At 43.4% G+C, this 72,089-nt stretch overlaps 1 protein-coding gene and 1 long non-coding RNA gene across 2 annotated transcripts; one reads left to right on the top strand and one right to left on the bottom strand.

The window, feature by feature from the left end:
• Positions 1-3,363: 3,363 nt before the first annotated feature.
• On the bottom strand, positions 3,364-23,254 carry LOC122459746. The gene is made up of 3 exons (XR_006280622.1): positions 23,243-23,254; positions 11,376-11,378; positions 3,364-4,107 (listed from the first exon to the last, which is right to left on the bottom strand). It is a non-coding gene; the product is annotated as an uncharacterized LOC122459746 (long non-coding RNA).
• Positions 10,249-41,760, top strand: SUCLG1 (succinate-CoA ligase GDP/ADP-forming subunit alpha). Its single transcript, XM_038400373.2, has 9 exons — positions 10,249-10,503; positions 21,543-21,646; positions 24,773-24,889; positions 25,547-25,759; positions 25,877-25,934; positions 31,474-31,557; positions 33,513-33,664; positions 34,251-34,439; positions 40,749-41,760. Exons 1-9 carry the CDS (start codon positions 10,287-10,289, stop codon positions 40,773-40,775), a joined length of 1,161 nt encoding a protein of 386 aa, XP_038256301.1. The 5' UTR covers positions 10,249-10,286; the 3' UTR covers positions 40,776-41,760.
• The last annotated feature ends 30,329 nt before the right edge of the window (positions 41,761-72,089 follow it).

A 72,089-nucleotide genomic window follows, 5' to 3' on the forward strand; every position in this document is an offset into this window, starting at 1 on the left:
ACAAGCAAGACTTTCTGAAAGTTATTTCTTTATAAAGGGCATTAGCTCTCCTTTACCAAACCGGTACTCTGGAGTTTATCCTGTTTGATGCACGCACACATCTGCAGGTTTTTACATTTAACCTGGCATTTGTCTTAATGGCCTGGGATTTATTGGAGGGAGTGTTAATGGGTTGCTCATACTGTTGGCTCTTCAAGCTACCGCCTTGATGAAAGGTGGCAGCATGGTGCTCTGAAATGGTCCTTGCCTCTGAAATGCCTGCTTCCTTTGTTGTTGCACCAGATCCTTAGGTTGGCTAGTTCAAGTCTTATCTGTTCACCCAGGCCTTGAACTAGCAGCAGTTTAAGATGGATGTTTATGGTGAGGAAGGGTCAGTATTTCAATTAGACCATCCATATGGATGACTCGATCTTTGTTTGTTCTTAACGTGTGAGGCACCCAGATACAAGGGTGATGAGTACTAGAGGGATAACAAAATCAATATTTATTTAATCTTCTCATATAAAACTGTGATTCAGGGTCAGATCCTAAGCTGGTGTAACTGGGTGAAGCTCCAGTGAATTCAAGGAAGCATTTTGAGATCTAGTAAAGAAAAATGCTCTATAAGATCTAAGTTATTATTTTATTATTAATTACTTTTGGGTTTATACCGGCTAAGTATCTGGGCCTCAGTCTCAGGCAATCCCTAAAAAGGTTTCAGAGTAGCAGCCGTGTTAGTCTGTATTCGCAAAAAGAAAAGGAGTACCGGTGGCACCTTAGAGACTAACAAATTTATTAGAGCATAAGCTTTCGTGAGCTACAGCTCACTTCATCGGATGCATTTTGAAGTGAGCTGTAGCTCACGAAAGCTTATGCTCTAATAAATTTGTTAGTCTCTAAGGTGCCACCGGTACTCCTTTTCTTTTTCCTAAAAAGGTTGGAATTGTTCTCTGTAAAATCTGCTAAAATTAGACCCTAACGCTGGCTTATGCATTCATCAAAGGACTCCTAATGCTACAGTAGGAGGACTGCAGGTCTGGAATGCACAGAACAATGTGTTATAGATGGAATAAAAGTCTCTTTGCCATGCCCAATGCTAGGAGACAAACTCATTTGGCGTTCCAAATAGGAGGCACATAGCCTTTCCATGGGTTGAAATCTCAGGTATCTACAAAGGCTGTTTTTCCTTTGCTGCTCTGCAAACTGTATTGCATAGATGGCCACTGACATGAGCAAAATCTGCTGATTTTTTTTTAAATATCCCTTTTAATATGTGGACCATGCCTCCTGTCCTCATCCCAACATCTCATGGATCTTGCTGTTAGGCATTTGAGTGCCAAAAGAGGCAAATAGGCACCTGTTAGGATTTTCAAAAGGCCTATGCAGGTGTAACCATGTAAGTCCCACTAATTATACTGGGAGTTAGGCCCTTAGCCTGAAAATCCTACTAGGCATGTTTCTGCATCTGAAGGTGCCTAAATACCTTTGAAAATCTGGCACATGGTGACTTGCCCAACATCGCACAGGAAGTCTCTGACAGAATTAGGGGTGAAATCCAGATTTCATAAATCCCAGTCTAGCACCCTGACCACAAGCTCATTACTCCTTTATATGATGGGTTCCCAACTTAGTGGTCACCACTTCTAGGGGGTGTGTGAACAGGTCCTTTGAGATCATGATCACCCTCCCTTTCTTCTTCGTTATGTAGAAGTGGGGCGCCAACATTTTTTTTGTCTGTTGACACATGAGGTCAGAGCATGGAAAATGTTGAAAACTGCTGCTCTGTATCCTTTGTACAGCACTCAGTGTGCATGATGCATAACAGACAGGTGCTGTATGAAGAAAAGGTCCCTGGCCTGCAGATTTTACAATCTAGAGATAAGAATTTACAGTTCAGGTAAACCTTGTATTTCAAAAAGGCACGCGTGATGAAAAAAAGGACCTGCTGTAATAAATGAGACCTGGCTACTAGGCCTACTCCAATTGTGAGCTCATCTGTCAGAAAGTGGGTGAAAGTTCACAAAAGTTACAATCACCGATAACAATGAATGTGGATAGAAAATGGTGCAAAATGGAGACAGGGATTAGTCCATAACAAAAGGTTTACTGATACCATGCAAAGACTGTGCTAAGATCACGACAGGTAAATAAGAAGAGACTCGAACAGGAAATTCCTGGACCAAAATTGATGTGTCATAAATTAGGCCTAATTGCCAGACAAAATAATGAGGGGATGGGCTATTCTGCCCATTCACCATTGCTTTTTTGGGGTCCTTAAAAAGAGGGACTTTGAGGATTAAAATGGCATGTATGGAACTAGCTGTGTAGGATTCCCTGGGAACGGCTGACAGGCCTCTGCTTTGCACTACAGACTGTCCTGTGTTGGTGAGCCTTGATCATTGGGATATCCTGATCAGCAAACAGGTGAGGATGCTTGCCCATCATTGCTAGACCAGCAAGGACCCCAGGCTGACACATGTGACACATACTGCTTTGTCGTCTTTTCCCTTGTGTGTTCCTTCTGCCCGCCATTGTTTGCCTCCTGTCCTCTCTCTCTCTCTCTTGCTTGGCCTGGTCTTTTCACCTAGTTCTGAGACCAATTGCACACAGCACCAGCACTATGAGATCAGACGGCACTGCCCACCCTTAAGAGGACCAGTAAAGGAGAGGGCCTGACCAGACTAGCTAGATTGCATCCTAGAATGGGAAAGTGAGCCAGGGTCCAAAGCAACAGCTGTTGCGGCCAACCTGGCAGCTCAGAACAGCCGTCCATGACTGACTAGCCACTTTGTCTCCCAAGAACCTCCACAAAAGTTGTATTTCCCCCACTGTGAGTAACATATCTCTTCTCCTTCTTGTGTCTGTCTGGTCTGTCTTGTCAAAAGCAGGAAAAGTAACCACCATTCACAGCAGTCAATGCAAAATTCAGCCGCAGAACTAACCTTTTCTCCCCTACTTAATTGTTTGACCAAACAAGAGACTTTGATATCCTCTCTCTGAAAATGAGACTGTAAGTTTCAATTGAGTTGGTTTTGCATGATTATTAAATTTGAGTTTCAAAATGCCTTATGTTTTGTTTCCCTTTTCTCTTGTACATCCTAATCAATACATTTCCAAATTTTGGCATGAATTTTCTAATTCGAACACCTGAATCATGCTTAACTGTTTTGTGTTGTACAGTGGTAGGGTCATGTTAACACCTTTGATTATAGGGGCCCACTTATTCCATCAAAATTAACACATCAGGCCCTGTGGGCATGTATATCGTTAAATGAAGTCTGTGTCTCTCATGAACTTTGAGATCCACTGCTGCCTTAGAGCATGAGTAGCCAGAGAGAACTGAATCTTCATGAAGCCCACATTAGGAACAGTTTTCTCTGTCTTAGTACTACGTATGTTTGAACTGACTCTGATCTCAGTTACACTGAGGTATATCAAGAGTAAATCTGTGACCTTACAATGGATTTACACTGGCGCCAGTGACAGCAGAATCTGGTATATTTTCTGTATCCTATTTGTCTACGCATTTACACCATGACTCTGTAATATAATATAAATAAAGGTTTCAGCTACTATGTCATGTCATTGTGATTCTGATTGGTTTGGTAATTGGAATTTGATCTGCTCAACTGGTATTCTAATTTTTCATTTGTAAATGCTGTTCTAAGTGATAACTGGTATTTGCTTTGGTAACTGGTTTGATAATGGATAATTTCCTATATTAAATTGGTATAATATATGAAATATAAAAATAAAACAATAAAATAACAACATAAAATAAAAATAATATAAATAAAATGAAAATATCACTATAAAATTTTTAAAAAACCCATAAAAATAAGGTAATATAAAATACATTTTAAAAAAACAGGAAGCTGGTGAGCTGGCCAGCTGGCAAGTCATCTGGTCACCCTGTCCACCTGGTATGCCACCCGGGGAGCTGACCCCGCCCACCAGGAGTAGCTCTACCTATTTTGCTGCCCCAAGCAGTCGCTGCCAAATTGCCGCCATGGCAGGAAGAGCGGCGGGGCTGCCACTGAATTGCTGCTGCGGGACACAGACTGCCACCTCATTCTCATTGCCGCCCCAAGCACCTGCTCGGAAAGCTGGTGCCTGAAGCCGGCCCTGCTGCTCATGCAGGCAACCAAGGGAGCTGGGAACCCGGCCATCCTGGTTTTGTGCCAGTTTACTGGCAGGCAGGCAGTGAGAAGGAAGGGTGGCAGGAAACCAGGTAGGCTGGCCAGATTGCTTGGTTTCCATCAAGAGTTTCAACAGAATTGTTTCGTTCCTACGGAATATTTCAATTCTGTCAAATCTGCATTTTCAGACACAAAACTGTTTCATGGGAAACATTTTCAGCCAGCTCTACTTGTCAGCATAGTATATGGGTGCCCCACAATCTAGAGGTGTTACTCAACTATGTGATCACTTCTTCATGGTGAATGTAACAAGCTTTGAAAATAATAATGATAAAAGGTTTAGAAAACCTGACCTAGGAAGAAAGGCTACAAAAAACTGGGCAAGATTAGTCTTGAGAAAAGAAGACTAAGGGCGGACCTGATAACAGTCTTCAAAAAAATTAAGAGCTGTTATAAAGAGGATGGTGGTAGGACAAGAATTAATCAGCTTACTCTGCAGTAAGGGAGATTTAGGTTAGATATTAGGAAAAACTTTCTAACTATATGGGTAGTTAAACTCTGGAATAGGCTTCTAAGGGAGATTGTGGAATCACTGGCATTGAAGGGTTTTAAGAAGAGATTAGATAAAAACCTGCCAGTGATGATTTAGGTTTACTTGGTCCTGCTTCAGGGCAGGGGGCTGGACTACATGACCTCTCAAGGTCTCTTCTAACACTACATTTCTGTGATTCTACCTTTAACTAATGAACGTGGAGGCCTGAAGCCCTTTGGACACCCTAACCAAAATAAACAAAAATGTAATTTACAATAAGTAAGAATTAAGCCCATTTAGATTTCAAAACTGGAACCAAAGCACCTGAGTCTCTTCTCATTTATGTTGCTGTCAATTCGAGTGACTAAACTGAAGTCAATGGGCCCTGTTCATAGGGAGCAGAATCAGACCCAAAGTCCAAAAAGCTCAACACAAAATGCAAAACCACACAATGCATAAAGGCAGCAGAAACAAGTAAGCAGCAATCAAAAAGCTGTAGGTGCTTTAAAATGTGAATCTATTCGGAAAGAACGCTGTGTGAAAATGACCTGGTGGGATTGATTCCATGTTTATTGTCTCCCAGAACCAATTTGCTCAGTGTACAAATAGAAATATTTTTTGTAAACCACCAGCTATTCAAACTTAAACTTGAGCCGAAAATTACTTGAAGTGTTTGTCCAGACTCACTCTACAGAGCCAAAAAAGGAAGTAGAGTCAAAAGGTACCATTTTTACGTGTTCACTTTTCTAGCCATAACAACACTTTAACTGCTATTGTAAGAAGAATCTGAAAATAAAGAATGGGTTTTGCATTGCTTCAAGGAGCTATTCTGGAAAACCAGAAGCCAAAATCAGGAAAGGGTGCAAAGGAGACCGACATATCATTCATCACTTTCTCCTGGGCTAGAGAAAGGACTGTTGAGGACTGTTTCAGCACTGGTGACATCAAGTGCATGTTCACGAAATAAATAAAAAGGAAACTGAGACTTCAAAACAAAACGATGTGTCATGCTGTCTTCTTTATTTTGGTCATAATAATACTGTCTTCCTCTATCACATCTTCCATCGGAAGATCTCACAGCACTTTACAAACATAATTTTAGCTTCACAACCCCTTTTATTATCCATATTTTATACATAGATCTATTATTTAGGAATCTACATATGGATTTAGGTGCCTAGTTTTAAACTGCAGCTTTTGAAATAAATTACTAGCCCCAAGGAGAGACAGAAGTTAGTGGCAGAATCAGGAGCGGAACTCAAAAGCTGCTGACTCCCAGTCCTGCTGTCATTTGAAGCAGTCACACTGTTCCTCATGGATTTTGTACCATCCTATGTTATTTTTATTACTTGTGTCACAGTAGCACCTGGCTGCCTGGCACCTGGCTGCCTGACCAAGACTAGAAATAAGGTGTACATTTTTAATAGTGAGAGTAATTGATGATTGGAACAATTTACCAAGGGCCATGGTGGATTCTCCATCACTGGCAATTTTAAAACCAGGTTTGGATGTTTTTCTAAAAGCTCTTCTCTAGGAATTATTTTGGGGAGGTTCTATGGCCTGTGTTATACAGGAGGTCAGACAAATGGTCACAAGGGTTCCCTCTGGCCTTGAAATCTATGACAGATCATGTAGTCTTCTGCTGTATTTTGTGAGGGTGCATTTGCTTTGTTGTGTACCTAGAAGTGTCCTGATCCCATACCAGTTCATGAGGGTGTTGGTAATTGCTATATTATTTCTACACAGACAGAAAAAGTTATTTCCTGGAAGTTTACCAAAGCAGTAAATTGAAGTGGGGTGAGTCATAGTGTTCTCTGGTGAGAGCTAGTCTATTGTTGTAAAAACATGGAATTTTTTCCACCTCCACACATATATGCCTAATTATATATTTTCTAGCTGGGGATGGCCAGGCTTCTGTGTCTTAATCTTTTCTGATGTAATGATGATTAAAAACCTCCATGTATATGAGGAGCCTGAAATGAACTTTCGCATCCAGAACCAACGTTCAGGTTTTGAATGGCTAAAGGCCATTTTCAGCTTCTGGGGTTGGGAGTCGAAACTAAACCCTGACTGTGTCTTTCCCCAGAAATACTCCAAAACAGAACATGTCTTATTTTTTCCATACTTTTTTCCATTTTTCTTCATGTATGGATGTCCTTTCAATTATGAAGCCCTGCAAGGTATTCACAGCTGGCATTCTTTTGGAGACCAAATATCTTAATCTAGGATAAAAGGATATATAATCTACAAGTGGACTCGTTCTCTAGATCTGGATACTACCAAAGTTAGAATTCAGGGACTGGATTCTTATCCAACCCCTAACAATTGTGTAGATTTGAATTTGGCTCTAATACATGAACCAAAATGAGGGAAATCTCTTGAGAACAGCTGTTTGTTTATTCTCCCTTTTTGTTTTCTTTATTCTCCTAATTTCATTCTTTCCTCTTCTCCACTTCATTTTCTGTCTTCATTTTCTCCTTTTGAATGGTTTCCTCATGACTGGGCAGTTTGTATAGAAATGCCTAACAGGAAAGATCAACTACATATGCTGATAATAATACAATGGCTACTCAACTAAAACTGCATAATCATTCCATGAGTCTCAGTGAAAGCCACGTATTGAGAAAAATTAGGTTATCAAATGGACCCTGGCATAAAGCTCATGGCAGGCAATGTACTTCTAAAGCTAATGTGAAATGGTGGGGCATGTAATCCCAGGGCAAAATATAACTTCATCAAAAATTGAGCACCAGAAGGCTTAATTTAGCATTTAAGACTTCATTCTGATCTTAGTAACACTGGCATTGAGTGAATGGATTAATTTGAGATGTGCTGGTGTAAAACCAGTATGTTTATTTTGACCTTAAAAAGGGTGCTTACACATACACTTTCTCAATTTGTACTAAGGGAGCAGTTGTCAGACTCCTGTGACTGATCATTGTTCTTGCCAATTTGTAAATTATTCTGTCAAACTGGTAAACTTGGAAAATCAGTTGTGGGTGGGAGTAAATTCCTCCAAGTTGTAGTTGAACTGTAATTTTTCAACACAAGAATGTAGTCATCACTGGTGTAAACTTCATCTATATAGTCTGTGGATGGGATTTTCAAAGCTGCCTATGTAATATAGGCATACAAATACCACTGAAAACTGATAGGATTTGTGCTGCTAAATCATTTAGATACCTTTGAAAATCTCATCCTCACTACCTAGAAAGATTCTGAATCAGATCCTCATCTGGTATTCATCGGTACAGATCCATTGAGTTCAGTTGAACTAAAGTATAATTCCAGTTATCATAATCCCCTTTATCCGAAAATCCTATTTATATGAATCCAGTGTGTCTCCTCCCCCCCAGTCTGATGTTAATCACCCACTATTAACTTCCCTACTAGTGTCTTACTGCCTGTTAGCCTTAATCAGCAGCTTTGTATTTGTATAGCAGTTTTGACCCATTTACCTTAAATTACTGAGACCTAATACCATTTTAGCTGATTTTTCACTCTTCAATAAAGTACAAAGCATTAAGCAAACATCAGCACTACTCTCTTTGTTCCCTGTATTTCTATATCAGTGACATTGCAAATTGCTGAAAATAGCACTTCTGTATATCTGAAAGCCCAGTTATCCAAAAGTTTTGAATGTCTCTCACGCCATTTGGACAAATGGGCATGCACTGTATTTACTCCAGCTGAGAATCTGGCAGGTATGTCAACAAATGATGGATGACTCAACATTCAAAGGTTTAGAGGTTTTGAGGAGAATCTAGAAGTTTAGAATCTCATCCAGACCTTACCCAAACTGCTTCAGTGTGCAAAAACTGGGCTGCAAATCTCACAAGAACAGCCTTTCTTGTGGTTATTTAAGCATTTCCTCTTTCAGTACTGGCCACAAGAAGTGCAGAGGTGCATGAAACTTGGGAGAAAAACCTCAACCTTTAGCATTCCTCCCCAGAAATTCAGTTTGAATTTTGGTTGAATTTTGATTACTTAATTTATCCAAACATGTTTGCTCACCCCTAAAGTCAGTTAAATCAGTAAACCTCACGGTATACGAGGACTATGATTAGCAATTATTTTTCAATTCATTTCAAAATCATTTAATCTCCCATGTTGACAATGATTATGCAACTTGTGTGTTGTGACTGTTGCTGATTATGCTGATCATAATAAACACATTGTTGCCTCCATCTGTTGTATCCAACTGTTGTCTCTTGTTTTATATTTCCTTTGTTCTTTGGGGCAGAGATTGTTTTTTGTTGTTGTATATTTGTATAGTGCCTAGCACACTGGACCCTGATTCCTGACTGGGGCCATTATGCACTACTACAATGCAAATAAATAGATACATAACCTTTGCTAGGTAAATGTTTTATGTGAAGACCACTTTTCACTTTGCTTTCTGCTGATCTGTTGTCAGTAATCAGTATGCCTTTTAATAGGGAACACTAGGTTTTATCGTTGGGCCAGTATTTTTTAAATTATTTTTATTAAATTCAAACAGGGAAATTAGGAGCTCTGTGGGTAGGGTGACCAGACAGCAAATGTAAAAAATCGGGACAGAAGTGGAGGGTAATAGGAGCCTACATAAGAGAAAGACCCCAAAATTGGGACAGGTTTCAGAGTAGCAGCCGTGTTAGTCTGTATTCGCAAAAAGAAAAGGAGTACTTGTGGCACCTAAGAGACTAACAAATTTATTAGAGCATAAGCTTTCGTGAGCTACAGCTCACTTCATCCGATGAAGTGAGCTGTAGCTCACGAAAGCTTATGCTCTAATAAATTTGTTAGTCTCTAAAATTGGGACAGTCCCTATAAAATTGGGACATCTGGTCACCCTATCTGTGGGCCAATTTTCATTTTCTTTCCTCTGTTTAGGAAAGTTATTATTGGTTTTTATTTTCATTAGCTATTAGTTATTATTGGTTTTTATTTTCATAAACTTATGGATGGCAAAGTCTGGCACAATACCAGGAAACTCTTCGTTAGAGATCAGTCCTAACTAAGGACTCAAGCCAGCAAGATGCTGGGCACTTTGGTGTCCAGATGGGATCTAGGGTTGCCAACTCTGATTGAGGCTATTCTGGGAGATCCCCCCCCTCCCCAACATGATGCAATGTCCTTTTTTTAAACATAGCCTATTCAAATCTCCTGGATCGCTTTCGGTAGTCACCGGGAACGGATGCCAATTCTCAGAGGCTCCGGGCCAATTCCTGGGGGGTTGGCAACCCTAATCTGATCCACCCAAGCACTTGAACTTGACTTGAATGGGTCCACTCGGATGATTACACTTTGGCAAGCGTTCAAGAGTTTTGCTGGCTCAGGGCCAGGCGGTGCCACACGTTGTAGGGCTGAGTCCGAAATGGAGCCCAGAGGGGTTGGGCTGAACTGATGGTGCAAGGAGCCTCACCCCTGATTTGGTCTGAGGCTGGGATGAAAATCCCGCCTCTGCCCCCTTCTCCTTTGGCCCTTCGCCCTCGCCTCTTCCCCTGCCCCGCCCACTCAGCCTGCTCTTCCCTCCGCCCCGCCCGCTACCACTGAACTACAATCCCCACAACCCCCTGCGTGGCGGGGTCCTGCCCTCAGCTCGCGAGGACCCCTCCCCGCCAGCGGCGGAGCCGCCGCGCAGGGCCGGATGTGGGATGGGTGGCCGGGCCAGCGCCGGGCCCCATATCCCCGTGGCAGGGCGGGGCGGCCCAGGCAAAGCCGGGTGCAGGGGCGGTTTTGGCCTCCGGCGTTCTCGCTGGTCGGCTGCCTGCCTGCCTGCGCGCGCGCCCGCCGGGCTCCCCGTGTCATTGGGGAAGGAGACGATGTCTCACTGCAGCGGCGCCTCCCGCCTCCTGGGCCGCCTCCTGCTCTGTGAGTACCGGGCCGGGCCCCGCGCGGGCGCTAGGTCTGGCTGGGAGCCGGGGCTGGGGGGAGGCCTCAAGGGCCCCCCCTCCCCCAGCTGGGCAGGACCCTGGGCCGGGGCCTTACACCGGTCTGGCCTGGGGCTGGGAGACACCCCAATGTCCCTGCCCCTCCCAGGGCCTGGCTCGCTGTCTCCGGGCCCCGCGGGGCTGGGCCGGGCCCCGGCTTGGTGCCTCGGGCTTCTCCTGGGTCTGCCCCGGGCCGGGGGTCCCCCGTGTGTAGCTGCCGCCGGGGGTAAGAGGAGGGCGCGAGTCCTTCGGCCGCAAACGTGACGTCCCCGGTTCGAAGCCATCCCTGGCTCCGGCCCCTGGCGGGTTTCAGCCGTGCAGCGCCGAGCGCTTAGCCGGGGAAGCTGGGATCATTCCCTCCCTTCGAGGGATGGATGGATGGGGCGGGGCAGAGCAGGGAAGCGACTTTCCGTAGGCTGGTGGCAGAGCCAGGAAAAGAGCCCGGTTCTCCTGCCTCCCAGTCCATGCTCTGGTCGCTAACTTGCTTATCAATATCCTCTTCGAGCGGCTCGGGGTGTGTGTGTGTGTGTGTGTGTGTGTGTGTGAGAGATCTCTCTTATTGGCACAACTTCTGCTGGTGAAAGAGGCACGCTCTTGAGCCCCACACAACCCTCTTTCCGGCCCGGAAGGGTATTCAAAGTCATGTCTCCGTGCTCTGTCAGGCAGTCTCACAGGAGTGTTCAGCCCTCAGTGGGCACTTCCCATGGTACCGGCGAGGTGGTCTTTTAGCAAAACTTCGGAGCTGTTCAAAAAAAAGTTGCGTGCGATGGTTCTGCAAACTTTTCCTTCTCGCGCTTAACCCCTGTTGCTGACAGTCTGTATTTTTTTTAAAAAAAGAGAGAGAGAGAGAAATCTGTGAGAGTTATAAAGTTGGGTAAACGTGTCCTGGAGAAAACATCCTTTGTAGGACATCGTTGTATAGTACTGTAAATGGTGAGCAAAGTGAGAACATGCAGGTCCAACTGTTGACGGTGCTGGGTCGAGCAGTGCTAGCCAGCAAAATCAGAGGTGGTCATCTGTTGTTCTTTCTTAAAATACCTTTTAATTTTCCTTTTCTCTGTTTGCTGAAAGTCCTGTATGTCATAAGGCCAGCACTGAACAAACAGGGGAGTTTCTAGAGAGGATAAGAACAAATGGTATTTCTTTAATGTCCAAATTCATGGTCCATTTTGATCAATTTCACGGTCATAAGATTTTAAAAATCATAACTATCATGATTTCAGCTATTTAAATCTGAAATATCATGGTGTTGTAATTGTAGGGGTCCTGACCCAAAAAGGAGTTGTGAGGGAGTCACAAGGTTATTGAAGGTTTCAGAGTAGCAGCCGTGTTAGTCTGTATCCACAAAAAGAAAAGGAGGATTTGTGGCACCTTAGAGACTAACCCCTTTGTTTGAGCATAAGCTTTCGTGAGCTACAGCTCACTTCATCGGATGCATGTGGTGGAGGTTGCAGTACTGCTACCCTTATTTCTGCGCTGCCGCTGACGATGACGCTGCCTTTAGAGCTAGGCAGCCAGAGAGCAGTGACTGCTACTGGCCGGGATCCCAGCTTTGAAGGCAGATGTGCCTCCAGCAGCAGCGCAGAAGTAAGGATGGCATGGTATGGTATGGTATTGCCACCCTTATTTCTGCACTGCTGCTGGTGGGGCACTGCCTTCTGAGCTGGGCGCATGGCCAGCTGCTGCTGCTCTCCGGCTGTCCAGCTCTGAAGGCAGCGCAGAAGTAAGGATGGCAATACTGGACCCCCCTAAAATAACCTTGCAGCACGTCTCTCACTCCATACCCTGCAACTCCTTTTTGGATCTAGACCCCCAATTTGAGAAACGCTGATCTCCTCTTTGAAATCTGTATAGTATAGAGTAAAAGCACACAAAAGACCAGATTTCACGATCCGTGATGTGTTTTTCATAGCCACAAATCTGGTATGGTAGGGCCCTAATAATAACTAAAAAAATTATAAACTTTATTTAAACTTGAAAATCTCAATTCTGCCTGTAAACTTTATGTGGTTATAATAGTTACGAGTAACACCTAAGATAACTATAACTGAAAGAGATTCGCAAAAACATTCTCTTTGCCTTTAATTTGTTTACTTTGCAGTTGGCAGCACTGTGTGTAGCAAGTTTCGCTGTATCCCTGTGTAATAAGTTAAACACAGATCCTGTAGTGAGCACTGAATGGACAGATTGAAGTCAATGGAGGTCTGCCCAGGGATCTGCTCTTTTGGAATCCATTGAAGAATTGGTCCCTTAGTTGTCGGGCTTCTATTCTAGAACTGATAGCATATGGACGACTAGGCCCCCTGAATTCTTTGGAACTCCATGCAGGTGCAGCTACTCTGTTAGGAACAACACTTTTAAAAATAATATTTTAAAAAACAAACTGCCAGTTGACAAATTCAAACACCTAAAGTTCCAAATGGGAGGGCTTGGTAAAACTTTTTATCCAGGAGTCCAAGCCTCTGTATCTGCACCCGAACAGCATATGTTATTTTGGTAGTCATCCAACACCATACTCCATCATACAACTCCACTTAACACTGATTCTGTATCAACATCACGTGTCATACAATTTCACATTAACCTGGTCCCTTTTCCACAGGGATTTTGAGGCTGAACATATTTTTCTGTATAAAAACAGTTAATCTGCTCTGCACAGGGATACAAGAATGATTTTGATTGTAAGTTGCTGATTTTGATTGTAAGACAGGTACAAACTTATATTTGTTTGTGCTTGATGATCTTCCAACATGCCCTTGATTATATTAATTATAAAGAATCAGCATTTAAATCCTGGTGTTGTGAAATAATTTCTGTAAAATGCTAATGAATGGCAAACTAACTCAAAGGTTAGAAATTGTGCACCACTTATATATGGAATGTTGAGGCATTAGAGACTGCTCATGTATGTATGTAGATAAGCACACACTGTATTGTAAGTGAAGATCTTGAAATGAGTCAGGATTCTAGTGGGAAGGGACATCATGTGAGAACTTTTTTTTTTAAAGCCCATCGCCTTTTTTAAAAAAAAAAAAAAAAAAGCTAGACATCCCTGGAATAGGTAGGAGATTGATATAATTTATAGAAAAATATGAGAAACTTGTAAGGTTGCTGTTTCAGCTACAAAGTTACTTTGAATAACATAGTTATAACATTATGTTATGTAATATTATATAAATATATTCAGGCTTTCGGATTTATAGGACAACTATAACAGTGGCCATTTTTGGGTTTCCTTTCTCTTGGCATGAAGGGGAATGATTACGCAAGATGGCTATCTGATATAGGGCTGACCAGCTCAGCCTATCCTAGCTAAAGCACCTACTATTGAGGTGCTTCACTGCCGTATCTCAGGGTGGCCATGGTGGTGGTTGTTGCCCCCCCACCCCATCCCACATCCATTCACGATCTGCAAACATGGTCTGCGGACATCCACTGATATACTAAAATTGGACTTCAAAAAAGCAGACTTTAAGAAACTCCAAGAACTGGTAGGTCAGATCCAATGGGAAGAAAATCTAAGGAAAAAAAGTAGTTCTGAAGAGCTAGCAGTTTCTCAAGGAGATGATATTAAAGGCAAAACTGCAAACTATCCTGATGGAAAGGATAGATAAGGATAATACGAGGACAGAATGGCTCCATCAGGCGTTCTTTAATGACTGGAAAATCAAAAAGGAATCCTACAAAAAGTGGGAACATGGATGAACGGATGAGGAGTAGAAAAGAATAGCACAAGCATGTAGGGACAAAAATCAGAAAGGCTAAGACACAAAATGAGTTATACTTAGCAAGAAACCTAAAGAATCTCTTCTTATTGCCTTAAAATACATTAGGAGTAAGAGAAGATTAAATAATATTTAGGTAAGAGAGATGTAGTCAAGTTGGCAGGGCCTGATTAAAGTCATCCTAGGGTACTTAAGGGACTAGCTGAAGCAATCTCAACACTATTATCAGTTACCTTTGAGAACTCATGGAGGACAAGTGAAGGTCCCTTAGGATTGAAGGAGGACAGCTATAGTACCTATCTTTAAAGGAAGAACAAAGCGGACCTGGGGAATTATAGACCGGTCAGCCTGACTTGGATACCTGGAAAGATACTGGAAGAAATTATTAAATCCGCTTGTAAGTACATAGAGGATAATAGGATTGTAAAGCATATCCAGCACAGATCTGAACAAATAATGCCAAGCCAACTTAATTTTCTTTTTTTGACAGGGTTACTGGCATACTCAAGGGCGGCAAGCTCTAGAAGTAATATATCTTGATATCAGTAAGGCTTTTGGCACAGCCCCACATAAGTCTCATAAGCAAACTAGAGAAATGTGGTCTAGATGAAATTACTATAAGGGGGTGCACAACTAGTTGAAAGTCTGTACTTAGTAGTTATCAATGGTTTCTGTCAAACTGGGCATATCTAGTGGGGTCCCGCAGGGGTCAGTTCTGGGTCCACTACTGGTTAATAATTTTATGAATGACTTGGATAATGGAGTAGAGAGAGTGCTCATAAAACTTGCAGATGATACCAAACCTGCAAGGGGTTGCAAATGCTTTGGAAGACAAAATTAGAATTCAATATTAGGTTGGCAAATTAGAGAATTAGTCTGAAATCAACAAGATGAAATTCAACGTAGGTAAGTGCAAACTGCTTCATTTAGGAAGGCAGAATCAAATGCACAACTGCAAAATGGGGAATAACTGGCTAGGCAATAGTACAGCTGAAAAAGATCTTGATTATAGTGAATCACAAATTGAGAGTGAGTCAACAATGTGATGCAGTTGCAAAAAAGGCTAATATTCAGGGGTGTATTCACAGGAGTGTTGTATGTAAGATGTGGGAGGTAATCATCCCGCTCTACTCAGCACTAGTGAGTCCTCAGCTGGAATACTGTGTCCAGTTCTGGGCACGACGCGTAAGAGATATGTGGATAAATTGCAGAGAGTCCAGAGGTGAGCAAAAAAAAAAAAAAAATAAAAGGTTTAGAAAACCTGACCTATAAGGAAAGCTTAAAAAAAAAAAGCTAGCCATGTTAAATCTTGAGAAAACTGAGGGATATCTGATTACATGTGATGACTGTTGAGACCCGTTATACGAAGGACTGTGATCATTGTTTTCTGTGTGCAATGAAGGTAGGACAAGAAGTAGTGGGCTTAATCTGGAACAAGGGAGATTGAGTTTAGATATTAGTGAAAAGCTTCAAACTATAAGGATAGTTAAGCACTGGACAGAACAGGTTGGACAAATATCTGTTGGGACGGTCTGCTTTTACCTGGTCTTGCCTCAGCCAGAGTGGTTGGACTAGATGACCTCTCGAGGTCCTTTCCAGCTCTACATTTCTATGGTTCTGTGACATGAGGAAGATTGGTGTCAGCCTGGAAGATGCACTTGACAAGAGTGCTTGGAGATGAGGAACAAGAGCTGCTGATCCTGATTGACAAAACAAGGCAAAGGTGAAGAGGAAAGTGGAGTACTGCATGTATTTGGAACACCAACTTGCTATTCAATAAACTATTTAAAAAATCTTCCCAGCCCTCTTGCTTTTATTATACTTTCTTTCCCTTCATATCATCACTCCATTTTATTTTTTTTCTTCACATAAGAGGGTATGGTGTATCTTTTCCAAAGTTGTCTTCTGCATGTTTCCTCTCATCTTAGAGTGGATTGATTTAAATCACCAAGTGGAAAACCTCAATTTTGAAGCCTCAATTTTAATCTACTTTTCCATTTGTACTTCAGATCTTTTCTAAAGAAAGATGCATTGCCTTTGGTTGATATAACCATTAAATCATGTTGATTTGCACCTACATAGAGCCTCTCTACACTAGATCTAGTGCATCTTTTTGCTACTCAGGAGGATACGCTATAATTATATACGTTTATTTAAGCAATTGTATTGCTCAGTATTTTCAGATTCTAATTGTACACTCTTAGTATGTTAGAAAATGGTGAATGATGTATTGCTTGGTTTCAGAGTAGCAGCCGTGTTAGTCTGTATTCGCAAAAAGAAAAGGAGTACTTGTGGCACCTTAGAGACTAACAAATTTATTAGAGCATAAGCTTTCGTGTATTGCTTATTCACTAAATTGATGTTTTGCTCATGATCTGTCAAGTTGTATTAATACGGTAATTGGAATTTAAACAGAAAACGGCATAAAATTTTTTATTAAACAAAACAAGCCCTTAATACAGAACATGACCTGTTGTGCCGTACTTATAAAGTTAGAGGTTTTTTCCCTGATTCTTTATAAAGAGAAGCAGCTGTTGAGTTAGTTTTTGATAGACACTCATGGATTCAGGGCTTTTTTTTTATTGAATGTTTTAAGAGATTAGAATAAATTTAGGCTTTAACATATTCTGTATTAAATTCAGATTTCATTTTTAAAAGGTTTAGTTTTAAAAGGAGAAAATTATAATTTTAAATAACAAAATCTGATGGGGGAGATGGTTTCCAGAAAACTTAGGTTGTTATCCACCCTGTCCTATCTCCCTCACGTGATAAAGAGCTTGGAGATCTTATTGGTCATGAAATAGGCCAAGGACTAAACCTAGCTAAAGGGATATACAAAAGATTGGGTTTGAGTGGCTATCCAGTAGCAATCCCTCTGTTCCTAGCTGATGGGGGTAACTCTGTTTAGGGGCTACATTTTCCAACCAGTAGGTGTCTGATATTGGAAGCCTCTCTCCATTACCTTATGTAGATTTTGGAGAGGAGAAGGAACAATCTTTTCTCTTCCTATTTGTGCCCTCCCCCAAAACCTCCTGACTATTTCAAAGGGATGTAGGAGGAAGAGTTATCCTCCTCTACCTTTTTGCCTACCTCCTGGCTATTGGAATAACAGTGTGGATTTGCTATTCTACCGTTAATTCAGCTGCTGCAAGGGAATGTCTTTGCTGCTGTGCCCCGCCACACTTCTGTATTTGATTCCTCTTAATGAATACACCCTGATCCTGAATCTGCAGTTGCTCAAAGCTTTTCCAAGCAGCAGAGAATAAAATTCTCCTGATTCTTGTGGACACCTATGAAATGAACAAGGTTCTAAATAACAGCAAGGAAAGCTGACAAGACTCACTGTGTTGCAGCTTTTTAAAGTAGTAGAGTAGCAGTGTCAGTTGGAGCTGTCTGTACTGAAAATATCTCTTGTCTTCACTGGACATAGCCACTTAGGTTGCTGCACTGTATTAAAACTAGGCTAAGCTGTACTAGTGCAAAAGGCATACGTTTAACAGCACAAACAAATTGTCTGATGTCTAGCTAACAGGCTTCAGACCTTTTCTAGTAGAGTGAAAAATAGCTATTCTGCCATTACTCACAAAAAGCTCTGTGTACTTAACTTACATTAGAATACTTTAACTCCCAATAAACTGGTCAGCTGAACTGGTGTTAGAACTGTGGAGAGGCCGTGTGGATACAGACCTTACTTAGAAATCAAGACACGTGTTCTGTTCCTGGCCCTGACTCTTCACAACTGTGAATTAGGGATGTCACTTTACTTGTCCATTTCTGTTTCCCTCTTATCCTAACTCTGTCCTGGTTATTTAGATTGCAAACTCTTTGCAGCAAGGATAGTTGCATTCTATGTGCTTATCACAATGGGGTTTTGATCTTGATTGGGGCTGTGACCCAAGAACCTCTGGAAGTCAACTGGCAGAGGATACAGAGATCCCCTGGGTTCACCAAAGGAATGTCATGTGAGGTCTCTAATGAAAGCCTATGGCACAATGATTATGGTCAGTATACCAGTTATGTACAGAAAATGTGAGGAGTTAAATGTGTATATATACTAAAAATTATGTTATCTAGCTCTTTAGTTAAAAGCAGATCACACAAAGGTAACATTTCTGGAGACGCCCTTCTCCAGGATAGGTGGCGGGAGACCATGTGGTCCACCATGAAGATGGTATGCTAGTAGACTTATATGACATGCTAAGTCAAATGCTAATGAAGAACTTGTAGAACCTTGAGAAGGAAATTAACAGAAAGAAGTAAACAACTAGGAAGGCGGAGGAGAATGGTAGTTTCAGGTGAACATCAAAGGTCTGTTCAGGTATATTTGGGGGTGCAGAGACACATCTTGGTGTCCCTCACTGAGGAAGTAAATTGACAGTGGGTTGGCTTCATGAAAAGGGATTTCAGCCAGGCTTGGCTGAAAAGCTGGAAAGCCCTTGGAGTAAGCTATTTTGTAGGAGATAGGGGAATGCCTTGTTAGTTAAGTTTAGTCTCTAGAAAACGTGATAATTTTGTTTTATATGCAACCGTCTGCTTCCAGTATTCTCACTCCCTATCACTTGAATCTCTGCTCTTTGATAAACTTATTCTTGTTTTCACTGTGTAAAAATATATGCTGTGTGTGAAGTGGTGATCCTGAGTTGAATCTTACAAGCTGATGTGCCCTGTTCCTTAGGGACTAGAGCATCTAAAAGTTCTGTGAGCGTTAGGCATAACTGGGGCTGGGCACTCCAGAGGGACGCTCAGAGGACACGGTGGTTGGTGTGTGCCTATCGGAGTCAGGCCTGGAAGGCTCAGCAGCTCTGCTTATGTTGCCAGAGGCTGGTGGTTTCAGGGAGCTGATCCATGGCAGGCATATACAAGACTTCCTCATGCTAAGGGCAGGTGGTGGTGATTAGGTGCCTCAAAACTCTGGATACCCTGGGAAAGTGGGTTACAGGAGCTTCTAGCACTACTGAAATCCTAACAGTAAGTAATAAGTTAGGATTAGGATTCATGGTATTTCCCAGTATAGAGAAGATCTTAAACAATAAATATGGGGCCGCCTTATGCCATTTTTACAGTCACTTTTTGGACATGGTTAGGATAAGCAGACCTTTGCCATTTACTCTTCAGATACAGTGCGGGGGCCATTTAGGGATCTGGGGCAAAAATCTTTGTAGACTGAAGTCAGGAAGTGAAGAACATTTCATTGAACCTGCTGTAAGGATTAATAGGATGTGGGACAATGCCTACATTAGACCAGTGTTTTCCCAAATGCGGCCACGTGCCACATGCAGTTACCAATCACTTTTCTTGCGACCAGGACAGCATCCTGAGTGGTCCCAAAGTTGCAGCTCCTTCCTTCCCTGTTGCTACTGTATACCGCTGCCTTGGTGTTTGCTAATGCTGCCAGCAGAGGTTGGTGCCCTGCACTGCCTCTGGAGACATGTAGGCACGCGGGGGGAACCTTGGACTCCAGATGGCCAGTGAGTTCCTGACCCACCTTACTGGGGGTTGTGGGACTTTGGGGTCTCTCCCTCACCCCCACAGTGCTTGCTGTGCGGGGTCTTGCCCAGGCTGAGTAAGCCTGCTGTGAAAAGGGATATTTTTATGTTTTGTTAATATAACTTTTTACAGCAAACTTATTAGTGCAGACTTCACGCAGACTTGCTAGCTGGGTTGGAGGCTGTGAAATGTGATATTAACAAACATACAAAATTCACTTTTCACAGCCTCCCAGCCAGCTATCAAGTCTGCTGTGAAAAGTGATATTAACAAACATACAAAATTCACTTTTCACAGCCTCCCAGCCAGCTATCAAGTCCCCTTTCCTTTTAGTATGCAGTCTCTGTACTAATTAGTTTTCTTTAGCTATATATCTTTTGGGTGTTGAAAGCAGTGAGAAGAGGCACATGCAAGCATTCTCTTGCTGAATTAGATGGAAAGTGGTGACAGTGGTGGTGATGGAGGGCCTTTCTTTTCCCCACAAGTCCAAGCATGATTTTAAGTTTGTGGTTCCTAAGCCCCAGCAGCTAGGAAATTATTGGAAAAAGCCTCTCTAACTGAATCTTTAGCCTTGAATGATCCTTCTAGATGTTTCATATTGGCTAAGGTGTAATATATGTATATACTCGAGGCTGTGTGGTACCTTAGCTATTGGGACCGAGGAGCTAGCTCTATTCCCTGTTCTGAAATGCCTCACTCTGTGGTCGTGGTTAAGTCTTAGGCCATGTTTTTAGAAGTGGCCTCTGTTGTGGGGTGTATTTTTTTGAAACAGGGCCTGACTCTTCACATGCTGAGTACCCACACTTAGGGTTGCCAACAACTGTCTAATTGCACAAACCCAAATGCCCTGCCCTGCCCCTTCCCTGAGGCCTTATCCCTGCCCTGCCCCTTCTCCAAAACCCGCTTACTCCAGGCCCCCACCCTCACCCACTTTCACTGGACTGGGGCAAGGGGTTGGAGTGTGGAAGGGTGCGGGCTCTGGTCTGGAGTGTGGGGCAAGGGGTTCAGAGTGTGGGAGACGGCTCCAGGCTGAGCCTGGGACAGGGAATTGGGGTGCAGGAGGGAGTGTGGGGTGCAGGCTCTGGGAGGGAGATTAGGTGTGTGGGGGGGTTTGGGGTATGGGAGGGGATGACGGGTGCTGGCACCAGATGGACGGTGCTTACCTCGGGTGGCTCCCGGAAGCGACTGACGTGTCCGGGTCTAAGGTTCAGGAGTGACCAGGTGGCTCTGTGTGTTACCCCTTCCTGCAGGCTCCGCCCCCACAACTCCCATTGGCCGCGGTTCCTGGCCAATGGAAATTGCAGAGTTGGCACTCGGGGTGGGGGGAGCACGCACAGATCCCCTGCGCCCAGGAGCCAGAGGGATGTGCTGGTTGCTTCTGGGAGCTGCCGCCTGGACTTTTAGCAGCCTATTAAAATCTCCGGGATTGATTTCAGTAGCCACTGGGAGATTGATTCTGGGAGACTCCCAGCCAGTCTGGGGGAATTGGCAACCCTACCCACACTCCAGACAAAATCAATGGGAGCTATAGGTGTTCAGCACCCCTGGGAATCCAGCTGAGGTATCTAAAGTAGGGCACCCAAAATTAAAGCTTTCTGAAAATCTGAGTCTCAGACTCTGTCCTTCCCTTATGTAACTGTAGAATGGAGTCGCGTTTGATTCATGGGGTGTTGAAAGGCTTAGTTCAGTAACATTTGTAAGGTCATATAGAAGGGTAAAGTAAGATTCTAGAAACACAAGAGATTAACCTTTTTATTATTTTTTTTAGTGCAGCAGAATGGAGTACGTCACTGTTCCTATTCAGCCACACGGAAAAATCTTAATATCAATAAAAATACAAAGGTTATTTGCCAGGGTTTTACTGGGAAACAGGTACGTATCTTTGGTATAGATGAAATGCTTAGTATAACCTTCTTTAAATGGAAAAAATTGAGTAGCCAAGAGATTTAACAGGTGTTCCATATTTTTGGTTTCATTTGTTGTGCATATATGTGTCCTTCTAGCAAATGCAGAATTTTTAAAAGCTGAGTTATCATATCACTATTTGCATTATTTAGCCTTGTCACCGCATCCAATATAAGGTATTTCTTCAAAAAGTTCTGTGAGGAAAATGTGTGTTTTCCGCTTTGAATTTTTTATGCTGAATTATCTTCTGGATAAAGGGAAATGTTTTTCATTGATGAAGCAATTTGCTTCAAGCATTGTGTGTTGCTATGCTGCAAAACCATATCCTGTATATAATTCTGTTACTGTTTGATGCCACTGACTTTCATCCTTATTTTGTTTAGAACCAATCCTCCATGGTATGTGTTAATTGAAGCTTTGTGACCTCTGAATAAGAAGTTGCCTCTTGTAGTCACTTTATTCTTTGTATTTTCAATTTCTGACAGCAACCTGGAATCCCACTGTTTCCAATCCAATTTTTGTCATCTTAATTCATTTAATCCTTCTTTCACATTTCCTCATTCAAATGTGTAACAATGAGAGAGAGACTGCATTAGATAGCAGAAGTGCATTGAGATGAATTAGCAGCAGCTGCCAATATTTTTTTTTGCACTTGATTATCATGTTTGTGAACTGTTAAAGCTGATTTGAAATATAAAATGTGGGCCTTTGCTATGTTGTCTGAAAATGTATTGGCAGGAGAGAACTAACTGAACTATTATCTTGTGATTTGGAGCCTAACTGCTTTGATAGAAAAGAAAAAAGGCATGCTGTATTCTGAAGGTCATTTAAAACTTCAATGTGCACTGTAAAATAGCTATTCATTATGTCCACGTGTCACATTATATTACTTCTGTGGGAATTCTGCGCCACTGCCCGTTTGCAGAATTCATGTCCCCCTGCAGATTTCTTTGCTTCCCTGTCATTTTCTGAGGGGAAGCAAAGCGAAGCTATGGTGGGGGGGGGTGGTGGAGTGGGGGCAGGGGGATGCCTATGGGTGTAATTTTGTGGGGGACATTGCCCTCCCAAGCAGGCAAGGTGTGTAGGGGCACACTGGGTCATGTGCCACTGCCCCTCATTTCTGCGAGTGCAGAGCTGCCCAGCTGAAGGAGGGTGCCACTTGGATGCTGCCTCCTGGGTACTAGTGCCGGTCATGTTCCTCTTCTGTGTGCTGGGAACCATCCTGTTTTTTGAGCAACAGTGAGTGCCAATGGGGGAAATAGGAGAGGGGGACAGGATGGGGCAGGAGGAGGGAGATGTGAGAGTTAGGGAAGGGGGATGGGGCAGGAGATAGTGAAGGGGGAATCATGAGGAGGGGCAGGAGCCCAGCATGCAGTGTCCCCTTGGTGGCAGCAGCTGGGGCTCCCCCATTTAAGCAAGCCCATCAAATCCCCCCCTCGACAAGCCTCACCCCCCTGCACCTGGACCAGTTTGACAAGTCCCCCACACCCAGACCCCTATCCTATGGAGCCCCAACTAGCTGCACCTGGACCCCCACCCCAGCAAGCTTCACTCCCCCAGCACCCAGCCCTGTCAAGCCCCATCTCTCCCTCTTCTACCCCCCTTCTTGGTGACCCTCAACCACCTTCCTCTGGACCCCCTCGCATCTGGAAACACCGCCTTTCCCCCTCAATAAGCCCCTGTGCATCCAGGTCCCCCACTGAGCCACTTGCACCCAGATTGCCCCACAGAGAACCCTCTTACCACACACTTGGATCCCCTCTACACTTGGAGCCTGCTGGGCTAAACCTGCCCGCTCACACCTGATGTGCCTGGTGCAGAGGGGCAGGGACCTGGGGTGTTTTTGGGGCAGGCCTAGCCCTTGTGCTGGGTCAGGGTTAGGTGCAGTCTTGTGGCCAAGACCATGTTCAGGGAAGTGTGTGTTGGGGGTGAGGAGGGCTGCAGGATGATTTTGCACCTCTGTGCAGCCAATGGCCGGGGTTCCCCACTGCCATGCTGTAGCCTCCACATTTATTTATTAACAAATAAAATTCTGCAAATTTTATTTTTTTGGTGCAGAATTTCCTCAGCAGTAATTATATATTGTGTATCTATAGTGCAAATGACCTCTAATTATAGCCTTCATTTCCATGTGAATACCCAGAATTGTTTTTTCTGTTCATAACGTAATTAATTTTGTTTGAATTCTCAAAGGAAAGGTTTGTATGCATCATGCTTGTGCATCAGTTTTTTTGTCTTCATACATTTTCAATAGAAATTTATGCCCTGAGTTTTGGGCCCTTAATCTCACACGCTTTTTGTGTTAATTAAATTGATCCCACTTTTTATTTTTGTGTGTATGTTATAGTTCATTTTGTAATTCCTTTGCTTGATAATGAATTCCTTTATTTTAACAATACTAAACTCCATGGGGTACAGAATGCTGTGGGCAGACTAATACCTTTCTCCAGAGAGTGAGATCTTATCTCCCTCATTCTCCACTGTTTTTTCACATACAACAGTTTCCCTCTTGACTTTCAGATCTCTCCAAGAATTTACTCCACTTTTCCCCTGTCACCCTCCTTTCCAGGCACATGCTCCTCTGCCCTCATTATTCATTTGTGCTGCCTCATTTATCTAGAAACTTTGCACCTCTTTGTTTCCCTTCAAGATTGAGATCACTCCCTCTCTTCTAAATCTCATTCCAAAACTTTTCTCTTCTCCTCAGTTTACTACGGTAAAGTTGCTTTGGTTCTACATAGATTATATAAACACAGGAACATGTTAAGAGCGCCAACAGTTTTAATAGCGAATAGTTGGGTTTCTTTTTTTAAACAATAATTTGATTTAGAATATTACACTTCTTTAGAATGTTCGATAAATGTGCTGCAATTTTGCATACATTGAAATGAGCCTTTTAGATGGCATACATAAAACTTGTAGTTTATATTTTACTCTGACTTTGACATATGCTTCTAATTTACTTTCTCTTGTTGGCATATATTTTATCTTAATTACAGTTCCATAACATGCCTTCTATTTTTTTTTTTTTTGAAGGTGTATAAAAGTGTTCTTGCTTGCTTGCATCTGAAGTTTCCTGTGCATCTCTTATAGGGCACCTTTCATAGCCAACAGGCATTGGAATATGGCACCAAACTAGTAGGTGGAATTTCCCCAGGAAAGGGGGGCAAAACTCATCTGGGCCTGCCAGTCTTTAATTCCGTGAAAGAGGTAATTGTATAGTAATGGATTGACTACTAGACAGTAAAGATGGGGGTGGGAAGGTTGTCAAAGTTGAACACGCTAGAACATGTCTAGCATCCAGAGTTGAAGAGGGACAGAATTTGAGAGTGGAGTCATGGTTACATTTCTGGTTTTAAAATATGTGAGAAATAAAACCAAGATGGTCTGCTGTCAGTGTCTATATAATAGTGGGCACAACCAATGAATCGAGCTGGAGTTCCATTTTAAAAGTCACTTTTTGATTTGTACATATAAATAAAATAAGGGCCTAGATGTCATTTGGTGTCAACTTACCTTTATTTTATGTGGCGAGTGTCAGATATCCTTCATGACTTAAGCTCTTGATAAATAGATCATAAAAACTGAATGAATAAATGGACTGAAGAGCACGCTTTGCTGTATGTGGTGTAAACTCCCTGGAAGATTAACCTATTTTAGGAATCAGTTCTGCAGTTATTCCATTTATATCTCCTGTTAATCTGAATGAAATTGCTATGCACAGAACTGCCGTGACCATAGACTTTTAAACTTCTGATTTATTTTTTGTCATAAATATTGAAATAGATACATTTAAAGAGTTAGTTGCCCAGTGTACTCTTAAGGTTTACCGAATGTTTAATATGCTTTTTGTTAATTTATGTTTAGGCTAAAGAACTAACAGGTGCCACTGCCTCTGTTATATATGTGCCTCCTCCATTTGCTGCTGCTGCAATTAACGAAGCTGTTGATGCAGAAATCCCCTTAATTGTGTGCATTACGGAAGGTATTCCACAGCAGGATATGGTTCGAGTTAAACACAGACTGATCCGTCAGGATAAGGCTCGACTAGTGGGCCCAAATTGCCCTGGAGTCATCAATGTAAGTGTTTGAAACAAACTTTTGTTCTAATGTTTTAGAGACTAATCCATCTTTAGTGAATTTTCAAAAATATTTTCATTGTTTTTTTTAACGTATTTGTTACTTCTACTCTTTTAGCCTGGAGAATGCAAAATTGGTATCATGCCGGGCCACATTCACAAGAAAGGAAGAATTGGTAAGCCTTGCATATTCATGCTGAAGCTGAAATACGTTGCTTTATCAGGTCATGTCATGACATATAACTAAGCAATAAATATACTGTGTAACAAGTTATTAGTTAATTTAGCAATGTCAGTAGAGCCAGATTGACAATTCTGGAGACTGAAGCACCTTATTTTGCCACAGACATTGCTTGAGCAGAAGTAATGCAAGCAAGAGGTTAGAAAGGATTCTTGAGGCAATGTGAGCCACATTGTTTTCTTAAAAGGAACTATGCCTATAAAAAGCATTAAAATCCTCAGGTAAAGAACCAAATTCCGAAACACTTATCTTCTCAACACTCTGAGGGTTTTAAGAGGGAAGGGAACTTATAAGAGGGAGGAAAATAGGCTTCTCACTGAATGTTGATTTGTTTGCACCAATATACCACGTTGATGAGTATGTGATAAATATCTGAATAGGGCACATCAGTGGTTCTCAAACTTTTGTACTGGTGACCCCTTTTTTTCCCCCCACTGTGAGTTGAGGGGTACATTTGACAGAATGTCGGCTCCTAAGAAAGCAAAGTTGGACAGAAGGGATTTGTAAAGTTACTTGAAGATCAAATTGGCTGCCTGATAATAAAATGTCACTGCATCATCCATCAAGAAAACGTGTATGCTAACATTTCTAATTCAGAGGTTAATAATGTGATGAATAGAGTGGTGCGAATTCTGAATTTCCTTGTTGCTCGAGCTGCTTTGACTCGGACAGTTTCAAGCACTGCTAGACGAGATGGACAGTGCTTATAATGACATTCCACTTCACAGCAACATTCAGTGGCTAAGTTGTGGCAAGGTTTTGGTGCGCTTTGTAAACTGTTTTGATGCAATCCAGGCCTTTTTGTCGGAAAAGGGACAAAACTACCCCAAACTGGATGATGACAAATGGCTTTGTAAACTCATGTTTCTAACTGACATCACCGCTCACCTAAACAAACTCAACCTCTATCTCCAGGGTGCAGGGCAAATGGTTGTGATCTTTATGAAGCCTGGAAGGCATTTGTTGTAAAACTAGCAGTTTTTTCTCGGGGTATTCGAACTTTGACTTTCCGCTACTTCCAACACACAAAGCTATTGACGCGTGGCACTGTCAGTGTCAATGAGATTGGAATGTACATGCAAGAACTGGAATCAGAATTTTCTGACAGATTTCAAGATTTCCAGTGTTTTGGCCCAATGCTTTCTTTTCTAATTAAACCTGAAAGGTTCAACAAAAGCAACTTGGATTTGTCTGTATTTCAGTGGATGGGTGTTGAATATTTTGAAATGCAGCTCATTCAATTAAAAAGCTCAGAATTGTGGCCATCAAAGTTTGTAGATCTGCAGAGTTCACTTGAAGCTACCAAGAGAGATCATGGGGCCTCTATTCTGACCTGCTGGACGTCCCTGCCAGTGAAATTTAACTCTTGAAGAAAATGGTGTTTGCAATGCTTTCAGCATTTGGATCCACATACCTGTGTGAACAGGTATTTTCACACATTACATCTGTCCTCTGGCCCTCTCAGAGCTGGTTAACAACTGATCACTCTCAAAAGCCCGTGTGCAGCTTAAAGTATCCAAATACATCCAGACACTGGAAAACTCAGCAAGGAAAATCAAGGGAAAGGATCACACTAAACTGATAAGATCTGCATTTTAATTTAATTTTTTAAATGAAGTGTCTTAAACATTTTAAAAACCTTATTTACTTTACATACAATACTTTAGTTATATAATATAGACTTTATAGAGAGAGAGAGCTTCCAAAAATGTTAAAATGTATTACTGGCACACACAACCTGAAATTAGAGTGAATAAATGAAGACTTGGCACACCACTTCTGAAAGGTTGCCGACCCCTGATCTAGACCATTCCTGACAGGTGTTTGTCTAAGCTGCTCTTAAAAAAATCTCCAATGATGGAGATTCCACAACCTCCCTAGGCAACTTATTCCGGTACTTAACCACCCTGACAGTTTTTTGAAGTTTTTCCTAATGTCCAACCTAAACTGTCCTTGCTGCAATTTAAGCCCATTGCTTCTTGACCTGTCCTCAGAGGTTCAGAGAGAATTTTTTCTTCAAGTGCTTGCTCATGTCCATTCCATATTAGGTGTTTGTGCTCCCCACATGCACCGGCGTCAGAAGTTTTTCCCTCAGTGGTGTCCGTAGTGGACTGGCTCTGGCCCCTTCTGGAGTGGAGGCCACCGGCTCCCCCCATCCTCAGTTCCTTATTGCCACCAGTGATGGTGCTGGAGCATCTGCTGCTTTGGCTAGCCTTTTTGCTTTGTTCAGTGTTACGAATTTTTTCTTGTAAAATAGTTGTACATAGTTAAGTTATCCCTTAGTGTGTTTGACTTGGTTAGTCGTGAATGGGACTTGGGCTAGGGACGGGTCATGCTTTGAGCCCTGCATTCGCTGCAAAAAACCTATGCCCATCAGATCCACATAACAGATGTTTAAGGTGTGTGGGTGAGTCGCATATAAGCAACAAGTGCTGTATCTGCAAGTCTTTCAAGCCTCGGACCAAGAAGGAGTGAAACATCCATGTAAAAACGCTCCTTACAGAGTCTGCTCCAACGCCGGCATCGGAGCAGTCGAGGTCTGACTCTGCCCCGAGCACCGCAGCGGTGGTGCGGAGCACCCCAGGGGTGCCATCAACGGACCGTCACCAATCCCCTTCCCCAGCACTGGCCAAGCAACAAAAGAAGACCAGGAGAGGAAGATCTACGTCTCGCAAGGGGAAGCAGAGGGGAGGAGGGCAGCTTGGCACCTCCAACTGGGAGTCGGGCCCCAGCTCAGGTCAAGCGGTCCAGCCCACCCCAACCCAACCCATGTCTGCCGTGCTTGACAGTGACAAAGACCTTCGTCAGTTAGCGGTCCTGTCAGTGCCTGAGACCCTGCAGGCAGTGCAGGATATCGTGGTGCTACCGGTGCTGCCCAAACCAACTACAGCGGTACCCCAGTCTAAGGGTAAACCCACTTTGGGTCCTTTTTATAGGTCCCCGTCTCAGCGGCACCACTCCCTATCGTGGAGGACGTCCTGACAGCACTCGCCAGCATGGAGCCACCAGGTCGCGAAGGCAGAGAGGCAGGCTCAACGAAGCCTTGACCGTTCTCCAGCCTCAGGGCACAGCCCGCAGGGCTTGAGATGCACCTCGCTGGTGAGCTGGTAAAGGCCTGTAGAGGGAACGCCCTTCCTGGTATCAACAGCACTGAGACCAGACCAGCACTTCACCCATGGCTTGGCACCGGTCGCAGGCCCAAGACAGTTGATCCTAGGTGCGGAGTCAGCCATCAGCTTGCCGGTATGCGTCACTGTGACATGGATCCCCTAGGTTGGGTGGAAGGTCTTCCCAGCGGTGGACCTGCTCCAGCTCCCAGTGCTGCTCCAGATCCCAGTACTGGTCGAACTGTGTAAGGCATAGATCACTGAAATGCCATTGCCGATCCACCAAACGTCGCCAGTCTCAGAGGACCCGCAGAAGGGACTAATCCTGAGCGGAGAGCTCCCCATCGATGTGCAGCGATAGGCACCACACCGAACGTGGTCGCCAGTCCACTCACTCATGGTCGCCTGAGAGCAACCACTCAGCCTCAGTCGCCAGCATGGGCAGGATTCATTGCTGGTGGGCCAAAACCCATCACTGGTGGCTCCCTCGATGTTGGCGGTACCGCTAACTATTCCATGGCCCCAGGGCCAGTGGCTGGCTGCCTGGTACCTGTGGAACCCATGGGGCTTTACCCAGCCTTCACAAGGGCTCAGGTCGGTGGCGGGGGCCTCGGACAAACCATTGGCTTCAGTATCCCGCCCTCTCCCCAAGACAGCCGTTCCTGAAGAGAGAACTCCTCAGGCTCATGTGGATCCCGGGGATCAGCCAATTGGACCACCAATGGATGCATCAGACCCCATGGCACCAGATTCTTCCTCCTTGTCTTCGCCTGATGAGGCGATTGTGGTCCCCCCTCACCCAGTTCCTCAGGATGATACTAAGGCTCATCAGGAAGTGCTGAAAAGAGTTGCCTCTAACCTCACGCTCCAGGCGGAGAAGATAGAGGAACCATCAGACTCTCCCTATTCGATATCCTCTGCTCAATGGCACCGACCAGGGTGGCTCTCCAGATTGTCCATCTTTCCTGAAATGTTGTGCCCAGAACTGGACAGAACTCCAGTTGAGGGTTATTGAGACCCAGGGACCCTGTAGCCGGCAGCCACGTGCTGCTGCTCCTCCAACTCCCGCCTCCTATTTCCCTGGGCCACTTCCTCGTATCCCTAGCATCTTCTCGGCCCTTTGTATCAGGGGCCTCCTCGGAGTGGAGCTCCTCATTGCTCCCCTGACCCTGCCCAGCGCTGCGCTATCTAAGGTGGTACTCTAAGGTAGCCAGTCCTTCCCCAGTACTCCGGGGAGAGACTGACCCTGCTCTGTTGAGCAGCCCTTCTTATATGGCCCTCCCTGTCTCTGATTGGCTGCTCCATCAAACTTTCCCCTGATTGGCTCTTTACAAGCTCTACTCCCATTGGCTGGGTTTTGTGCAGCCTCCCTGAGGGTTGCTTTAACCCTCCATCTACCTGTGTGGGGCAGACACGTTTTGACAACCCAGTTTTAGGTCATGACCAAAGGGTAGTGTGGGAAGCCCTGGGAGGTTAGGTCTTGAAGCTGTGGGTTCGCATTCTGCCTCCATGGAGGAGGCTGCAGCCCACCCCATGCTCACCTCAAAGCAGTTGCTCCTGAGGCTTCAGTCCTGCGAGACTAGCTGGGCTTAGTTTGGCTTCCCACAGTGGTCGCAGTAGTGCTCAGGTTTGGCCCAGCTGCCCTTCTAGCATAATGACTGCATGGAACCAGACATACAAAATTTGAGTGACTGGCACTGCAACCTCATGCACCAAGGCACAATACCACTCCACAAATTTGGTCCAGCTGTCCCCCCATCAAGGGGCCTGGGCCAAACTTGAATGACCCTACTGCCCAAATGGTTGCAATCCCCGGAGCAGGGAGCCAAGCTCAGCCAGTCCTGCTGGACAGGAGTTGCAGGAGCTGCCACTGTGGTGCACACAGTGTACTTATTTAGTTACCCATAATATAGAATATACAGAAAATTTAAAAAATATTTAATAAGCCAGATTTTTTTGTATTAAAACTTATTTATTGGGTCGTGACAGGCCATCAAAATGTACAAGATGGGTCCTGAGCCTAAAAAAGGTTTGAGAACTACTGTCGGTTTGCTTTTGTAATTGGCTCCATGTGTAAAGCTCTACAGTGAGGAGTGCTGTTTTGGCCAATGCTACTGGCTTGTTGGACAACTTTAGATAACTCACAACTGAGTGTCAGGAAAGCCGATCAGAAAGCAAGAGGGGAGGGCAAATCTAATCTTAACTACTATATAATATGAATCTTCATGTGTATGCAAGGATATCTAGGAAGTACTGAATATTCCCTGTAATCTTCTAAAGTTATATCCCTGAACATGTGAACTAATGCATATCCAGAAACCAGCTCATTACGTACAATACTATCAACCTTGTCTTCTTCCTTTTAAGGTATTGTGTCAAGGTCTGGCACCCTGACGTATGAAGCTGTACATCAGACGACACAAGTTGGATTGGGACAGTCCTTCTGTGTTGGTGGGTTTCTTCCACCAAACCTCTTCTGTTAAAGACAGACAGGCGCAGTCAGTGTGTAAGAACCACAACAAATTAGATGTAGAAACTATTGAAAACTATTGAATGCCTTTTAATTTTGGTTAGAAATGTTGCACCTTTTTAACCAACCTAACTCAGGCACTTCGCATCAATAACAATTGCAATTTAGCAGAATATAACCAGCCCTTTCTGTTAACTAACTCTCATTTTCTGAGTTCATCAAAAGCCTGACCAAAACAGTCTTGCATGGAAAACTGCCAATATGCTGGAACCTACTGTGGTTTTAGTTTTATTTTAAGGCACAACACAGAAAATATAGCTTCTTGGGCCAAATTTTCTATTGGTGTAAAAAGTTTCACCTTTTTACACTATTGGAGAATGTGGCACATATTTGTAATTTCTGTTTATAATGCAGTGACACCTTCAGGCCTATCCAGGGTTGGGTCTTGTTGTGGTGGATGCTCTACAAACTTAGGACAATCCCTGCCCTAAAGACATCACGTGTGTTCATGCAATAAAAATCAAGATATGGTGCTTAGCCATAGAAACTGTTTTGAGAGATCAGAGTCCCTTTGAGTGTTTTGGTTTTAAATGATACAAACCTTAGGGTATGTCTACCTTTAAACTGCTAGGTGTGATACCTGCACTAGCTCTGCTTGAGCTAATGCCTAAAAATAGCACTGTGTCCATGGCGGCTCAGGCTAACTGCTAGACTACATATGCAGGGGCTCGGATGGGTTTGTACTTGGGGTGGCTGGCCCAAGGTGCCACAGCAGCCACAAATTGCTATTTTTAGATGTTAGCTTGAGCAGAGCAAGTGTGGGGATCACACCTGACCGCTCAAATATAGCTATACCCTTACTTAAGCTTTATATTGAACCACCTTTCAGTGTTTAAAATTTGTTCATAAAACATTTCATGCCTGCTAGTGGCGGATTATCCTAGCCATCCCTGCTTTGAAGTACAGTGTAGGAACAAAGGTGGTAAAGACAGGTTTTCTTTGGGTTGGACGTGTCAGATTGGCTGCCTGAGATTCTTTTGTCCACAGACTCTGTACAGCACAGAGAGTGGCAATGCAGGCACCCCTCACGCTGACCATTCCGAGCACGCTCCTTAAACCTGACTGCGGGTGAACGGGAGTTGTCACGTCCATTACGTTCTTCTTTCTTTTGCAGAGACTGGCACACAAAAATGAATGTTGACCTAAAATTTTAAAAAGCTCTGACTTGTGTGTATTGAGCTTCCAGACTTGGTGAGCTCTTCATTTTAGGCTATGTTTTCACTGCCCCCCCCCCCATTTTTTTTTTTTTAAACAGTGAGATGATTAATGCAAGTCTGTTACCTTGCCATAAAATACTACAGGTAGTTTTTATGTTGCTAGGTGAGTTCACTATGCCCTCTGCCTAAGGCTCACCAGTTAGCTGCATTGAGGTAAAAATTACCTGTGCCTTGTTTCCACTTGGATTGGACAGTGAATTAATTGTCATTAGTCATCCACTATATTCTTGGCAGTGAAGTCATAGCCTTATTCTAGTGTTTGAAATACCTGCCATACATGTTTGGTTAAGTCAAAACACAGTTTTTAAAAACCTGATTGGGATTGAGAGGATCCCAGCTCTACTACAGGCATCTTGTATGACCTTTGGCAAATCACTTAATCTGCCCATGCCTCAGTTTCCCCGCTGTAAAATGGGATTAATAATTTCTCCTTCCCCTCCCCCCACCACTGTGCACTTTTTAATCTATTCAGATTATAAGAATTTGAGGCAGTGATTGTCTAGTGTTGTGTGTACAGTGCCTTGCAGAGAGGGGCCCAGATCTTGATTGGGGACTCTAGGAGCGAATGTAATACAAATAATAATAGACTGAAATTAAATTGGTTTGTCTTGGTTGTTCATGTTGACATTTACTCATATTTGTGTGTTAATGCCTTTCAGGAATTGGAGGAGATCCCTTCAATGGAACTAATTTTATAGACTGTCTTGATGTCTTCCTGAATGATCCACAAACAGAGGGGATAATATTGATTGGTGAGATTGGAGGCAATGCCGAAGAAGATGCAGCAGCATTCTTGAAGGAAAATAATTCCGTAAGTTTAAGAGAATGTGCCATTCATTCCAAAAGACTCAATTAAATGTGTAGCTTCTTTTAAGCATTTACCACTGTAGAGAAACTTGTTTGAGTTCTCAATTAATAAAAAGCCATTACTAGAAAGTTTGGAAAATGCAGTTAAAGCTAGGGTTTAAAGAATCCCTTGAGAATAATTTTAGGTCACAATTCTGCAGTGCTGCCTGCTAGAAGAAGAGCCTTTGGGTAGCTCAAAGCTTGTCTTGGACCGACTTCAGTTGGTGAAATAAAAGATGTTACCTCCTACATCTTTCGAACATCTTGAGATCAAGATGGCTACAACAACACAGCTTATATTTTAATTGTTTTGTGACCCATATATGGCTTCTCTGTAGAAGAACTGTTTTATATTCATGACTGCTGTTTACATGCACACTTCTTCTGAGAGAAGCCATTCTAAGTATCCTAGGCCAGTGCTTTCATGTCCCTTACCTGCGGGGGTTTTCCAAGTCTAGATGTTTAGTTCTTGCCTCCCCCCAGCTACCCTTTTGAGTACTTGGCCAGAAGTGGCACATTTTTCATGGTAAGTGTCTCTTCTTTCACCACAGGGTCCAAATGCCAAGCCTGTAGTGTCATTCATAGCTGGTCTGACTGCTCCTCCTGGCAGAAGAATGGGTCATGCTGGGGCAATCATTGCCGGGGGAAAAGGTGGTGCTAAAGAGAAAATTGCTGCTCTTCAAAATGCTGGTGTTGTTGTCAGTATGTCTCCTGCTCAGCTGGGTAGCACTATACACAAGGTGAGTTACATAGATGTCATAAGTGATTTGAAATGATGGCATTTAGCCAGTGTAATCAGAACAGACATTTGAAAGCTGCCTTTTGCTTTTGTGTCAGTTTTGCTTCTTCCAGTGAACAGTTACAATACACTGTTTCCTCATTTATGTCTATTTAAAACTGCATCTCAACATGTAGTGGCTCTACTGAACAAAAAAGCCATTAAATAACAGTTGCAGCTGAGCCTTTATTCACACAAGCAACTTTGTGTCATGTTCTCCTTTGTCAAAGCCATGTGGCAAAATTCAGAGAATATTTGGCTCAGTAACAGACTAACACCACTCTTCTTTTACAGCAGCTAAACATCATATGAACCTAAATTGATTCTAGATCAGAAAATACCCTTTACATTTTTTACATTACAAATACTAGGTAACTTTGTAACAATGCATGGACTAACTTATCTTTTTCCTCCATTATCTACTGATGTCATTTAAAGAAAATTATTTTGACTTCCAAAAAAAAGCTAATTCATATCCCTGGGCACATGCATGCAATTCATAACAATCCTGTACCTCATACAGAAGTTTGACTCCTTTCTGATTTCTCCTGCATAGATCTACAAAGGGTCTTGGGCATTGCAACACTCGGCAAATTGCGATGCTGAACTTCTAAGCACCTTGTCGTCTGATGGAATCCACAGCCCTGAGTTAGAGCCTAGGTTCTCTGTACAACTCATGGGGAGAGTTAGGAGCCTACAGATGGGATCCACAAAAGCCAACACACTTAACGAGGAGCTGCCTAAGCTAGGCAGTTGGAAATGTTGAGAAGAGGGGCAGGGATTTCCCTTAAGCACTGGACTATGTGGTATTCTGGTGTTGGAGACTCATTCTCACCTGTTGCAGCTATTCCTCTGGGTACAAATTAAATATTCATTGGGCCAGAGAAAATGATTGATTCTATTGACCAGTGCTTTGGGCACTCACCTGAGAGATGGGACACCCAAGTTGGAATAAGAAAAGGAGTACTTGTGGCACCTTAGAGACTAACACATTTATTAGAGCATAAGCTTTCGTGAGCTACAGCTCACTTCATCGGATGCATGTGAGCTGTAGCTCACGAAAGCTTATGCTCTAATAAATTTGTTAGTCTCTAAGGTGCCACAAGTACTCCTTTTCTTTTTGCGAATACAGACTAACACGGCTGCTACTCTGAAACCAAGTTGGAATGCCTTCTCCACATCGGGCAGACTGGACAATGGAATTTAGATCTCCCAGATGAGTACTCTAACCACAAGGCTGAAAGTTACAAGGGAGTCCCCCCCGCTCCTCCCCCCAACTATTTTGGGTATGCTCAGAATACACCTACTGGTTTGGGCCTTGCAGGTGAGATAGGTGGGGGAATGCCTATTTTTATGACCCCTTCCTCCCCTGGGGGCTTAGGTATGAAACGGGCTCTAGACTGATGTGGCTGTGTGCATGCTCACTGGCAGAAAAGTAGGATGTCTACAGAACTTGAATGGTGGAAGTTTTAGATGCTTGTGGACTTTAGGTGTCTTCAGCATTAGGTGACAGCTGAGCAGGGGTTTTGAGGATCTCTGTGCTGCCTAAAGCTGCAAGTAGGCACCTAAGGCCTTTTTGTGGATCTAGCCCTGATTTTTTCGAAGTATACACAGTCACTTAACATTTATTTTAACTATCTTTGCTTTTCTTTTGTGATAACTGCCTACACTGCACAGCATGTTTCCCCATGTTTATTCCCCCCCTCCACCTCCCCACTGTTCCTCAGACGTTCTTGTCAACTGCTGGAAATGGCCCACCTTGATTATCACCACAAAAGTGTCCTGTCCCCCCCGCTGGTAATAGCTCACCTTAAGTGATTGCTCTGGTTACAGTGTGTATGGTAACACCCATTGTTTCATGTTCTCTGTGTACATAAATCTCCCCACTGTATTTTCCACTGAATGCATCCGATGAAGTGAGCTGTAGCTTACGAAAGCTTATGCTCAAATTTGTTAGTCTCTAAGGTGTCACAAGTACTCCTTTTCTTGTTGCACAGCAGGATATTTGCAAGATATTTAGAAGATTTGCACCGTTTCTACTGTATTTCTGTATACTTTAAAATGGAGGTCTTAACTAAAACTCGGTGAAACTTCTTCAGTAAATAGGAAATTCACCAAAAAATGCATTTTTCAGGTCAGCAAAACTATTCCCAAATTCCAATGGGTTTCGGCTTGGAAAAATTAGTTTTTTCAAAAAGTTGAAACAATTTGTTTTGACCATTTTGAAATTTATCTGAAGAGTTCAGTTTAGTTCCAAACAGAATTTTTTTGGATGTTTTTGGTGCGTCCTTTGGACTGAAAAATCAATTATTAGTCTTAACCATTTCTAGTCATTTCTTTAAAGAGCAGAAATGCAAACTGCTGCTATGCAGCACCGTTATAAGAATTCACTGAAAACGTTAGACCACAGCTGGGGGCAAAAGGAGCGCCTTGACAACATCATAGAATCATAGAATCATAGAATATCAGGGTTGGAAGGGACCCCAGAAGGTCATCTAGTCCAACCCCCTGCTCAAAGCAGGACCAAGTCCCAGTTAAATCATCCCAGCCAGGGCTTTGTCAAGCCTGACCTTAAAAACCTCTAAGGAAGGAGATTCTACCACCTCCCTAGGTAACGCATTCCAGTGTTTCACCACCCTCTTAGTGAAAAAGTTTTTCCTAATATCCAATCTAAACCTCCCCCATTGCAACTTGAGACCATTACTCCTCGTTCTGTCATCTGCTACCATTGAGAACAGTCTAGAGCCATCCTCTTTGAAACCCCCTTTCAGGTAGTTGAAAGCAGCTATCAAATCCCCTCTCATTCTTCTCTTCTGCAGACTAAACAATCCCAGCTCCCTCAGCCTCTCCTCATAAGTCATGTGCTCTAGACCTCTAATCATTTTCGTTGCCCTTCGTTGTACTCTTTCCAATTTATCCACATCCTTCCTGTAGTGTGGGGCCCAAAACTGGACACAGTACTCCAGATGAGGCCTCACCAGTGTCGAATAGAGGGGAACGATCACGTCCCTCGATCTGCTCGCTATGCCCCTACTTATACATCCCAAAATGCCATTGGCCTTCTTGGCAACAAGGGCACACTGCTGACTCATATCCAGCTTCTCGTCCACTGTCACCCCTAGGTCCTTTTCCGCAGAACTGCTGCCGAGCCATTCGGTCCCTAGTCTGTAGCGGTGCATTGGATTCTTCCATCCTAAGTGCAGGACCCTGCACTTATCCTTATTGAACCTCATTAGATTTCTTTTGGCCCAATCCTCCAATTTGTCTAGGTCCTTCTGTATCCTATCCCTCCCCTCCAGCGTATCTACCACTCCTCCCAGTTTAGTATCATCCGCAAATTTGCTGAGAGTGCAATGCACACCATCCTCCAGATCATTTATGAAGATATTGAACAAAACGGGCCCCAGGACCGACCCCTGGGGCACTCCACTTGACACCGGCTGCCAACTAGACATGGAGCCATTGATCACTACCCGTTGAGCCCGACAATCTAGCCAGCTTTCTACCCACCTTATAGTGCATTCATCCAGCCCATACTTCCTTAACTTGCTGACAAGAATGCTGTGGGAGACCGTGTCAAAAGCTTTGCTAAAGTCAAGAAACAATACATCCACTGCTTTCCCTTCATCCACAGAACCAGTAATCTCATCATAAAAGGCGATTAGATTAGTCAGGCATGACCTTCCCTTGGTGAATCCATGCTGACTGTTCCTGATCACTTTCCTCTCCTCTAAGTGCTTCAGGATTGATTCTTTGAGGACCTGCTCCATGATTTTTCCAGGGACTGAGGTGAGGCTGACCGGCCTGTAGTTCCCAGGATCCTCCTTCTTCCCTTTTTTAAAGATGGGCACTACATTAGCCTTTTTCCAGTCATCCGGGACTTCCCCCGTTCGCCACGAGTTTTCAAAGATAATGGCCAAGGGCTCTGCAATCACAGCCGCCAATTCCTTCAGCACTCTCGGATGCAATTCGTCCGGCCCCATGGACTTGTGCACGTCCAGCTTTTCTAAATAGTCCCTAACCACCTCTATCTCTACAGAGGGCTGGCCATCTCTTCCCCATTTTGTGTTGCCCAGCACAGCAGTCTGGGAGCTGACCTTGTTAGTGAAAACAGAGGCAAAAAAAGCATTGAGTACATTAGCTTTTTCCACATCCTCTGTCACTAGCTTGCCTCCCTCATTCAGTAAGGGGCCCACACTTTCCTTGGCTTTCTTCTTGTTGCCAACATACCTGAAGAAACCCTTCTTGTTACTCTTGACATCTCTTGCTAGCTGCAGCTCCAGGTGCGATTTGGCCCTCCTGATATCTTTCCTACATGCCCGAGCAATATTTTTATACTCTTCCCTGGTCATATGTCCAACCTTCCACTTCTTGTAAGCTTCTTTTTTATGTTTAAGATCCGCTAGGATTTCACCATTAAGCCAAGCTGGTCGCCTGCCATATTTACTATTCTTTCGACTCTTCGGGATGGTTTGTCCCTGTAACCTCAACAGGGATTCCTTGAAATACAGCCAGCTCTCCTGGACTCCCTTCCCTTTCATGTTAGTCCCCCAGGGGATCCTGGCCATCTGTTCCCTGAGGGAGTCAAAGTCTGCTTTCCTGAAGTCCAGGGTCCGTATCCTGCTGCTTACCTTTCTTCCCTGCGTCAGGATCCTGAACTCAACCAACTCATGGTCACTGCCTCCCAGATTCCCATCCACTTTTGCTTCCCCCACTAATTCTACCCGGTTTGTGAGCAGCAGGTCAAGAAAAGCGCTCCCCCTAGTTGGCTCCCCTAGCACTTGCACCAGGAAATTGTCCCCTACGCTTTCCAAAACTTCCTGGATTGTCTATGCACCGCTGTATTGCTCTCCCAGCAGATATCAGGAAAATTAAAGTCACCCATGAGAATCAGGGCATGCGATCTAGTAGCTTCCGTGAGTTGCCGGAAGAAAGCCTCATCCACCTCATCCCCCTGGTCCGGTGGTCTATAGCAGACTCCCACCATGACATCACTCTTGTTGCACACACTTCTAAACTTAATCCAGAGACACTCAGGTTTTTCCACAGTTTCGTACCGGAGCTCTGAGCAGTCATACTGCTCCCTTACATACAGTGCTACTCCCCCACCTTTTCTGCCCTGCCTGTCCTTCCTGAACAGTTTATAACCATCCATGACTGTACTCCAGTCATGTGAGTTATCCCACCAAGTCTCTGTTATTCCAATCACGTCATAATTCCTTGACATCACCAGGACCTCCAGTTCTCCCTGCTTGTTTCCAAGGCTTTGTGCATTTGTATATAAGCACTTGAGATAACCTGTTGATCGCCCCTCATTCCCAGTATGAGGCAGGAGCCCTCCCCTCTCAGACATTCCTGCCTGTGCTTCCTCCCGGTATCCCGCTTTCCCACTTACCTCAGGGCTTTGGTCTCCTTCCCCCGGTGAACCTAGTTTAAAGCCCTCCTCACTAGGTTAGCCAGCCTGCTGGCAAAGATGTTCTTCCCTCTCTTCGTATCATATTTAGATGAGGCTGATGAGTTAATATATTACAGGTTACTCACAGTGGGGTGCGTTTGGGTTCTTTTTTCTTTCCCCTCTCCTCCCCTCCTGCATCTGCCATGGACTCTTTGGGGTATAAGATGGGGGAGATATTTTCCTCCTTCTCTCCTGTAGAATCCATTATCTCCCAATTTTAACTTGGTACTAAGACTTCCCTGTTGGTGTATCAGACTTCTGATTGAAAATTGAGGCATGTTGTCCATCTTGCTAGCAGGTGGAGGGAGGGTCGACTAGGAAATCTCAGTTTAATGACTATGAGAAGTGGATATACAGTTTGTTACCATCTTTTTCCAGTATTTGGCAGCAAAATTCTGCCGTGTCTTTAATTCCAAAAATCAGCTTCACTTGAGATAAAGGCGTGAGTGGAGATTTTTATGTAGATATAGATATATTATATAATATAATATATAATGACATGGGCAGATGCATTTAATAATAAAAGGAAGATGCAAGACTGTCAATATTTTCACTTTTTAAGAAAGTGTCTACAAAAACCAATTTGCAATGTGAAAATGAGGTTGAGTGAATCTGTATATGGGAAGTTAAAGCCCTGCACCTGGCTCAGTGAAATGTTAAACAGACCCAAACAAGGTTGACTTGGAATAGCATTTCTTCTAAGTGCCCTCCTTCTGGTGTATTTTGCCTGTGTTTTTAAAAAGATACTGAAACTTAAAGCTTTTTGGAAAACTCTTGTCATAACTGTAATATGTCTATTTTTTGCTCTCTCTGAAGGAGTTTGAGAAGAGGAAACTGCTGTAAAACCCCTGGAAAGTTATCACAGAAAAGTCAAGACAGCACCTTGCATCTATATATCTGTCGTCCACTAATCTTCAGCTGCCTGAATGTGACTGATACTCGGTTTTGAATTTGACTTTAAAGCCATAAACTTTATTTCACTGTCTCCTGCTCAGAAATGGTCACCTGATTGTACATCATAGCAAATTAATAAATCTACCACTACATTTGATTTTTGAATTCCTGCAGCTCAGTGATTTCCCCTTTCCCCCACCCCCCATTGCAAGACAGCTTTTTAAGAGGAGGAAAAAAACAGCGCAACTCTATCTGGAAGCATTTGAGAGCATTTTTATAGCTTTTGATTTATATACTCATTGCGCTCTGAGTTAATGTAGCTTGTACAAAGATAAATTGAGTGGGGTAAGATGCGTGCTCACAAAGCAGGTACGTTTTAAAAACCAAGCAGTCTTACTTGTTCATTAGTGACTAGGAAATGGTTTATTTGAGCTTTTTAGGCAAAAGTTGATGCCGTCCACTAAATTATTGTTGTTGGATCCACAGGGTGTGTCTTGCTGATCCTTGCAGCTGGATATGTTGATATACATCCAAATGTATTATTCAGAGCTGCTGAACCATACAGAGCATAGCCCCACATTAGTGAGGGGTTTGTTATTTTGTGTAATTTCTGGGGAAAGCTTCAGTGTTTGTCTTCCTTTTAATGACAAGGATTTCACTTGAAACACTTGTCCAGAGTGGAGCCAATGCCCCATAAATGCTTTAATTGATATTTCAGAGTTGTATTTATGTTCATAAGAGTTTAAATCATAGTTTCCCATGAAAATGCATAGTCATACTGTGTGTAACTTGGAAATCACATTACTTCTGCTTATATTACCTTAACTTTTCTTCTTTTAATCTTAGACAGATGGTCCTTTGCTTTGAATGTTTTGAAATATTGATAATGTTAGGACTTGCTGCAGTAAAAAAAAAAAAAAATTCTGAAAACAAACTTGCTGGGGAATATTTCTTGTAAATGATTCACCAGTGCTACATGCGAAGGTCCTATTTTACTGTAGGAATAGAGCAAATTGAGTGCCTGTGAATGAGTTTTACAAGTTATAATAAGTGACTGAATTTAGGATTGCTTTCATTATAAACAAATAAAATCTGCTAGGGAAACCAAAATTAGCTTCTTATGTAACATTTCTTGAAGAACAAATGCTATGCCATAACAATTCTATTCCAAAACCTCATGTCCTTATTACGTAAAGCTGTAGTTGTGGTTTTCAGCAGCACGCTCTGCAGTTTATCTTGATGCTCCATGGTCAGTGGTGAACAGATTTTCTAAGGCCACTGTTTCAGGTCTAGGAAACCTCAGTCCTGAAGTACTGGAAACATACTCTGTCAATATTACCCTGGTATTTACAAGGTGGGCTATTAGATACAAATACAATATTCATCTCAGTTTAGTTTACAGAAGTAACTTGTCCTAAGACTGTCGCTGGATGGTTGAAGGTGGTATGAGTCGGATAAATAGCACATTTGCACAAGACTTTCAGAAAGATTTGACAAGGTTTCTTAAGGCTCTTAAGCAAAATAGGCAGTCATGGGGTAAGAGGGAAGGTCCTCTTATGGATTAGAAGATGAAACCAAGGGTAGGAATAAATGGTCAGTTTTCACAATGGAGAGAGTTAAATAGTGGTATCCCCCAAGGATCTGTACAGGCACCAAAGCTGTTCAACGTATTCATAAATTTGGAAAAAAAAAAGTGAGGTGGCATAGTTTACAGACAATACAAAATTACTCAGAATCATCAAGTCCAAAGCAGACTGTGAAGAGTTACTGGGTGCCTGGGCAACAAAATGGCAGATGAATTTAAAAGTTGATTAAATCCAAAGTAATTTACATTGGAATACACAATCCCGACTAGCCATAGAAAATTACGCCTTTTACTACTCAAGAAAGAGATCTGAGTCATTGTAGATAGTTCTCTGAAACCATGTGCTCCAGGTGCAGCAGCCGACAAAAGCGAACAGAATATTAGTAGCCATTAGGAAAGAGAGATAAGACACAGTGTCATAATATCACTGTACAAGTCCATAGAATGACCACACCTTCAATACTGCATGCAGTTCTGGTCTCCCCTCCGCCTGCCAAATATATAAAATAAAATTGGAAGTAGTACAGAGAAGGGCAATAAAAATTATTTGAGGTATGGGGCATCTTCGATATGAGGACAGAATAAAAAGACCAGGACTGTTCATCTTAAGAAAGAGATGACTAAGGCAGATATAATAAGAAAAGGAGTACTTGTGGCACCTTAGAGAGACTAACAAATTTATTAGAGCATAAGCTTTCGTGAGCTACAGCTCACTTCATCGGATGCATGAAGTGAGCTGTAGCTCACGAAAGCTTATGCTCTAATAAATTTGTTAGTCTCTCTAAGGTGCCACAAGTACTCCTTTTCTTTTTGCGAATACAGACTAACACGGCTGCTACTCTGAAATCTGCAGATATAATAGAGGTCTATAAAATTATGAATGGTGTAAAGAAAGTGAATAAGGAAGTGTTGTTTACCACATGTAACACAAGAACCAGGGATCACCCAATGAAAATAGGTTTAAAACCAATGTAATGAAGTACTTCTTCACACACATTACTTAACACACAGTTAACCTGTGGAGCTTGTTGCCATGGGATGCTGTGAAAGTCAAAGGTATAGCTAAGTTTAAAAAAAGAACTGGATAATTTCACAGAGGATATGATCATCAATGGCTCTTAGCTAAGACAGTCAGGGACTGGGTGTCCCTAAACCTCTGACTGCCAGAAGCTGGGACTGGACAAATTCTCCTCTTTGGTTTGTTCCCTCTCACACAGCTGGCACTGGCCACTATCAGAAAACAGGATACTAGGCTAGATGGACAATTGATCTTATCCAGTAGGGCTATACTTAAGTTATACTTTATGATAGTAATTTCTTAATTATTCTTGCTAATATGCTAAGTTTTGCAACCTATGCGTGGTTTAATCTGGAACATTTGCTGAATAGGAGAGAGAAATTACAGTTAAAGTTTAATTTATGAGAATGTATGCCTGCCTCTTAACCAATAAGCTGTGACAGCTTGAGACCACTGTAGCAATGTCCCCCTATTAATAGTTGAGTTGCCTTCAGTGGTGTGCTGATGATTTCCCAGGGACAGTTCTCAGCGGGCACCTACAGCTCAACTTGCATGAAATTCCACGCCATTAGAAGTATGACATGCAACGTCACGGCCCACCTTCAGTGTAATAAGCTGCCTGTTTGGAGACTGCTTCATTAAAGCCCTTTCAGGGGCACAGGCTACCATAAAACCAATGGCAGTTATCCTGTGACAGAATGCCACCTCTACTTCTGAAAAGTGGTGTTTTAAATTACATGTGACCCTGTTTTAACAATTACAACACTTCACCACCTGCTATTCACTCGCCAGCCAGCTAGCTGTTCTCCTATATAGTAGGACAGCCTCTGCTAGCCTAGAACTCTGCAACACTTACAGACGTGAGCAAAGTATATCCTTACCTGGATATAGAGCTTAATTTGTGCAATTGCCTCTGAAGTGAGAGTATAACGCTTAACAAATGTAAGTTGTCAGCTCCTGCTGCTATTACATTTTTATAGGCAATGTGTTTTTTTTTAAAATCGCTTCAAGAGCATGGTGTTAATGTTTCATGTGCTTGTGAATAAATACTTTAAAAGGCTGGAATGGGAACATTAGTCCTTTTTCCCGCCCCCGCCTTCCCCCCCCCAAAAAAAAGAAAAGAAAAGGCAAATACCTTCTAACATTAAGTCTTGTTACAGTTTTGGTTCACTGATCTTCTGTTTCCCTGTAACTTAATTCTTGCTGATGGAAAAAGAGAGAGTGCCTGCTGTAATGACAAGCTAACTGTCAAGACTTACTAAATGTAATCATTTTCCAAGAGGCCGATTCTAAATTTTAAGGGCCTGATTTTAATTGTCTCCTGCTTATGTTCAGGCTGTATAAGTCACTTATGCCTCCTAAGGAGGAGCAATAGCAGATGCTTCCTTTAAGTTAATGTAAGAAAGTTTAGCATAGAACAACTTTTGCTATATATTTTAAAAATGGCCATAGGTCTATTCTACATTCCTTTTCCTTGATCGCTGCGTTTGCCCTTGGACACTATGAGCTTGTCTTCTCACTAACACTGGTGTATGTCCATTGACTTCAGCTGAGTTATTCCTGATTTATACTGTTGTGAGGAGAGTACTGGGCCCAATGAGTGCATACTGTGTATATACAAATCAGCGTATTGATTGGCCTGGCAGTCTGTGCAATAATTCTAAAAATCATCTTTTTTTGTGTGTATTCTACATGGCTTACATGATTTCTAAAAGTCAGCCATTTGCTTCCTTCTGGAATGTTAGGGATATGACTATTCTCCCTACCTGGAAACTTACCTTCTGTATTTAAAAGATGTTGTGAATTAAAGATCCTATTAAGTTCAATAAAATGAATTCCTGGGAACATGGGCTAATAAACACTAATGCCATCAACCTCCATAAAATGGGTTCATTTGAAAGTGGAATTTAATGACAGAGCATTTTAAACATAAATCTGTAGGACTTTTAAAACACATTTTTCACCTGGAATTCAGGTCATATTCATTTACTGTACTGGTGTTGAAAAAGCCTTGGTGGATCTTTGACTAAGGTTATTTGCTTCTGCTGTAATGTCTGCAAGATATCAGTCAGCACCTGATGGCCACATCAGAGGCAAAAAATCCCAAAACTTCTAAGCACTTTGGAATCATGAAGTTGTGTATGTAGCTATTGAATATAACCATGTACTTACTGTTAGCCTTGACCTCCCTTGCCCTTCACGCCTATTATTCATTACTTGTCATGTCTTGTATTAAACTCAACTGTAAGTTCTTCAGGGCAGGTCTGTGTCTTCCTATGCTTTTGTACAGCACCTATCACAGTGGGGCCCCAATCCTGACTGGTGACTTTAGATGCTCCCCTCATATCAATAAATAACACAGGCATGATGACTCCCCACATCGGATAGTTTGCAGTTGCCCAAAGCAACCGTGAGATGATGCTCATCACAATTCAGTTTAACATCTTACAAAATGAAAAGTCCTGTCACTTTTGCTTTACTCTCTATTTTGGCCACTGCACTTCCAGCCCGCTTATAAAGATGGGAGCCTAAACTGTGTTTTAATAGCTGTGCTACCAAATATCAAACATAAAAACCAGGCAAATGATCAGAAATGTATTTTCTGAATGGCTCATGACATGGCCGCTGGGCTGAGTCTGTACATTTACCGCAGTTTCACTGTAACAGCATGTTTTAAAAGACCATTATCTATCTGCACAGTACAGAGGTCACTGTGAGAGACTGTGGCAGTTCCCAACAAAAATGGTGATACATTTCGTTCAGTGATGGCATGGGTTGTAGGGAGTATGCTTTCCGTCCTGTTAATTAGGATATTTTGGAGGGTTTTTCTATAAACAGAGGCTTACTCCCTTTGTCTTTTCTAATCATACAACTACTGCATGAGCGGCCAGTGTTTTCAAAAGTGGGGCTTCTCAGCTTATAACATTTTATAGATTTCAAAGCCAGAAAGGACCATTGTGATCGTCTATTCTAATCTGTATAACTCGGCCCAGAGAACGTCTCCAAAATAATTCCTAGAGCAGATTTTTGTAGAAAAAAACATCCGAGCTTGAGTTAAAAATTGCCAGTGATGGAGCATCCACCACTGTCCTTGAGAAATTGTTCCAATGATTCATTACTCTCACTGTTAAAAATGTGCACTTCATTCCTAGTTTTATCTTGGACTGTGTATCCCACTGTTGCTGTTGATTTCATTAGAAGCTGCAGGTGTGCAGCACCTCTGAAAGACAGGCCCAAGGTTTTGCAAGTTGCAGACCAAAATGGAGGGCACCCAAAATCAGAGCACTTCTGAGAATTTTGGCCTGTCTTTCTACCATGAGACCTTCAAGGATCAGCTGACAGCCTGATTCGCCAACAGGTGCCATTCCATGTGTTTCAATGATCTTTTGGTCAGGCCTACGTGCCTCCTTGGACTCAGCCTTTACCCTTCCATGAAGCCTCAACTTTTGGATGTGTGTTACCTCCTTTAAATTAGCCATCACTAGAGCTAACTGACAAGTTGCATCAAAACGTTTTAATAGAAAATTGGGTTTTTAACTAAACACATTTTCACAGAAGGTGCCTACTTTCTGGGGGTTTGATTGTTGTAAAAAAAAACCGGAATGCGTGAAAACGGAAATATTTCAATTTGAAAATGCTACTGTAGTGTCTCATGGGATTTGTAGTTTGGTTGCCTCAGAACCTCATTCACCACTATGGTCCTGTTTCCCCAGTCAAAATACACTTCCATGCCTGTATTGTGGCTAGGTTCTCTTATGCTGCTCTGCACACTTCATGAGTTGTCTGTTTCTGTCTGACTTCCCGTGTGACGCACTTCTGAGAGGCATGCCCATGCCTGCTTTACAAGTGACAAGGTACCCAAGATGTTCAGGGAAGTTTGGTGGTGGTTGGCAGGGGTGCATCGTTTGTTTATTTTTTAACTTCCAAAACAATCCTTGCCAAGTTCGCTTCTATAGAAGTGGATTAGGCAGTGAGCCACTGGGCATTAGTAAATGCAACATAGTCCTTTTCACGTCATATTCATTAATACTGGAGACAAGGCCACCGTCCATGTATTGCTTAGGTTGAAAAATGTTTGTTTTTTTTCATGTGGAAAATTTCAATGAAAACAACTGCCAAAATAAATAAATAAATAAACCATTGTAATCAATTTTTTCTATGGAAAAACTTCAGCTTTTCTGTGAAAATTCAAATACCAAAAATTGCCAGCTGAAAATCTACACACTTGGTCGGAAATCCCAAATGTTTTGATTTGGAAACGTAGCTGTGCTGCCATTATGCTCTATGGACATCCTCTATCCTTGGCATGAATATATCTCCCAGGATGCAGTGCAGTCCTCAGAGAGGCGTCAGGGCAAGGGCTTAAAGAAGCACCTTCCTCACTTTGAAATTGGATGAGTTTTAAATTGAATTTCTAGAGGTGCCGAGATCCTCTGATGCCTTCTTTGTGTATGCTCTTCTGCCCACTAACAGAATAAAGCATTGTCAGGCTCGAACAGAAAATTTTTTAAGCAATATCATACTAAAATAAAAAAGAACCAAAGACCTCTGCAGTCATTGTTTGCTCCCCTGAGCTATGGAAAGAGAAAATTAAACTGTGAAGAAAAGAGTCTTCTCAATTACTTAGCTTTATGAACACGAGGCACTGCGCCGTAGAGCATGTGAATCGTGACAGCATTGCCACTTAGATATGATTGAGGTGTCGCGGCAAGCAAGCCTTGGGGTGGACATGATGCGCCTTCTCCTGAAATCGTTCCACACACTTAACTCCCGTTGACTTCCAGCAACCAACAACCAGGCTGCTGGTGTTCAGATTTTGCACACGGGGCACTCAATCACTCACAAAGGAGTCCAGGGCTTTGTGCTTTACAAACAATGTTTGAGAATATCTGTCATATTTGAACCAAGGCAAAAAAATAAAAATTGCTCCTCCAAAGTAGTTTTGTCACATCTAAATTGTGCTGGGCACCTGGGCCTTGCTTCTGGAGGGTTTGTGCCATAGACAGGAAATGCAGAAGTCTCAGGCATGTGCACCGAACCTCTGCCTGCCCTTCATCCCTCTCCTCTCGGACAAGAACTGTCAGGCTATTGGGGACCATCAAACTCTGGGGGGAGAGGTGGGTGGAAGGCATAGCCCTCTTTCCCCAAGGGGGTCCCTAAACTTGCTGTGTCCCAGTAAGTGTCCAGGGGTCTCCCGCACCTGCAAGTCCATCAGCATGCAATGATTGTGATGCTAGAGTGCCACTGGCTTGCGCCCTCTCCCCCACCACATAAGTGAATCAGGTTTAACTCCACCAGGAGTTACACTGCTGCATGATCAGGATTGGGGCCTGCAAATGAAGGTGTGGATTCAGGAAAGCACCTGGATAGTTTGGGGCAGGATCCAGAGTCAACCCTGTTAGCTCAATGGAATTGCACCAGAGATGAGTTTTAAGCCACTGAGCCAGAATCTCAGCTCATGTGGCTGTATTGCCTCAATGGACCAATTTACACCTTTCAGTTGGGAACCTGACCTCCTTTGTATTTAAGGGTATGGCTATCCTGCAGTCAGAGGTGTGATTGCCGCATACTCATGCCCCCAGCACAAGGGGCTTCATCAGCAGGCTCCCAGCTAGGATAAATAGCACATCCCCTCTCCACCCCCACCATCCCCCAACAGAGGGGCTGCTGGGGACATGGTCAGGACATTTGTGCGCAACTGTCAAGGTTTTGCAGCCCTAGGCTAAGGGAGTTGCTGTGTCTCCCCTTTGGACACTGCACTTGGCTCTGTAGCAGCTGGGATGGATTCAGGCGTGACTACCTATAAGTCAGCAAAGGTACAGCAGAGCTTACAATCTAAACAGACAAACCTGCAAGGAAACATTATCATCCTCATTTCACCCGTAGGGAACCAAGGCACAGAAGGATTAAACAACTTACCCAAGGTCACAAAAGAAGTCTGTAGCAGAGCCAGAAATCAAACACAGCTCTCTGGAATCCCAGGCCAGCACTTCAACCATGCCCCAGTCCCTCCTCTCTGCTTATAGTGTAGATAAACAGTCATAGACAGCGAACCGGCTTTATTATGTTATCATTTCATGTGTATGCGAGGGAAGAAATAACCCACTATTTTTCAGTTGGTCCTGTTTACTCGATGGCCTATTTCTGTTGCAAAACCTCTACTAAACAATTGATTTAATATGTCTTTTATAAATGATCCTGCAACATTGGGATCTGGATCTGTAACAAAGAAAGCTAAACCACACACCATTAATCCATGCTTTTTTGCAGCAATGGGAAACAATATCATTCAAAACCATTCTTTCGTGCTGCAAGTTGTAATTGGATTGTACATTTTATGACAGCGGCTTCCAAAAAAATAAACAAGAATTAGTGCACTAAAGAAATTGGGCTCTGCTAATTTCCAGTTGGGCTTGGTTCTATGCTGTCCAGCCTGAGAAATAGTATCTTTTAACTAGGACACGCCCAGGGCTGGCCTGGCTTGCTGATATCAATCATGCCTTAGGGCAGGGGTAAGAAATTATTTTTTGTCACAGTCCAAGGTTCTTGGTCAAGGTATAGTCACGGTTCAGACCACTGTTCCCTCTAAGCTGTGCGTGTGTGCGCGAGCACACAGATCCTAAATCCCATGCACACGGTGACACACTGCACGCACAAAAATTTGTACAGAAGCACAATAATTTGCACAGAAGAATTTTTTTGCGCACATGGCTTGTCAAAAATGAGAGGGAATGTTGGTCCAGACCCCCACCCAGCTCCCCTCCTCTAACTCCCCAGTCGCCTCCCCTGACGCTCCATGATTGTCTGCCAGCTCCCTGCCTAGAGTGTTAGGTGACCTTATTTCCCTAAATTGAAAACGGGACACATGGGGCTGGCCTGAGCCACTTGGTGTTGCTGCTTTCCCCCTCTCACCCCCCCACCCCAAAAAACACACTTTCCTCCATGCCCCCGGTTGAGCCAAGCAGCAGAGACGGGGCAGGGGACAAGGAATGAGTATGGGCTGGGATCTGGGCAGCACAGCAGGATGTGTATGTGAGGACTTTTGTGCTCAGAGCCAGGTGGTGACACTATTGGACTATGATCCAGCTAGCAGTGTGATGCCCCTTTGGGGGCTGGGATAGCAGAGGGACAGGAAGGAGGCGCTGGGTACTGAGGAGAGATTGAGGAGACTCCAGATAGCAGCCCTGGGGAGATGGGAGGAGGCCAGGATGTGGGAGAAGCAGGTGATTTGAGGCAGACTGTGGAGGGAAGAGGCCTGTTTGGTGACTGGAGAGGGCGCCAGGAACTGGCCCCAAAAGATGTGGGGTGGGAAGGACATCAGGGCAGGGTGGAGGGCTCTGCGAACTGCTCAGCAGCAGGGAGCATGAGACTGGGGTGGGGTTGGAGGGTGAGGATCACAAGGCTGGGGTGGGCTATAGGGTGGGGGGTATGAGGCTTAGATGGGGTGGGGGTGGGCTCAGGGGACACAAGGCTGGGGTGTAGGCTCAGGGGACAGTCTGCCTATTGACTACTCTGGCTTAGGGTTTTACACAGCCAGTCTGTCATCTGCTTGAACAGGCCACACAGCCTGATCCAGTACCGAGGCCCTCCTCGGGCGAAAACACCTTCAGGCTCAGAGGACAGCTGCCTCTCATTGCATGGCGGCGTTGCTCTGAAGAGAGAGAGGAGATGTCTCCATGTTGGCTGATTGAGGAGAACGAGGTCTCATAAGACCAACTAGGACTGCTCCAGGTCATGGGCGAGCACCTCTGCCTAGCCCCAGGAAAGTGCAGACCAGCCTGGACTGGCTCTGGTGCATGGGGATGGGCATGGCTACCTCTGACCTTTTCCTGGTAGCTCAGCAGGAAGGGCAGAAACCCCACAGCAGTTGACTCGCTTCCGGCCTCCAGCATCCCTTGAGTCTGGGTACCAAGGAGGGCAATGCCAGAACTGACTGTAACCTCTGCGTCAGCATACCAGCTTATGATGGACCTGCTCTGCCTCTCTGTTCTCAGCCTCACTGTTGTTTTGAGGACTTTCTGAGGTTTGGTGCCTTCGGCACCTCCTCCAATGGAGCCTTTGTGCCTCTCGGCACTGCACGTAAACACTTCCGTCCCCATGGGTGGGCATGGACCAGGGTACCAGATCAGCGCAGGAGACCTTGGCACTAGGACTCTCTTTGCCCCCACCCTTGGCCACATTCAACCCCGCAACTGGTCCCAGCCATCCACCATCCACATTGACACATTCGCACTGCTTTTTTGCGTTAGGACCTTTGCATTCTGTACCAACAATACTGCCTTCGTTGGAGGCACCAATTCCACCTTAGTCTGCAATGGTTGAAACGGATGGCCTATTGGCTCCCTCAAGCATCACTCTTCCCATGTTGCTGAGAGCTCAGGTGCTCTGATTCCAAGGTTGGAGTCACCATCCTACTGCTCCACATCACCCGATTAGCTCTGGGATTGTCAATGGACCAATATGGCTCCCCAGGATTGGTCTGCAGCCTGATGGCCAGGACGGAGGATTCTGTCCTCCCCCTACAGGCCCTACCTATATCAGTGGCCATGGACTCAGTGGGATGCTCCTTGTTCACAGAGACCCTGCTCTTCATCCTGTTTGACGCCAAAGTCACCTGCCAGGTCAATGGTGGCAGCTTCAGATTTGCCCCAGCGGTTTTCCTCTCCATAGAGCCACAGAAGTCCTCCCTCCTGGGCACATTTCCCTGGGAGCGAGAGCCTGTTTTGGCTCAGCCAAGACCTTTGTCCTCATCGCTGGATGATGCTGTGCTGCTGGGTTCATTCCAGTCCCCCCCCCACACTTCTTATCCCAGAGGACTTTAAGGCATACCAGGACGGTTTGTGCCACCAGCTGGCAAGAGCCCTGTAGAATACACCAGCCTTGGTAACACCAGTGTCCTAAGTGCATGGGAAAGCCTCTATTTGGTTCCCATGCAGGAATTTGAGGGGGGTCTATTCCCACCCGGCCCCAAGTTCCCTGGTTGTAACGTGGTCAATGATAGGGCCTGGCAGGGTAAGTTCAAGTCTAACCCCTAAGGATAGAGACTCCAAGAGGTTGGATCTTCTAGGCAGGAAGATCTGCACGTCATCATCCCTACAGATGAGGATCACACATCAACAGGCATTTCTGGCCAAGTATGATTTCCTTAAATGGTGAGCTATAGGTTAAATTCAAGGACAAGTTGCCCAAGGCCTAGAGTGAAGAGTTCCAGGTGTGTCATTGCAGACACCTTGATATTGCAGACACCTCAGTCAGGGTTACGGTCCCTTCGGTAACTGTGAGGGTTTCCTGGTTGCAAAACTCTGCGATCACTCTGGACGTCCAGCAATCTATCGAGGACTTGCCTTTGACGCCCAAGTCTTTTTCTTTGACAAGCCTGATGACACTTTGCATTCCTTCAAGGGTTTCCAGCATGCAGCAGCAACAACATCAACCCTCAGCATCCCCTGCACACCCTTTCCCCCGAAACAGCAAGACTACCCTAGGAAGAGAAGAGATCCCACAAGAGGAAGCATTGGGTTCAGGCCTTCAGGCAGCCCACACACCCTCCCTCAGCACGGGCTAAGCCCCTATTTTGACTCCTTAGTCCAGAACACTGGTCCAATAGTTACCCTGCCATCTCCATTCCCCCATACCTTTGGGGATAGGCTGACCTGCTTTTACAATGCTTGGGACTTGATTTCATCTGACAGCTGGGTCCTAAACTGTCAGATCAGGCTATGCAATCCAATTCCTTTCTATGTCCTCTTCCCATCCCCTTTCCTTGTCCCTCTTCAGGGACCCTTCTTACAAGACACTGCTCATTGACCAGGGTCTCTGTTGCAGTTAGGAGCAGTGGAGGAGGTTCTGCCAGAACACCAGCGCCACAGCTTTTACTCTTGGTACCTCCTGATACCAAAATTCAAGGGCGGGATGAGACCCATTCTCTACCTTCATGGCCTCAGCAAATTGGTCAAGTACATGAGATTCTGCATGGTCACTCTACTGGCTATCCTCTCTGCACTGTCTCAGAATGATTGGTTCACTGCTCTGGACCTTCAGGACGCTTACTTTTGTGTGGCAATTCCACTAACCCATAGAAAGTTTCTTTATTTTGTGGTAGGAAAACCACTATTTTCAGTATATGGTTCTTCCAATTGGCCTCTCTTCTTCCCTTCGAATCTTCCCCAAATGCATGGCGGTGGTCAGGAGGAGGTGAAACCACATATGCCTGTACCTCCATGACTGTTGCTGAAGGGCGGTGACAGAGAGGAGGTTCTCACCCATGTCGACACCATGTTGCATTTGCGGGACCGTCTTGGACTCATTTTAAACATCGCAAAGTCACTTTGGCTCCCACTCAAAAAACTAAGTTTCTTGGGGCCCTGTTAGATTCCATGATGTTGAGGGTGTTCCTGCCAACCAACCGCTTCCAGGCACTACAAGAGCTCTGCTTCAGTCTGCAGTTGCAGTCTTCTACAAGAGTCTGCATGTGTCTGAGCCTGTTGGGCCACATGTCTACTTGAATGCAGGTGGTCCAGTTGGCCAGGCTATACCTTTGCCCTCTTTAGGTGTGGCTCAGGATGGTGTACCACCCTGCCCTGCATTCTCTGGACAGGTTGGTTCGCTTTCCTCCACAGTCCTAGATTCCTTGCACTGCTGGAAGTCTCTGCACAATATGTCCCAAGGACCTTTGTTTGGCTCTCTCCGACCAAGTCAGCGGTTACCGATGCTTCCCTTCTGGGTTGGGAGCGGGGGCACATGTGGACTCGTGAAGGGTGCAGGGCCTTGGACAGAAACAGGAAATTTTGCTCCATATCAACATGTTGGAACTTCTGGCTTCTGCAATGCATGTCATGACTTCTGTGACCATAACAGACACTCAGTGGTTCACATACTCACTGACAGTACAAGCAAGGGAAGGGCACATTCCAGGTTATTCTGCCTGGAGGTGATCAACCTGTGATGCCATCACTCTGGCAGCAGTCCATTTACCCGGGTGCAAAATCATCATGCTTTATCTCAGCAGTTTCTCCCTAAGCCATGAGTGGTCCCTGAGGACAGGGTTCTCCAGGTCATCTTTGCAATGTGGCGTATCTCTGTGATCGACCTGTTTTGCGATGAGGGAATTCAGATAGACAATTCCTGCACAGCCGCCTGAGGGTGAACATTCATGTCCCTTGCGATATTACATTGCCAATTACATAGCAAATCGCCCATTGGACTCTTGCTTGCCACAGTGGAAACTGAGGGGTAGTAAACACAGATTCTATGCAGGGTTATTACCTTTAGTTTATGGTTAATAAAACTGGTAAATACAGCCTAAAATCCTTGTATTCATAAATTTAAAATCCACATAAAATGTGGTTTTTTTTCCCTGTGCACCTTTCCAGTGCCTTTTGCGAGACCATTGTCCCACAGACACTTGCTCTGGAAAGTCCTCAGTGATGGCTTTATGTATGATGGCTGAAAAATGAACTGTGGGCTTCTTGCAATTGTTTTTTTTTTTTTTTAGATTATAGCAAAGAATCCAGCATCATGGTCTTCAAATGCAACTATATTAAACCTGATGAGTATTTAATGGCTTATGATCATAAACTGTCTTTATGGAGGGAGAAACTGACCTGATAATAAGATGCTTGATCATTACAATTATTTATACAATTAAAAATACTCCCTCTTGTAAAACAAATTTTAATAACTTTTTAATTCATTATCACCCTGCCTAGGTAAGCTTTGAAAAGCCAGAATCACATTATCTTAGAGTTCTGCACTGTCACCTTAATGATGCATCTATCCGATTCAGCATGGAGGTTGTTAAAAAGTTGGAATTGTTTTATCATGATAAAAAGAAGAATGGAACTGCTCAAGTGACAGTTACTTTGTCAGTTCTGATTTAAATCTTGAGTAATATTAGCAATAGCATTAATAGACAATGTGTTCTCTTGTTTTTTTTACATTGCTACAGGCTGGGCCTTCTGATTTCTGGCTTGAAACCTTATTTTAAGAGGACGACTCCATCATAACTCATTTCTTTTGAATACCAGTATTACTCAGCCGGTCAGTGTCACATACTTTCAGAGATCTGGAAGTCTTTGTGCGAACGTGGATTTGATAATGATTGCTTGCAAGTCTTTCTTAGTTTGAACTGAAAGCAGCATTGTTAAAACCTGCAATTTCATCTTGAGGTGTGTCATACTGAGTTTGTCATTTAAAGCCCCAGCTTCTGGACTCAAGTGATTTCATAAGACCCACCAGTTTTTATTGGTTTCAGAGTAGCAGCCGTGTTAGTCTGTATTCGCAAAAAGAAAAGGAGTACCGGTGGCACCTTAGAGACTAATAAATTTATTAGAGCATAAGCTTTCGTGAGCTACAGCTCACTTCATTGGATGCATTTGGTGGAAAAAACAGACGTCAAGAATTATAACATTCAAAAACCAGTTGGAGAACACTTCAATCTCTCTGGTCACTCGATCACAGACCTAAGAGTGGCTATACTTCAACAAAAAAGCTTCAAAAACAGACTCCAACGAGAGACTGCTGAATTGGAATTAATTTGCAAACTGGATACAATTAATTTAGGCTTGAATAGAGACTGGGAATGGATGAGTCATTACACAAAGTAAAACTATTTCCCCATGGTATTTCTCCCTCCCACCCCACCCCCCACTGTTCCTCTGATATTCTTGTTAACTGCTGGAATTAGCCTACCTGCTTGTCACCATGAAAGGTTTTCCTTCCCCCCTGCTGTTGGTGATGGCTTATCTTAAGTGATCACTCTCCTTACAGTGTGTATGATAAACCCATTGTTTCATGTTCTCTGTGTGTGTGTATATAAATCTCTCCTCTGTTTTTTCCACCAAATGCATCCGATGAAGTGAGCTGTAGCTCATGAAAGCTTATGCTCTAATAAATTTGTTAGTCTCTAAGGTGCCACAAGTACTCCTTTTCTTTTTGCGAATACAGACTAACACGGCTGCTACTGGTTTGTTTTTGTTAATTTCTAGCTCTAGTTATAAAGAAAAGCTTGAGAATTTGATCTGCGTGTACCCAAAGAAGTCAGAAGGCAAATAGAAAGAACCTCAAATTTATTGTGTTTTTAAAATCTCATGATTTTTAAGCCAAGTATGATTTTTCCTTTGAGGCCTGACTCATGATATTTAAATGCTTGGTGTTAACAATGCTGCACAAGCTTCAGATTCAACACTGGCCCCTCTGTGGAAGTGGTACAACACAAGATGTGTTGGAAATTGGCACACACAGCTTGAAATGACATGAATGTGGAATGGGAGTTTTCCTCCAGGGCAGATTGGAGAGGCCCTGGAGGTTTTTTTGCCTTCCTCTGTAGCATGGGGCATGGTTGACTGGAGGGAGGCTTCTCTTCTCCCTCGAAGTTTTGAACCATGATTTGAGGACTTCAATAGCTCAGACATGGGTGAGGTTTTTCATAGGAGTGGGTGGGTGACATTCTGTGGCCTGCGCTGTGCAGGAGGTCGGACTAGATGATCAGAGTGGTCCCTTCTGACCTTAGTATCTATGAATCTATGAATCTATGAATGTAACCTGGTCAAGTGTGTGTTCCAGGTCTCCCTCTGTGCCTGATGCACAGGCGATGAGAACCTGTTACAGTCCCACTCAGAGTGCATTAGAAACTGTAGCAGCTTGTAAATGTAGCTTTGGAGAGCCCCCCTTCAATCCCTGGTGTGCTGGCCAAGATGGTGGCTGTTACACTACCAGCCAGTCCTTGACTGGGCCTGCCAGGGAGGAGGAAGGCTCAAGGAATTCTCCCCACCCCAAAAATGTGCACCTCTGTTCAAGAGCTGGCCAGAACCCCTTTGGAAAGTGTAATCTTTGCTCCTTCTTAGATGCACTTCAAGTGCCTGAAAGGGGTTGAGGGAAGGGGAAGAGCCATGGTTCTCTCTCTCCTGCACTGGCCAGCACTGCTCACTGGGTGTATGCAGTACCCTTTTTCAAGGCTGGTGTAGCTGCCATGACATTATGAACTGCCTGGAAGTGGGAGCCCTCAGAGGAATTCTGCCCAATTCAGCTAGATTTACTCCTGGGAACTCTGGCTGCTGCACGGCCTCTCTACCACCACCCGTACCGTGACTGGTGGAGCCCAGGGTAAGATTTAGGCCTCGTTAATTATGAAGAATAACCACGTGAGAAAGCTCAGGTAAGGCCCCTGGCTGGCACTCTCAGCATAGAAGGCAAGGTCTGGATCAGTGAACAAGCTGTCACCCTCAGAGATGGGATATATGGGTAGAGAAGTACAGGGAAGCCTGCACCCTTTGCTGTATCTCTTCTGAGGATATATACAAGTATAGCTGGGTGAGAGGAACCAGAAAAGGAGGGTCAGATTTCAGGAGGGACCTGGTTTGCAGTGACAAAGGGTTTAGGAATGCAAGGCAAGGCTGGGCTGCTACCATACAAACTCGCCTCTGCATGTGACACTGGCCTTTCAGCATGCTGATCTCTTATCCTTAGCTCTGCCCCCACCCCGGGTATCACTTACTGCTAGAGAAACCAGCACAGGTCTCAGCCAAGTGCCCTTCACCAGCGCTAAACTCCCTACCTTGAAGTCAATGGCGCTACATTGATTTCACCAGTTGAAGATCTGGCCAAATCCTCTCAGAACATCTCCCTTTGACACAAGAATAAATAAGGGGACAATTGTGATAGGGTTAATTCCTGGAAGCTCTGAGGCTCATATCTTCTTATGCTGATTTTTCAAATCTTTGGTGGTCACAGTGTGAAAATTTGACAATGGTTTTCAAAGAAGTTCTAAGACCAAAAGGGAAAATAGGAAGTGTTTGCCTGATCAAATCCTTTCAATCAATAGGAATCAGAACTGAGAAAAGAAGAGCCAGAAGTTAAACCTCATAGAAAAAGCCTATTTCCAAGCGTCCAGTCTGAAGAAGAGAGACACGGCTGTATTTCTATCCTTTCACAGAGCCTGCATTGCAGTGAGGCAAACTGAATAACCCAGCAACAGCCTTGCACACAAAGCTATGTTTAGATTAGAAGCTGTAATAGCTTCTCGCCTCCTTTTATCTTGATGGGAAGCAAGGTCTCAGCACATGAATAGGGCTGGTCAGAAAATGTTCATTGAGACGTTTTCCCCTCAGCAAGTGGCACTTTCATGAAACCAAAATTTGTCATGAAATTGTATCGATTCATATGACATTTTGTTAAAAAACGTTTTGAAAGTGTCAAACTATCCTGGTTTGCAATCGACTACAAACGTCTTTATTTTTTATTTTTTTAGAATTTTATTTTGTGAAAGATTTAGAAATTTCCATGATTTGGGATCATTTGTTTTCGAAATCTCTACATTTTTCATGGGATGGAACATCTGTTTTCCAACTAGCTCTACACGTCATAAGGAGTGCTGTTTGCTGGAAATGACACAGAATTAGCATGAGACGTAAGATGACACATTGGGTCAGGTTCAGCCCAGTGTCTATGTCTGGTTTGGGCAGATGGGTGAAAGTTACTCAGAACATCCCTTGGCTTCAGCAGCAGAAATGATGGACTAGACTGTGATTTGGGCTACACAGGGGGTAGGGGAGAGTCAGACGACCCGCCCCCCCTTTCTCCTTAACCACCATGTGAGCTTCCAGGCCTTGACTCTGCACGTGCAAAGGGTAAGTAGATGCTCACTTTCCACAAGTACAAAGCTAATGGTGTGCATGTGGCATAATCACCTTAGTTTCTCCTGGGTGCAACCCCCTGGAGTCCAGTGGGCTAGGGTGGACAGGGAGATGTAACTGGCAAGCGAAAATCTGACCCTAGTGGTACCAGCTTCATTATCCTTCTTTAATGATCTTTCATTCTTATGTCCCTCTGATGCTCAGTTCCACCCTCCCCCTGAATAACTTTAATTTCCCTCAAATCAACAGCAACATGCCAGAGAATTAATGGTGAGGATTACCATTAATTACCTGGAAATTTACAGGAGAAGGAATGTGATGTGGGCGGCAGTGGTTTAGCCTTGGACGTGAGTTAAAGTGTAAAGCTCGCTCAATCTGTGTGTCCCTAGTAGGCCTGTAAAGTAAATTGCCACCCCTGTATCCTCATTTAGAAATACAACGGACACAACAAACCCTGAATAGGTTCAACCCTGGGAGGATTTACAGATTTTAATCCCTGATGCTCCTTAGTTAAAAAGCATTTGGTGTCATTAAATGAACCAACCGATTAGAAAGACAGCAAGGGAGATTAGCTCCTAGCTGGCATTTTACTTGTGTGCATTTTATTTTTTATACTGTTTTTTCCAGTTAAGGAAATAAATTCGAGCCTCGTAATCAGAATATGATGTTATTTACAGACACAGCTCTGGAGAGCAGCTAATAAGCTCCAGATACTCCAGGTGGCAGAAGCTCCCTGAAGGGCTGAAAGCTATAATGCTGTGATGACTCATTTGAATGGAAAGAAACCTCGGGATTGAAGATTGTTTGTTAGTGAGTATGAAACAGCACTTGCTCTTGTTTTCTCTCTTAAACCTCTCACGCTGAAGAGTATAAAAGACAGGGCCAAATTCTGGTCTACTTATTTGCATTGATGTCAATCGGAACTACGTGGGAAGTAAGATGCTATTCATCATGAATAAGGGTATCAGAAGCTGGTGCATAATGATTATTAATGACTTACCTTTTCAATGTATCTTTCCCCCTGAAGGATCTCAAAGCCCTTCACAAACATGAACCATTACATTTCAATAGAGAGGATCCCATCCACCATTAAAAGGCAGCCATATCTGGAGGTAAATGCAGCAGCTGTTTAACAGTGCAAAACGCTTAGCACAGAAAATAAAGAATACAGTTGGCTAGAACTGGTCTGTGTTAGTTGCTGAAAAAACTACTACTGAATTTTGGCATGAGGAAGAATTCTCAAACCAGTCCCATCCTTTGTGAATCTATTAAAATATGACAAGTGAACAAAGTCTATGTATTATTCAAGAAGTATTCTGTGGTGGTATTCAGTCCTGAGCTTCCAAACTGGTCAACTTGTCAGTAGAGGCCTGAATACAAACATTCAGCCTGGAATATGTTTATTCCATTTACTTCTGCAGGCAAAATATTACAAGTGCATTTATATTTTAAAACTCTACCTGGTCCTGAACTACAAAATTTTGTTCAGACCTAGATTTCATCCCTCTCCTCCACTCCCCACTCATAGAGTTAGACAGGATGTTCATACGTCAATCCTTTACAGTGATAAAGGCCAGTCATAAGATCTAGATCCAGTGTTGTACTGGAAACTATTTTATAATGATATGGCATTCTTTAAAATATATTAGGAACAAAAAGAATCCTGATAGTTGTATTAATCCATTACTAGATCAAAATGGTAGACTTATCAATAATAATGCAGAAACGCAGAAGTGTTCAATAAATATTTCTGTTCTGTAATTGGGAAAAAAACTGATGATGCAATTGCATCATATGGTCATGATAACACTCTTTCCATTCTACTGCTATCTCTGGAAGGTGTTAATGTGACATATTGTACCTCAAAATGGCACCCTGTAACCCCCATATTCATACCGATAAAGTTTGCAGATGACACCAAAAATTGTGTGTGGGGGGGCGGGTAAATAATGACGAGGCCAGGTCACTGATTCAGGGCAATATAGATCATTGAGTAAACTGGTCTCAAGCAAACAATATGCATTTTAATATGACTAAATGTAACTGTGTACATTGAACAAAGAATGTAGGCCATTCTTATAGGATGGGAATTCTATCCTGGGAAGCAGTGACTCTGAAATAGATTTGGAGGTCATGGAGGATAATCAGCTGGCTATGAGTTCCCAGTTTGAAGCAGTGGCCAAAAGAGCTAAGCTAGTGCGATCCTCGGACGCATAAACAGGGGAATCTCAAGTAGGAGGAAAGAGGTTATTTTACTTCTGTATTTGGCACTGGTGTGACCACTGCTGGAATACTCTGTGCAATTCTGGTGCCCATAATTCAAGATAGATACTGATAAATTGGAGAGGGTTCAGGGAAGAGCCACAAGAATGATTAAAGGATTAGAGAACATGTATTATAATGATAGACTCAGGGAGCTCAATCATAGAATCATAGAATATCAGGGTTGGAAGGGACCTCAGAAGGTCATCTAGTCCAACCCCCTGCTCAAAGCAGGACCAATCCCCAACTAAATCATTTCAGCCAGGGCTTTGTCAAGCCTCACCTTAAAAATTTCTAAGGAAGGAGATTCCACTACCTCCCTAGGTAACGCATTCCAGTGTTTCACCACCCTCCTAGTGAAAAAGTTTTTCCTAATATCCAACTTAAACCTCCCCCTAAACTGCAACTTGAGACCATTACTTCTTGTTCTGTCATCTGCTACCACTGAGAACATTCTAGATCCATCCTCTTTGGAACCCCCTTTCGGGTAGTTGAAAGCAGCTATCAAATCCCCCCTCATTCTTCTCTTCTGCAGACTAAACAATCTCAGTTCCCTCAGCCTCTCCTCATAAGTGTGTTCAGTCCCCTAATCATTTTGTTGCCCTCTGCTGAAAGTTTTCCAGTTTTTCCACATCCTTCTTGTAGCGTGGGGCCCAAAACTGAATACAGTACTCCAAATGAGGCCTCACCAACGTAGAATAGAAGGGAACAATCACGTCCCTTGATCTGCTGGCAATTCTCCTACTTATACATCCCAAATGCCATTGGCCTTCTTGGCAACAAGGGCACTCTGTTGACTCATATCCAGCTTCTTGTCCACTGTAACCCCTAGGTCCTTTTCTGCAGAACTGCTGCCTAGCCATTTGGTTCCTATTCTGTAGCAGTGCATGGGATTCTTCCGTCCTAAGTGCAGGACTCTGCATTTGTCCTTGTTGAACCTCAATCAATTTAGTTTAACAAACAGAAGGTTAAGGGGTGACTTGATTATAGTCTGTAAGTATCTACATGGAGAAAAATATTGAAAAATGGGCTCTTTAATCTAATACAATCCCATGGCTGGAAGTTGAAGCCAGACAAATTCAGAGTGCAAATAAGCTATAAAATTTTAAGGGAGAGAGTAATTAACCATTGGATCAACTTACTAAGGGTCATGATGGATTCTCCATCACTGGCAATTTTTAAATCAAGATTGGATGTTTTTCTAAAAGCTCTGCTCTAGGAATTATTTTGGGGAAAGTTCTATGGCTGGGATGTGCTATACCGGAGATCAGACTAGATGATCACAACGGTCCCTTCTGGCCTTAGAATCTATGAATATGTAAATCAAATACCTACTGAAATTATGGGAGTGCTGAAAAAATTATCGGCTGAGTGTTTTTGGCCTGTGCTATGCAGAGGTCAGACTAGATGATCAGAATTGTCCCTTCTGGCTTCACAGCAAGGAAATCAATGGGAGTTCTTCCATTGACTTCAGTAGGATTTGGATCAAGCCTCTAGTTCTGTTCCCAAGACCTCAGTTCACATGTGTTACTGGCCTCTCCTGAGGCTGTTAACCATGCTAAATTGTGTCCTGCTGAAGGTTTGATGGACAGGCTACAACTCTTATTCCATAGGCAACCTAAGAAGAATGCAAACTTAGGTACCAGGAGGTGAGTGACTGGGATATTAACTCACTGCACCAATCCCAGGCTTGCAACAGAGTTTTAAAAACAAACTTGTTACTCTAGGCTCAGCCACTTTTCTCTGCCTTTCACCCCCATAACCCTGCACTTGAATTTCATTTCTGCAGTAGCCCCTGTGGGTTTAGGGAATGTAGGATCTTTGCACATGTGGACACTTGACACATCCTTTTTCTATTGCTCAATCTTTCTTCATTACGCCTAAACTCATATGGCTGTGGCTGCTATTCCCTGAAGCCTTCAGAAAAAAAAATCATACTGCTAATGCCCACTCCAGTTAACACGTAAATCTTCATCCATTTCCATTTACATGCTCTCTGGAGGTGACATTTGAAAAATGTCAGAAAAATCCCTTGGCTTTACTGTTGTTTTGCTAGCTCCATAACTAAGCAAAACCCGTGGAAGGGGAACAAAAAGTTTTGTTGCTTTCCTTGTAGACTTTTCATGCTGCAAAATGTAACAAGCAGACAAAGCCAAGTCGGTGGAGAACAAGGACATGATCCAAAGCCTGCTGAAGTCTATGGAAAGACTGCCATTGACCTCTTTGAGCTTTGGATCAGAGTCATAACTAGGAGAAATAGAATGAAAGTGAACCAGATTGGATAAAATAAGCTCCACCCAATTCACCCTATCATGAGCTTCTCCCAGTTCTAGAACCAAACTCTAATGCTCAGATAACTTTTATGCCTTTAACTTATGGTCACAGTCCAAGCCCTGCATGACTCATTCACCCATTCAAATAAGAGCAGAACCGAGAAAAGCTTTGTCCCATGTTCATTTGTTAAAGAAATTATGTCCCTTCTCTGATGCAAACCTAGCCATCTCCTTTAGGCTAGATTACTGCTACGCACTCTCTGCAAAATGTCTACACTGCAACTGGAAACCAGTGGCAGCTGGCTCCAGGGCTTGAGCTAAGGGGCTCTTTAATTGCAGTGTAGATGTTTAGGCTCGGGCTGGAGCATGGGCTCTAGGACCCTGTGAGGTGGGAGGGTCCCAGAACTTGGGCTGCAGCCCAAGCCCGAACACCTACACCACAATTAAACAGCCCCTTAGCCCAAGTCAACTGGCATGGGCTAGTCACAGGTGTCTAATTGCAATGTATACATACCTTATAGGGCTGGCTGTGAAGGCCATGTGAAAGTTCCTGCTGCTCCAATGTTTCAGATTGTCTCGACTGTGATCAGTTGGTGAGAGCATATCACACTCTGCAGTGGGTCCACATCCAGTTCTGAATATGTTTTAATGCCTTGGTCATCCTCTTATAAATGCTCAGATAAATAGCTGGATTTTTTGAACCATATTTTTAATTCCAAGAAGAAGAAGGGAGGGATGGGAAATGCATAAAACCCACAGCAAGGCAGAAGTTAAACAATTTCCATGTAGTTTTCTCTTTCCTTGCTTCCTTTTTCTTTTTCTTCTTTAACGTTTTTCCATGTATCTTTGAACCTTACCTGATCACTCTCATTACAGTGTGGATGGTAACACCCATTGTCTCGTGTTCTCTGTGTATATAAATCGCCCCACTGTATTTTCCACTGTATGCATCCAATGAAGTGAGCTGTAGCTCACGAAAACTTATGCTCTAATAAATTTGTTAGTCTCTAAGATGCCACAAGTACTCCTTTTCTTTTTGTGGATACAGACTAACACGGCTGCTACTTTGAAACAAGATTAATTGTCATTCGAATGACAGAGATGTCACTTTCATGTAATTGTGAAGGATTGGATCGATGATCATTGCAAAGAACTGAGGCTTTAAAATAAAAATAGTTGCATTCACAGAGCCAGATTCTGATCTATAAGGCTAGACACGTTGCAAAGACCAATTTGAACTACTCATATACATTGATGGATTCTAAAGTAACAGGTGCCACTCAGGGAATAGACTTTGTCATCGTTGTTGGCAGCTCAATGAAAATCTCTGTTCAATATGCAATGGTGGGCCAGAAAACAAACAAGTTGTTAGACTACATTTAGAAACGGTTAGAGAACAATAGCGTAAGTATAATAATAGCATTATATAAACTAAAGATACATCCTCAGCTTGAATACAGTCCTTGTCTGATCACCCCAGTTGAAAAAGGTTATAGCAGAAATAGAAAAAGGTCAAGAAGGGCAATGAAAATGATTAGATGCATGAAAAGCTTTCATATAAGTAGATGAAGAATAGGGATGTGGTAGAATAATGAAGAACATGGAGCATGTCACTCACTTTCCTATATACCCTTTTTCATAATACAAGAGACAATTAAATGGAAAGGCAACACATATACTTTTGACTCCACACTGAATTACTTGTGGAACTGACCGCCGCATGTTATTTTTGAGGCAAAGTGCTATGCCAAATTCAAGAAAGGCTTCAATGTTTGTAGAGACAACAAATGTATCTACAATTAAATAAGGTAGGCCAAAAATATACCAGGGATATGAATCCACACGCTTCATTGCATGAGGCAGCTGAGCTATTGCTTGCAGATGGCAAGAAATCCTTCTCCATGTGTCAACACTGATTGCATGCTTACAATTACCAAACTTTTCACCTATAAACCACCACCTTATTTCTTTACTGTATGCGTAATTGTTAAGGCATGCACCTCAATGTTATGCTGTACTGCTGCCACCCTATTTCTTACCCTATTTTATTTCGGTTTTCCCTCTATTTTCAGTTAATGGTGGCAAAGCAGTATTTTTCAGTGCTGTGCTTGAAAACAAAATAGAGCAGCTACAAATTTTCCCGTATCATTACGATCTCAATACCCTGGTGTAAATCAGGGGTAACTCCACTGACTTCAGTGTGCTGTTACTTTGGATTAGCAGTGGGGTAACAGATAAGAATTGAAAACCGCTTTACAATCCACACATATAATTTAACTCAGGGGTGGCCAACCTGTGGCTCCGGAGCCACATGCAGCTCTTCAGAAGTTAATATGTGGCTCCTTACCTAGGCACTGATCCCAGGGCTGGAGCTATAGATGCTAACTTCCAGTGTGCTGGGGGGTGCTCACTGCTCAACCCCCTGCTCTGCCCCAAGCCCTGCCAGCACTCCACCCTCTCCCCCAAGGCCTCTGCCCCTTCCCCTGAGCTTGCCATGCCTTTGCTCCTCCCCCCTCCCTCCCTCCCACCCATAGCCTCCTGCGCACCTGAAACAGCTGATTGCCGTGGGAGGGGGGAGTAGCTGCTGATTGGTGGGGGCTGCTGGCAAGCAGGAGGCGCTGGGGAGTGGATGGGGGGCTGCTGACATATTCCTGTGGCTCTTTGGCAATGTAAATTGGTAAATTCTGGCTCCTTCTCAGGCTTAGGGTGGCTACACCTGATTTAATGAATTATGGCCTATCCTAACGACAGCTCGTTCTGGTGCCAGAGTGCTAAGTAGGTAAAGGAAGGTTGTTATCTCCCATGGCTTTATTACATTTTTACTGGCTGACGACTCAGTATGCTTGGCTCAGTAGAGAATAGAGAAAAGTCCTGTCCTTTCCCCTAAGAGATTACATTAAACTAGACTGTCTTAACTTCTAAATTAGTCCTTACTAGGTAAATTGCCTTTTGAACTACTGCATATAAGACCAGTTTGCCTTCTAAAAAAGTCACTAATTGGCAAGTTTACTTTATACATGATTAGTCCGTAATAGGCCAGGCCCTTTATATTAGTCCCTACGAGATCAACTTTACCCTCTAAATTTACTAGTTCAATCTTCCCAGTTAGTTCAGTGTCAGGTTAGGTGATGTCCACTGCACAGTAGCTGTGTAAAATGAGATGACCGCCACTCACTTATAAACTCTGATGTTAGTTAAGGACAACTCCTTACAGGCAATTCCTCTTGTTGTTTCCATTTGACACTCTTTCATTTCTTCTCTTTTGCCCTTTCCACTGCTCTGTAAATTTCATAAATTTTAACCTTGTATTTAGAGCCCCATTATCCTGTTGCAACCTTCTCTCTGTGCTCTTGTCTTGCTGACATTGTAGGTTTTTCATTTCCCACATATAAATGACTCATTTATTACAGTAGGGGACCCGGGTGTTTGAGAACAGCTTACAAACGCCCTTTGAACTGAGCTCTGAATGGGCTTCATGAATAATAATACTAAAAGAAAGGTGATGTGCTTTGACTTTGGCTCTTTGGAATCCATACATCACCCTATGCACCATCAGTTAAACAGTATTTGCAGTGAGCAATATGCATTCACCCAGGCAGAAATATGCTTTATGAACCCTGCTTACAAAACTTTAAAAGTTTAAAACAGAAAAGTTTTGCCAGTATATGGGTGTGATTTTCCCCCTCAGCCCCTTACTGACATTGTAATGCAGTAGTCTCAATGCAGATGCAGTTATAAAAAAATCCTTTTGCCATTAAAGCTGTTCTGGAAACTGGTTTAAGCTATACCAGCAAAAGAGTTCTAAGCTGTATCTCCCTGGGGGAGTTTGCCAGTATAGCTCCAATGGTATATCTATGCCAGGAAACACTTTAAAGTGCAGACAAAGCCCTAGTTCTATTTGTCTTTTTGCCCCCCTGTGACTTTTTCCAGAGTTGAGGACATTTTGAAAAGCTAGAAGGATAAAAGGAACATTGCAAAGAAGAAAGTAAAAGAGTGTGGAGGGAAATACCTAGATATGATTTGTTCTATTGCCTTCAGTGGGAAAAAGGAATTAAAAGGGGGAAAACAAAACCCACAACATTTCAAGGTGTTTGACTTTGGCAAAAACATTTGGGACAAATGAAATTTTGGAAAATGGAAGTTTTCAATTCTGAAGGAAAGCCATTTTCCTGCTAATATCAATTTCAAAGGGAAAAATTCAATCAGCCCTTCCCAAAAGATTTTATACTTCCTGGATATCAGCAAAAAATGGAGGACATTTTTAACAATGCATTTCCAGTTTCAAGCTGGGTTGGTCACTTAGTGGAGGTGGCGCAGTTAAAGCCACTTTGTATTTCTTCTGGTTTCTCTAAATGCCTGAGCCTTTCCCATGTGCCTTACAAAGTCAGAAATAAAAAGTGTCTGCTCTCTTTCTCAGAGGAAGAGTCTGCACTAGGTATGTTCTGTGCCTCTGTGTGAGCCCCGTTTTAAAAATTGGATTCCTCTGGCCGTTAAGCACCCCAAATCTTCTGTATCTTTTCCATTCTTACAATCCCCTGATACAGCAGTGGGAATGGCATTGTCATTATCACTGCACAGTCCTGCCATAAGTTTGGGACCAATTAAAAAGGCATCACACAAAATGTCAGCATTGTTTTAATTTTGCAGGGGTTGAAATTGTTCCATTTTTTATTGTTTGCAAAATTTGTCATTTATTGGAAACCAGCAAGTTCCAGCAACAAGTTCAATAACCATTTTGATTTAAAAAGACCAACCAAAATGGCAAAGAATGAAAAAAAATCAATATTGTTGATAATCATGCATTAAAATCCTTGGAAAAAATGTGATTTTTATTGATACATTCTAAGGCTAGAATGGACCACTGTGATCATTGAGTCTGAGCTCCTGCATAATACATGCCATAGAACTTCCCTGAAATAATGCACATTTTAAGTGAAAAATCTTTGTTTCAGTAGTTTCAATCAGCTGCACCTATTATATCCCCTTGCTTATGCTATTGCAGGTATATTCCACAGGGAGGCACTTCCACAGGGAGGTGGGGTACTGGGAACCCAGGTGCCAGTAGCTCCAACTCCACAGTGATAGATATTAAGTCACCCTTTGTCCCCGCTAAGGACCTGATCCAAATCCCACTGAAGTCACTGGAGGTCTTTCTATTGATTCCGGTGGATGCTGGATCCAACCGTAGGGGCTGGCTACAGTGTTGCATAAGGATGCAACTAGCTCAATTCACTGTGAACAGGCAGACCAGTAGGAAAGACACTGATTGCATCTGTATGAGTGGTCCTTGGGGCCAGCTACAGCAGCAGTGGAATCAGACCATATGCCTTGCTGTGCGTTTGTGGCTTGGATGCCTCACACACTGTCGCTAATCTTTTGTACAATCCTGGGGGTTGCTGCTGCAGACTGTGATGTGCAGACAAGATTTATTTTTTCATGGATTTAAGAGCTGTAGTTCTCAGCAACTGCCATGATATGCCGTTGGCTACTGTTCCTCTTTCAGAAGTCTGAAACCTGAGTCCAGCCACCCAACTCTGAAGCATGTAACTTAGCTTCGTGAGGCCCACTCTGGCATGGGGCCCTGCAAAATTGCCCTGCTTGCCACCCCCTAATGCCAGCCCTGCAATGCTCCTAAACCAGTCTTGTGACCCTTAGGTTGAGAAACACTGACCTAGATGAGTTGCTATACCTCCAGGAAGACCTATGCATACCCTTGGTTGAGAACCACCGTGTTTGCCGACAGTTGTGAAGAATGGAGTTAGAGGACACAGATATGCATTTTTGCACTTAGTGTAGGTCAAATCAGGTTTAGCTTTTTAATTTTTCTATAAATCCTAGTAAATATAATGGTGATTAGATTGTCAGGCTTTGAACAAATCTGAACCTCAGGGTTTAATCACGATTAGCGGGCATGGTTCTGTACGTGAGTGGTCCTGGTTTATACTGACCACAAACCTTGTTTCAGCATAGTATCAGCTGTCAAGAGAGAATGAGCTGAACATAGTGAAGGGCAATGTGGCCCAGTGGGTAGGACACTGTGCAGAAAGTCTGGAGTGCTGACTACAGTCTATTCCCAACTCTGCCATTGAGCTGCTGTGTAAGCTTAGACAATTCACTTTACCTTTCTGTGCATCTGTTGAGTCTACTTAAGCAGCTAGCTCTTTAGGGCAGAGCCTGTGACTGCATAGCACCTAGCCCAGAAGGTTCTGATCTTGCTCAGGGCCTCTGGCTGCTACAAACAACAATTCAGTTCTTCACAAGAGTGTTCCAAACACGGTAACCTTTTGTGAGGTGTTGAAGTGACAGAAAGAAGTGATAGCTAAGGGGAGTCACTAAAGTGGGTGAAAGAGATTAGGGACCTTTGAAGAGTGACTGGAAAGAAATGAGAGCTGTCAGGAAGCCCACTAACATGGCTGCATAGGAAAAAACCAACTGAGGCACCAAGAAGAGAAAACAAACAGTGCGGGAGCTAACAAGAAATGAAATAGAGTTGGGTAAATCAGATGCACCACGAGACTGAGATTTGGAATTGTTTACCCCACTCTTGATAACTGAGGACTCATCAAAACCCACTCATGTATTTGCTATCTAAAATTGCTTCTTCTCAATATTATTGTCTCATCATTGAGATATTTACAGATGCCCTCAAAGGTTGACAGATAGCAGGGTTGTGGTATCTTTAGTTGTGCACTGGAAAGGCTCTGTTTTGCCTTCCCGTGTACTGTGTAAATCAGTCTGTTCAGAGAGACAGGCAGTCATTTTATGTTAAACTCAGTGCAAACTGTTGGAGAAGACGCTCCCCCATACTCCTCCTCCTGGAGACATGACTTTTGTTCTTTCTTCTTTTTGGTGTTCTCTTAATATTATTGCCCCTTTGCCCTGAGTGATTGGGGCCTTGCAGGATTGTTTCCATTAGGAGGATAAACTGGTAATACAAGTAAGGTGTATTCTTGTTGTCTTATTTATGCTCCTACAATGTTAGTATCCTAAGAAAGGCCCCACGCCCCAACTGACATAGCTATGCCAGCCAAAGTCTGTAGTGTAGACATGGCCTCAGGGCCATGCTCACAACTCCTTCTCATATCTTTCTATGTCCAACATACAGGCTGTAACCCCATCCCCTAACGCCTGCGCTTACAAACCCCAAAAGCTTAGGTCCGACCTGACTGTCATGTGGCCTAGTGACTGAGCTGTCACCGCCATTGTTTGCAGCTGTCTTTATTACACAAGGGCTTGATTGCACTTTCTGTTGATCTTGAAGGAGGGTGGTTGGCAAGGCCATTTGCTTTAATGAGGTCTGTGATTGCCTCTGGATCAAGGACCCCCTTGCTGACAGCTATTAACAATATAAATAAAGATTGTTCTGTCTGAAAGCATTTGTTTTGTTCTTGTGCATATAAAAATATAAGAGGGGAGAAGATGGAAGATTGATGGGCTACCGTACATTACATTGTAGTCTCCACATTAATTACTTGTACTAAGTGTGGGGTATTAAAGATACCAGCATCACCTAATTAACAGTGTAAGTGGAAGTGTAAAGAAATCATGTATTAGGCACCAGATTTTAGTGGCTGGAAAAGTTTTACAGACAGTGCAAAGTGCCAAAGGAAAGGAGAACGTGAATCAGTTTAACTAGATTCTTCAAGTATTTTCTTTACAATTCCCCCTTAAACTACTAATTATCAGATATTGCACTTTAAATACCTGAAACTTATAGTACAAGAAATAACACGGAGGACATGATAGCACACAGGCAGCACAGAGCTGATAAAGGACAGCAGTAATGATTTCCCATTCAAGGCACTGTCTTGGAAGGCAGAATATCCACCGGGAACTTGTATGCTCTCACTTTCACCCACCCTGTCCCATTGTACTGTATGTGAAGAGCCAAGTCCCAGTGAAGTCAGTAGAAAAGACTACTGCTTCCAATAGGAGTTGGATCAGGGGATTTTAGGGATAGAAGATCCAAGATAATTTCTCTGTAGTCAGAAAACCAGGTGAGTTCATAGATCATAATGCCAGAAAGGTCCACTATGATGATCTAGTCTGATTTCCAGTATAACAGGACATAGGACTTCCCTGAATTAACTCTTGTTTGAAAAATTGCCAGTGATGGATAATCCACCACAACTCTGGGCAAATTATTCCAATGATTAATTACCCTCACTGTTACAAATCTGTGCCCTATTTATAGTCTGAATTTGTCTAGCTTCAAATTCCAGCCATTGGATTTTGTTATAACTTGTCCACTAGACTGATGAGACCCTTATCAAATTTCTGTTCTCTATGTAGGTACTTATAGACTGATCAAGTCACCCCTTAATCTTCTCTTTGTTCAACTAAATAGATTAAGCTCCTTGAGTCTACCACTATAATTATAAGCTACGTTTTCCAAACCTATTCAAGATGTGGGTGTCCGGCTCCGTGAGTGTGCTTTGGGGAGAATGGTATATTATAGGATGTAGTTGTGGGATCACTTAGCAACCATCTACA

Source organism: Dermochelys coriacea, chromosome 4, assembly GCF_009764565.3.
Source record: "Dermochelys coriacea isolate rDerCor1 chromosome 4, rDerCor1.pri.v4, whole genome shotgun sequence".
NCBI lineage: Eukaryota > Metazoa > Chordata > Testudines > Dermochelyidae > Dermochelys > Dermochelys coriacea.

Excerpts from the sequence above, each read along its gene's own strand:
- SUCLG1 (XM_038400373.2), top strand. The coding sequence starts at position 10,287 with ATGGGTGGCCGGGCCAGCGCCGGGCCCCATATCCCCGTGGCAGGGCGG. Across the intron at positions 25,935-31,473 it reads TCACAAGAAAGGAAGAATTG|GTATTGTGTCAAGGTCTGGC; the intron begins GTAAGCCTTGCA and ends CTTCCTTTTAAG. Across the intron at positions 33,665-34,250 it reads TCTTGAAGGAAAATAATTCC|GGTCCAAATGCCAAGCCTGT; the intron begins GTAAGTTTAAGA and ends CTTTCACCACAG.